Source organism: Salmo trutta, chromosome 19 (genome assembly GCF_901001165.1).
Source record: "Salmo trutta chromosome 19, fSalTru1.1, whole genome shotgun sequence".
NCBI lineage: Eukaryota > Metazoa > Chordata > Actinopteri > Salmoniformes > Salmonidae > Salmo > Salmo trutta.
The window spans coordinates 47,711,744-47,782,702 of NC_042975.1; the positions used below are offsets into that span (position 1 = coordinate 47,711,744).

General features: G+C 43.1%; 3 protein-coding genes and 3 long non-coding RNA genes across 9 annotated transcripts; 3 read left to right on the plus strand and 3 right to left on the minus strand.

The window, feature by feature from the left end:
• Positions 1–90: 90 nt before the first annotated feature.
• Positions 91–2,954, minus strand: zgc:165604 (immunoglobulin domain-containing protein). 2 transcript variants are annotated; one of them, XM_029701473.1, is made up of 6 exons: positions 2,838–2,954; positions 1,803–1,957; positions 1,495–1,693; positions 1,164–1,319; positions 733–855; positions 91–541 (listed from the first exon to the last, which is right to left on the minus strand). In XM_029701473.1, the coding sequence occupies exons 1-6, from the start codon at positions 2,899–2,901 to the stop codon at positions 345–347; spliced, it is 894 nt and encodes a 297-aa protein (XP_029557333.1). In that variant the 5' UTR covers positions 2,902–2,954; the 3' UTR covers positions 91–344. The 2 variants fall into 2 exon arrangements, with proteins under 2 accessions (XP_029557333.1, XP_029557332.1); XM_029701472.1 differs by lacking the exon at positions 2,838–2,954 and having other exon boundaries at positions 1,803–2,253.
• Positions 2,955–18,793: 15,839 nt separating this feature from the next.
• LOC115154831 (equilibrative nucleoside transporter 2) lies at positions 18,794–24,174 on the minus strand. Of its 3 annotated transcripts, none has more exons than XM_029701474.1 (13): positions 24,069–24,174; positions 22,845–22,892; positions 22,017–22,098; positions 21,614–21,822; positions 21,356–21,495; positions 21,052–21,186; positions 20,453–20,550; positions 20,265–20,346; positions 19,858–20,021; positions 19,653–19,758; positions 19,475–19,560; positions 19,147–19,346; positions 18,794–18,957 (listed from the first exon to the last, which is right to left on the minus strand). In XM_029701474.1, the coding sequence occupies exons 2-13, from the start codon at positions 22,874–22,876 to the stop codon at positions 18,846–18,848; spliced, it is 1,446 nt and encodes a 481-aa protein (XP_029557334.1). In that variant the 5' UTR covers positions 22,877–22,892; positions 24,069–24,174; the 3' UTR covers positions 18,794–18,845. The 3 variants fall into 3 exon arrangements, with proteins under 3 accessions (XP_029557334.1, XP_029557335.1, XP_029557337.1); XM_029701475.1 differs by lacking the exon at positions 24,069–24,174 and adding an exon at positions 23,483–23,584; XM_029701477.1 differs by lacking the exon at positions 24,069–24,174 and adding an exon at positions 23,477–23,575.
• On the plus strand, positions 21,132–21,510 carry LOC115154833 (uncharacterized). The gene is made up of 2 exons (XR_003867954.1): positions 21,132–21,215; positions 21,326–21,510. It is a non-coding gene; the product is annotated as an uncharacterized LOC115154833 (long non-coding RNA).
• On the plus strand, positions 22,082–22,707 carry LOC115154832 (uncharacterized). Its single transcript, XR_003867953.1, has 2 exons — positions 22,082–22,176; positions 22,501–22,707. It is a non-coding gene; the product is annotated as an uncharacterized LOC115154832 (long non-coding RNA).
• Positions 24,175–32,384: 8,210 nt separating the features above from the next.
• Positions 32,385–48,198, plus strand: LOC115154834 (complement factor B). Its single transcript, XM_029701478.1, has 18 exons — positions 32,385–32,490; positions 33,026–33,238; positions 33,342–33,527; positions 33,726–33,908; positions 34,083–34,169; positions 34,354–34,496; positions 37,805–37,952; positions 38,073–38,201; positions 38,348–38,443; positions 44,063–44,200; positions 44,327–44,433; positions 44,898–45,027; positions 45,215–45,353; positions 46,016–46,095; positions 46,204–46,316; positions 47,133–47,262; positions 47,447–47,499; positions 47,735–48,198. Exons 1-18 carry the CDS (start codon positions 32,430–32,432, stop codon positions 47,915–47,917), a joined length of 2,319 nt encoding a protein of 772 aa, XP_029557338.1. The 5' UTR covers positions 32,385–32,429; the 3' UTR covers positions 47,918–48,198.
• Positions 48,199–50,309: 2,111 nt separating this feature from the next.
• LOC115154835 (uncharacterized) lies at positions 50,310–51,384 on the minus strand. The gene is made up of 2 exons (XR_003867955.1): positions 51,269–51,384; positions 50,310–51,146 (listed from the first exon to the last, which is right to left on the minus strand). It is a non-coding gene; the product is annotated as an uncharacterized LOC115154835 (long non-coding RNA).
• Between the last annotated feature and the right edge of the window lie 19,575 nt (positions 51,385–70,959).

Sequence of the window (70,959 nt, forward strand, 5' to 3'; positions counted from 1 at the left end):
CTCTATCAGCCTTTGTCAGGCAATGTTATCATCGTTTGAATATTCATTCAGAACAGCAGAAAACCTGTCTTGAACAGAAACCCGAGCACATTCCAGTCAAACATTTTATTAGCAAAAAAAATGTTAGTTTATCAAGTATTCTATGTGGGAAATATTTCAATAGTGGGAACCAATGTCTATCTGCAGGGCACGGTGAGTTAACTCTCTTCATTCTCCAATGGAATTCACGCTCATTCTTAACACATTTTATGAAACAAATGTTCAGTTTAATAAGTTGTACAGTGTGAGTTGAATCTTTTTTTTGTAGAATGCATCCGGGTGTTTGTCTTCCTTGGATTGAGGGATCAAACAAAGGAGCGTTTGATCAGAGAAGGAGTGTACCTTATCTCGTTATAACACTCCTCTTCCTTCCCCTCTGTCCACTTCCTCTTCTGGCCAGAGCGATGGAGCCACAGTACCAGCACCAGCAGGGCCAGCAGCACCAGGGCCATGGACAGGGTCAACAACACCCCCTGGAGGATCCCCGGGGAGCTGGCTGGAGCTGCCGAGAGGGAGCGCGGTACTCAGATTCGAAACACACAGCACTTCCAACACAGTTAAAGTAACTCCGACCTGTTTGATCAACATTTCAAAACCCTTATGAATGTGTATGATATGATTGACAAGTATTGGGGGGGGGTGGGGGTAGAGTGAGGGAGAACTGAAGACCATGTGGACCAGGGAGGGACTCACGGCTGTAGATAGACAGGTTGACGTAACAGTTCTGGGTCCCCAGAAGGTTGGTGACGGAGCAGCGGTACAACCCAGAGTTCTGGGACGAGATGTTGACTATCTGGACAGAACCTGATAGGTCCCCTGACATGGAGAACAACAGAAGTTACAGGACACAAAACATTAGTTTGCGTTTACAACAATACTGTTTTTAGTCCTGAAATAGAATTAAACCCATCACAATGGTGTGAATGATACTTTTTTTTCTCTGATTGCTGTGCCGTAGCTGAAATGATCGTTAGATTAATCTCGTCCACCAGCCGGCTCTCTATATGGTAGCAATTGAGCCTGGGAACGAGGTTACCATTAGACAAGCTCCACAGCACCTGCAGCATGTTGTTAATGTCTCTCGGGCTCTAGTCATGGCTCAGTTAGAGAATGGCTGCTCTTACCGTCCATGTTGATGGGTAGTGAGATTTCCTCTGGTTCCAATTTATCCCACCGCATCTCGGGAGTGGGCACCCCCTCAGCCACCATGCAGGACAGGGCAACGCTCCCCCCCGTATCAGTGACCCCATCCCACAAGCACAGGGGCAGCGAGGGGGGTGCTGAAAGAACAACACACAAATCGGGTACAGATTGTCAAAGTAACTCAGAACTCAATGTACAGCAGGCTGACTCGGATGTTAAATCGCACACCGAGTGAGATACGGTTATCGTTGAGAATTGCATTCAGGGAGTAATACGACATGGTTATAGTGACTTAGTATGTGAACCACTTACCCAGGACGTTAAGGGCCAGTTCCCCTATACCAGGGTCTCCAGTCTCTGGGGGGTTGCTCACCATGCAGCGGTAGTTGCCAGCATCTGAGATGCGTGTGTTGTTGAGGATGATGTCAGCACTCCAGGGGATGCCTAGAAAACCTACCCTGCCTGTCAGGGAGGGGTTCTCGATCACCTGGCCATGATCAAACACTATCACCTGAGGGACGGGGGGGACAGACAAATCGGCATACTGAGACCTTTCTGACGTGCCAAGCAGAACGTTTCAACACTAACACCGTGTCTACTAATGGGGATACAAACCAGACCTGTGTGGGGAAGTCTGGGTCAGAGAAGGGGGCCCGGGTCCAGATGATGTTGAGTCTGGACAGGGGACTCATGGTGAAGAAGGAGCAGGGCAGGGTCACCGAGTCCCCCTGAACCACCTCCAGATTGGAGTGTTTCATGGTTACCCTCACTGCACCTGCACAGGGGATGGAGCATAGGGCAACACCTGTCAATGGGCAAGGCAGGCACATTCCACTGTTCAAATTCCTCTCACATATATGAGGTATCCTATGGTGAATACAAGGTAATACGGCAGAATGAACGACACACATTAATACTTATTGGGTTTGGTGGTGTAGCAATGAAATAAAAACAAACTAATAACACAACAAATACTATTCCTTGTTTCTATCAAATATGCTTCAAATGGTTTGTCCCATGCATGCTCCTGACCCTGGCCTGGGCCTCCCTCCCCTGCTCTCATTACTGTAATAATGCGTCCTTCCCCACTACTGAGGCATCCCCGGGCCCTTTGTATGTGTGTGGGAAACTAGCATGGACATTGGGAACTAATTACAGCTGACAGCTCAGGCCAAGCAGCCAAACGCGGCTCATCACTGAGAGGCAGAGAGAACAATAGAGCCATATTCTCTATGCAGTGAAAACCCCCTATTGATATATTTTTTTAATACATTTAGATTTGTCTAACTAACTCAGCCATATCAAATACCTCCCATCTTCAGAAGCAGGCTATATCTTCTATTTCAGTTTTTTTTATTTTTTTACCTTTTATTTAACTAGGCAAGTCAGTTAAGAACAAATTCTTATCATAACCAGGAGTTCGTTCTTGTCAATTAGATACCATACATTTTTCCAAAAAAACACAATTACCATGATGTAATCATAATAAAACATTTAAAATCCATAGTTTCAAATTATAATGAATCATCTCCGCAACAAAATAATATGCTGCTGAGACGATAGCATACACTGCAATCTTTTTGGCAGACAGGCTACTGGTAAACAAAAAAATCCCCCTATAATGAGGTATATTATCTACATTTTGCTCAACTCACCATACTCCAGAAGGGTAGACAGCAGACACACGGCCCGGAGCAGCCACCCTCCAGCGCAGCCCATATCTAAGAAGGAAAAATGTTGCCTACTCTCTGTCCATCACATAACAGCAGTGTCAGTAGCCTACCCTTCTGCTCATTTCAAATGCGGAGGCATTAATTATGTTTGCCCAGTCAATCTATTGAGCGAACCCCCTCCCCCCATCTCTCTCTCTCACACACATAAACAAACAAAAAACGTGTCTAAAAACATATTTACAACCACAATTCCTTAGGCTACCATTTTCCATCGAGAGAAATGGCACAGTAATATATGCCATTTAGCAGATAATTTTATCAAAAGCAACTTAGTCATGGGCATACATTTTACATTTGGGTGGCCCTGGGAATTGAAGCCACAAGCCTAGCAATGCTAACATCATACTCTTCCAACCGAGTCACACAGAACCGCAATGACGTAGAATACCGAATACATGTATTGCCTTCAAAGTATTCACACCCGTTAAATTTTTCCACATTTTGTTGTGTTACAACCTGAATATAAAATTGATCAAATTGCGATTTTTCTTTTGTCACTGGACTACACACAATACCCACCAATGTCGAAGAGGAATTTCATTTTTCAAATTTTTTACAAATTAATTAAAAATGAAAATCTGAAATGTTTTCACACAAGTATTCAGCCCCTTTATTGTAAGCCTAAATTTCAGCAGTAAAATGTTACTTAAAAAGTCATAGTGACATAAAAAACAAGTGTTTAAAAAAAAATGTATGACTACCTCATCTCTGTACACATACAATTATCTGTAAGGTCCTTCAGTCCTTCACTTATCCTGCCTGTTTGGCCCTGTCCGGGGGTATCATCGGATGGGGCCACAGTGTCTTCTGATCCCTCCTGTCTCAGCCTCCAGTATTTATGCTGCAGTAGTTTATGTGCCGGGGGGCTAGGGTCAGTCTGTTTCATCTGGAGTATTCTCTTGTCTTATCCGGTGTCCTGTGTGAATTTAAATATGCTCTCTCTAATTCTCTTTCTTTCTTTCTCTCGGAGGACCAGAGCCCTAGGACCATGCCTCGGGACTACCTGGCATGATGACTCCTTGCTGTCCCCAGTCCACCTGGCCATGCTGCTGCTCCAGTTTCAACTGTTCTGCCTGCGGCTACGGAACCCTGACCTGTTCACCGGACATGCTTGTTGCACCCTCGACAACTACAATGATTATTATTATTTGACCATGCTGGTCATTTATGAACATTTTAACATCTTGACCATGTTCTGTTATAATATCCACCCGGCACAGCCAGAAGAGGACTGGCCACCCCTCATAGCCTGGTTCCTCTCTAGGTTTCTTCCTAGGTTTTTGGCCTTTCTAGGGAGTTTTTCCTAGGGAGTTTTTCCTAGCCACCGTGCCTCTTTCACATGCATTGCTTGCTGTTTGGGGTTTTAGGCTGGGTTTCTGTACAGCACTTTGAGATTTCAGCTGATATACGAAGGGCTATATAAATACATTTGATTTGATTTGATTCAGTCGAGCAGTGACTCTCAAACACAGATTCCACCACAAAGACCAGGGAGGTTCTCCAATGCCTCGGAAAGAAGGGCACCTACATTACTGGTAGATGGGTAAAAATACAAAAAAGACATTGAATATCCCTTTGAACATGGTGAAGTTATTAATTACACTTTGGATGGTGAAGCAATACACCCAGTCACTACAAAGATACATGCGTCCTTCCTAACTCAGTTGCCGGAGAGGAAGGAAACTGCTCAGGGATTTCACCATGAGGACAATGGTGACTTTAAAACAGTTACAGAGTTTAATGGGTGAAAACTGAGGATGGATCAACAACATTGTAGTTACTCCACAATACTAACCTAATTGTCAGAGTGAAAAGAAGGAAGCCTGTACATAATGCAAATATTCCAAAACATCTATTCATTTTTATTTCATTAGGGAAGCCCAATTGAGACCAGTGTCTCATTTTCAATGGTGCCCTGAGGACATAAAATAAATATGAAAATACAAGATACAATAACAAGTACATTACATTAGAACATCACAGGCATCATTAACAAAATTGTCAATTTAAAACAATTGCACACCTTGGTGAACTCATTTATCATCAGGGTTTTCAACTGCCCTAGTGGCACCAGGGTATCCAAATGTAATGCATTTTGAAAGTGATTCCAAAAAGGTTTAGCGTTAACTCAAAGCGGATTTACCTAGTTCGGCGGAATCTCAAGGGTTAACCAACCCTGTGAACGGGTCTGGTATCTCATGTTTTTATACCTTAACAATGAAGTTTGGTAAGTTGGGAAGGTTGTATAATAGAGCTTTGTAAACAAAAAGGGAGTAATTAAGTGATCTACGGGACTTTAATGAGGACCAGCCAACCTTTTGAGACAGGATGCAGTGATGCGTATTATCCTGTTTGCAACAAGGCACTAAAGTAATACAAAGTGTTATGTTTGGAGCAAATCCAATACAACACATTACTGAGTACCACTTTCCATAGTTTCAAGCATTATGGTGGCTGCATCATGTAATAGGTATGCTTGTAAAGGACTGGGGAGTTTTTCAGGATAAAAAATAAACAGAATGGAGCTAAGCACAGGAAAAATACTAGAGGAAAACCTTGTTCGGTCTGCTTTCCACCAGAAAGTGGGAGATTATATCAACTTTCAGCAGGCCAAATCTACACCGGAGTTGCTTACCAAGAAGACAGCGAATGTGTCCGAGTTACAATTTTGATTTAAATCTGCTTGAAAATCGATGGCAATACTTAAATGGTTGGTATCAATGATCAAACACCAATTTGACAGAGCTCGAAGAATAATGGGCAAGACAGAAAAACGTACAGCTGTAATAGCTGCCCAAATCAAATTTATTTATATAGCCCTTCTTACATCAGCTGATATCACAAAGTGCTGTACAGAAACCCAGCCTAAAACCCCAAACAGCAAGCAATGCAGGTGTAGAAGCACGGTGGCTAGGAAAAACTCCCTAGAAAGGCCAAAACCTAGGAAGAAACCTAGAGAGGAACCAGGCTATGAGGGGTGGCCAGTCCTCTTCTGGCTGTGCCGGGTGGAGATTATAACAGCACATGGCCTAGATGTTCAAATGTTCATAAATGACCAGCATTGTCAAATAATAATAATCATAGTAGTTGTCGAGGGTGCAACAAGTCAGTAACACAAGAGTAAGTGTCAGTTGGCTTTTTCATAGCCGATCTTTGAGAGTATCTCTACCGCTCCTGCTGTCTCTAGAGAGTTGAAAACAGCAGGTCTGGGACAGGTAGCACGTCCGGTGAATAGGTCAGGGTTCCAGCAGGTCTGGGACAACAGCTCTGGGACAGGTAGCACGTCCGGCGAACAGGTCAGGGTTCCATAGCTGCAGGCAGAACAGTTGGAACTGGAGCAGCAGCACGGCCAGGTGAACTGGGGACAGCAAGGAGTCATCAAGCCAGGTAGTCCTGAGGCATGGTCCTAGGGCTCAGGTCCTCCGAGAGAGAGAAAGAAAGAAAGAAAGAGAGAATTAGAGAGAGCATATTTAAATTCACACAGGACACCGGAAAAGACAAGAGAAATACTCCAGATGTGACAGACTGATCCTAGCCCCCCGACACATAAACTACTGCAGCATAAATACTGGAGGCTGAGACAGGAGGGGTCAGGAGACACTGTGGCCCCATCCGATGAAACCCCCGGACAGGGCCAAACAGGTAGGATATAACCCCAACCACTTTGCCAAAGCACAGCCCCCACACCACTGGAGGGATATCTCCAACCACCAACATACCATCCCGGGACAAGGCCGAGTATAGCCCACAAAGATCTCCGCCACGGCACAGCCCAAGGGGGGGTGCCAACCCAGACAGGAAGACCACGTCAGTGACTCAACCCACTCAAGTGACGCACCCCTCCCAGGGACGGCATGGAAGAACACCAGTAAGCCAGTGACTCAGCCCCCGTAATAGGGGTAGAGGCAGAAAATCCCAGTGGAAAGAGGGGAAACCGGTCAGGCAGAGACGGCAAGGGCGGTTCGTTGCGCCAGCCTTTCCGTTCACCTTCACACCGCTGGGCCAGACTACACTTAATCATAGGACCTACTGAAGAGATATGTCTTCAGTAAAGACTTAAAGGTTGAGACTGAGACTGCGTCTCTCACATGGGTAGGCAGACTATTCCATAAAAATTGAGCTCTATAGGAGAAAGCCCTGCCTCCAGCTGTTTGCTTAGAAATTCTAGGAACAATTAGGAGGCCCGCGTCTTGTGACCGTAGCGTACGTGTAGGTATGTACGGCAGGACCAAATCGGAAAGATAGGTAGGAGCAAGCCCATGTAATGCTTTGTAGGTTAGCAGTAAAACCTTGAAATCAGCCCTTGCCTTAACAGGAAGCCAGTGTAGGGAGGCTAGCACTGGAGTAATATGATCAAATGTTTTGGTTCTAGTCAGGATTCTAGCAGCCGTGTTTAACACTGAAGTTTATTTAGTGCTTTATCCAGGTAGCCGGAAAGTAGAGCATTGCAGTAGTCCAACCTAGAAGTAACAAAGGCATGGATTAATTTTTCTGCGTCATTTTTGGACAGAAAGTTTCTGATTTTTGCAATGTTACGTAGATGGAAAAAAGCTGTCCTTGAAACAGTCTTGATATGTTCTTCAAAAGAGAGATCAGGCTCCAGAGTAACGCCGAGGTCATTCACAGTTTTATTTGAGACGACTGTACAACCATCCAGATTAATTGTCAGATTCAACAGAAGATCTCTTTGTTTCTTGGGACCTAGAACAAGCATCTCTGTTTTGCCCGAGTTTAAGAGTAGAAAGTTTGCAGCCATCCACTTCCTTATGTCTGAGACACAGGCTTCTAGCGAGGGCAATTTTGGGGCTTCACCATGTTTCATTGAAATGTACAGCTGTGTGTCATCCGCATAGCAGTGAAATTTAACATTATGTTTTCGAATGACATCCCCAAGAGGTAAAATATATAGTGAAAACAATAGTGGTCCTAAAACGGAACCTTGAGGAACACCGAAATGTACAGTTGATTTGTCAGAGGACAAACCATTCACAGAGACGAACTGATATCTTTCCGACAGATAAGACCTAAACCAGGCCAGAACTTGTCCATGTAGACCAATTTGGGTTTCCAATCTCTCCAAAAGAATGTGGTGATCGATGGTATCAAAAGCAGCACTAAGATCTAGGAGCACGAGGACAGACGCAGAACCTCGGTCTGATGTCATTAAAAAGTAATTTACCACCTTCACAAGTGCAGTCTCAGTGCTATGATGGGGTCTAAAACCAGACAAGCGTTTCGTGTACATTGTTTGTCTTCAGGAAGGCAGTGAGTTGCTGCGCAACAGCTTTTTCTAAAATTTTTGAGAGGAATGTAAGATTCGATATAGGCCGATAGTTTTTTATAATTTTTGGGTCAAGATTTGGCTTTTTCAAGAGAGGCTTTATTACTGCCACTTTTAGTGAGTTTGGTACACATCCGGTGGATAGAGAGCCATTTATTATGTTCAACATAGGAGGGCCAAGCACAGAAAGCAGCTCTTTCAGTAGTTTAGTTGGAATAGGGTCCAGTATGCAGCTTGAAGGTTTAGAGGCCATGATTATTTTCATCATTGTGTCAAGAGATATAGTACTAAAACACTTTAGTGTCTCCCTTGATCCTAGGTCCTGGCAGGGTTGTGCAGACTCAGGACAATGGAGCTTTGGAGGAATACGCAGATTTAAAGAGTCCGTAATTTGCTTTCTAATGATCATGATCTTTTCCTCAAAGAAGTTCATGAATTCATCACTGCTGAAGTGAGAGCCATCCTCTCCTGGGGAATGCTGCTTTTTAGTTAACTTTGCGATAGTATCAAAAAGAAATTTCGGATTGTTCTTATTTTCCTCAATTAAGTTGGAAAAATAGGATGATCGAGCAGCAGTGAGGGCTCTTCGATACTGCACGGTACTGTCTTTCCAAGCTAGTCGGAAGACTTCCAGTTTGGTGTGGCGCCATTTCCGTTCCAATTTTCTGGAAGCTTGCTTCAGAGCTCGTGTATTGTCTGTATACCAGGGAGCTAGTTTCTTATGACAAATGTTTTTAGGGGTGCAACTGCATCTAGAGTATTGCGCAAGGTTAAATTGAGTTCCTCGGTTAGGTGGTTAACTGATTTTTGTCCTCTGACGTCCTTGGGTAGGCAGAGGGAGTCTGGAAGGGCATCAAGGAATCTTTGGGTTGTCTGAGAATTTATAGCACAACTTTTAATGCTTCTTGGTTGGGGTCTGAGCAGATTATGTGTTGTGATTGCGAACGTAATAACATGGTGGTCCGATAGTCCAGGATTATGAGGAAAAACATTAAGATCCACAACATTTATTCCATGGGACAAAACTTGGTCCAGAGTATGACTGTGGCAGTGAGTAGGTCCAGAGACATGTTGGACAAAACCCACTGAGTTGATGATGGCTCCCAAAGCCTTTTGGAGTGGGTCTGTGGACTTTTCCATGTCAATATTAAAGTCACCAAAAATTTGAATATTATCTGCGATGACTACAAGGTCCGATAGGAATTCAGGGAACTCAGTGAGAAACGCTACTGTTTACAGGCCCAGGAGGCCTGTAAACAGTAGCTATAAAAAGTGATTGAGTAGGCTGCATAGATTTCATGACTAGAAGCTCAAAAGACGAAAACGTTTTTTTTTTTTTTTGGGGGGGTAAATTTAAATTTGCTATCATAAATGTTAGCAACACCTCCGCCTTTGCAGGATGCGCGGGGGATATGGTCACTAGTGTAACCAGGGGGTGAGGCCTCATTTAACACAGTAAATTCATCAGGCTTAAGCCATGTTTCAGTCAGGACAATCACATCAAGATTATGATCAGTGATTAGTTCATTGACTATAACTGCCTTTGAAGTGAGGGATCTAACATTAAGTAGTCCTATTTTGAGATGTGAGGTATCACAATCTCTTTCAATAATGGCAGGAATGGAGGAGGTCTTTATACTAGTGAGATTGCTAAAGCGAACACCGCCATCTTTAATTTTGCCCAACCTAGATCGAGGCACAGACACGGTCTCAATGGGGATAGCTGAGCTGACTACACTGACTGTGCTAGTGGCAGACTCCAGTAAGCTGGCAGGCTGGCTAACAGCCTGCTGCCTGGCCTGCACCCTATTTCATTGTGGAGCTAGAGGAGTTCGAGCCCTGTCTATGTTCGTAGATATGATGAGAGCACCCCTCCAGCTAGGATGGAGTCTGTCACTCCTCAACAGGCCAGGCTTGGTCATGTTTGTGGGTGAGTCCCAGAAAGAGGGCCAATTATCTACAAATTCTATCTTTTGGGAGGGGCAGAAAACAGTTTTCAACCAGCGATTGAGTTGTGAGACTGCTGTAGAGCTCATCACTCCCCCTAACTGAGAGGGGGCCAGAGACAATCGATGCCGACACATCTTTCTAGCTGATTTTTTTTTTTTTTTTTTTTTTTTTTTCTAGCTGATTTACACACTGAAGCTATGTTGCGCTTGGTGACCTCTGACTGTTTCATCCTAACATCGTTGGTGCCGACGTGGATAACAATATCTCTATACTCTCTAAACTCGCCAGTTTTAGCTTTAGCCAGCACCGTCTTCAGATTAGTCTTAACGTCGGTAGCCCTGCCCCCTGGTAAACAGTGTATGATCGCTGGATTATTCGTTTTAAGTCTAATACTGCGGGTAATGGAGTCGCCAATGACTAGGGTTTTACATTTGTCAGAGCTAATGGTGGGAGGCTTCGGCGTCTCAGACCCCACAACGGGAGGAGTAGAGCCAAAGAGAAGGCTCGGCCTCCGACTCCGACTCGCTTAATGGGGAGAACCGGTTGAAAGTTTCTGTCGGCTGAATAAGCGACACCGGTTGAGCATTCCTACAGCGTTTCCCTCCAGAAGCCATGAGAAAGTTGTCCGGCTGCGGGGACCGTGCGAGGGGGTTTATACTAACGTTACTATCTGTACTTGCTGGTGGCACAGACGCTGTTTCATCCTTTCCTACACTGAAATGACCCTTGCCTAACGATTGCGTCTGAAGCTGGGCTTGCAGCACGGCTATCCTCGCCGTAAGGCGATCGTTCTCCTGTATATTATAAGTACAACGACTGCAATTAGAAGGCATCATGTTAATGTTACTGAGCTTCGGCTGTTTGAAGTCCTGACGAACCATGTCCAGATAAAACCTCCGGGGTGGAAAAAGTTGAATGAAAAAGTTCAGAACAAGAAAGTATAGGCTATATAGAACTAATGACGCATAAATTGATGAAATGAAATGAGGATTTCTATCAGCCCAATTGAGGTGTAGATTACATCTCACGTTCCAGTTTTTGAACTTTATATTAACAAGGCTGCATGGGATTTCTCTTTAGTCGACTCCGTGTAGCTAATGGCAAAGTCCACTTCAGGGATAATTCGAGGAGACGCTTGTGGATTTGACAGCTCTAACGCAGTTTCACCTCCGACACCGCCAAAAAAAAGGTGATTTTAACATGTATTGACTCAGAGGTCTGAATAATTATGTAAATGAGATATTTCAAAGTTGAATTTTCAACCCCCCCCCCAAAAAATTCTATAAACATAATTTTGTCATTATGGGGTATTGTGTGTAGATGGGTGAGATTTTTTTAAACATTTTGAAGTCAGGCTGTAACGCAACAAAATGTGGAATAAGTCAAGGGATATGAATACTTTCTGAAGGCACTGTAACATAAGCAGACAAACAGATATGAGGGGCAGAGGACATTAATTGAAATTTGATGCACATTGGAAAAAGTCCAATGCTTCTGTAACAGGTTCCGTCCCTCTCTTCGCCCCAACCAGGGACCCTTGCACACATCAACAACTGACACCCCACGAAGCATCGGTACCCATCGCGCCACAAAAGCCACGGCCCTTGCAACGCAAGGGAAAACCCTGTTATGGGTGTAAGATGGCACAGTGATGCCATCTGTTGGTAAATGTTAATTACTGAAACTCCAGTGTTTTTACCGGTGTGCTTGAAATACCCGGATGTAATTGCAATATACTGAAGAAGACTGGTTACTCGCATCAATGCCTCTGTCTCGTCATTTAACGTTCAAACAAACCCCACTTCAAGTCTCAGAGCGAGTGACGTCACTGATTGAAACGCTATTAGCGCGCACCACCGCTAACTAACTAGACATTTCACATCGGTTACACTTTCACCATTGCCTGGATATGGAGCCGTTCACGGATATTTTCGATTTTACTGTAGAATGCTCTTGTAGACTGCTACAAATCTAAATCTATTAAACTGTGTGTCCCTTGTGACATAACGAGTTCTTAATAACAGGCGGTGTTCCATGTGTTCTATTTCTCAGAATACTTGTTCCAAACGGGAGAATGGGGTCATAAGAAGTTCTGTGAATATAATTTAGTAAAAAATGTGGGGCGCACATCGAAATTCGGTCATCTTAAATGGTTGTATAAATTCGCCAGTTAACCAGAAGTGGAATCAATACGCAGGGCCTCAAAATGTAAAGCCTAACCATTCGCATTTTGTGACTTTAAAGACCCGCAGCTTTGTTGATTGGAGCTGTTTGAAGGTAGGCCGCTTGGAGCGCAGAGCCCACCACCAACTCCATGTCGTCTTCGTTTAACTAATTGGCATAAATGGCAGGTCCACATTAATGTAATAATAACCACCCCAATGATGTACAGTAATATAAAACGTGGTCTTGCTATCAATTGTCTGATACAGTGATTTAGAGAAATAGAGGGACAAATAGAGAAAATGTAACCAGGCAACTGGATAAATAATAAATCAACTTTAATGCATGGAAACTATGGGATGGATTCAATCCGTATTACTGTAGATCCGGAATTTCTGATTGAGCCCACATGTGCAGCGTGTACCATGAATGCAGTCTCTGCGACTGCGGGACCATTGCCTTTAATTGTCAATCGCGCTAAAAAAAGAAGCGTATATTCAGTGCTACGGAATGAATAGAGCCCATACTTTCTTCTAAGGTTTCAGAGTTCTCATGTTGTTTTTTCAGCCTGTCTACATACCTTTGAAGTGCATTACAGTTGAAATTGTCACCACACCCTCGGATAGTAAATGGTGAGATGGTGTCCCACGATTACATGTAGGAATCACAATTGATATGTCTTCTGCAACTTATTTTGGTGAACTGAACTTGTGTAAACTGTGGGCTATTTAGGTGTGACTCAGCCAACAACACTGCAATGTATTTAATTCCCATCATCTCTAGTGAGGAAGGAGTAAGGAGCGGCAATGAAAAGGGGCACAAAGAGTCAGCGACCTCGGTGACATGTGAGAATGAGGAGGACATGGATGAAGGATTTACAGGGACTCTGCTGCCTGCGAGAGATGCTCCGTCATGGATGTGGGAGGGCTTCTCCATAGACGACTACAACCCAAAACCCCAACCCCAAGGTCCCCAACCAAAGATCATCACACCCAAACCAAAGGAAGGTAAGAGATGCCTACCCAAAGTGACCGTGCCGCAGCCTTTCAAGATGACCCTGCGTGAGGAGAGCGAGGGGCAGAAGCAGAGGCAGCTTAGGAAGGCCTGGGAGGAGACTGCCAACAAGCCAACAGCCACGCTGCCTCGATTCAAAGCTAACCCTGTTTCCCAGTTGCCCTTGTATGACAAGACTGTAGAGGAGTGTGAGAGGCAGCGAAATGTTCTCTATGAGAAACGGAGAGATCTCATGCTGGCCATGCAACAGCCCTTTAACTTGGGGTCAAAGGTTGCACATGGTTCTGCCAAGATGGCTGTAGCTGAGGGTGATGGAGAGGGAACAACAGCCAAGGAGGGAGACGAGGGACCAAAGCCTGAGAGTTCAGTTCCTGTCCGCTCCTATAAGGACATACTGAAAAGATGTGCCCAGCTGGCTACTCGTCGTCCCCCTCCAACGAGAGTGGAGAAGAAGTTCACTTTCCAGCCCATCATCAACCGGACTATACCCGACTTTGGGAGGTTGCACCACAGGTTTGAGGACCGCCTCAGGAGCGTCAGACAGGGAATGCATTCCACCGTGCCACAGCCTTTTAGTTTCCAGGTGAACGCTGGAGGGGATCAGACTGTCAGTACGTCTAAGGAAACTCAGAAGCATGGCAAGAAGGACCCATGCCCCGTGGTGAAGTGGGACCTAGCTAGAATTCTGGCCAGCTCACAAAGACTTACCAAGTCTGCACTGCTACGAGAGGAGGCTATGAAGTATGTGCAGAGTATACTGAATTTCAGTTCTTAACTTGATGCAAATGTTTCTTTTTAACTGTGTCAGGTTTCTATTTAGACTAATGAATACATCTTCTGCTGTTTACAGGAAGAGACTAGTAACGAGAGAGAAGAGACTGAGAGCAGAGCAGCAGAAGTCAGAAGCTAGCTGTAGTCTTCAGAAAGAGGTGGCCAAGTGGCTCAACGCCCAGAAACAGCGCAGTACTGCCAGGGCACAGCGGCAACAACAGAACTACAGGTATACCTCTTACGACCATGGAGGGGAGCTCACAGAATATTACTATACCGAACAATACTCAGCCCTCCCTCTGTGTAACTTAGGAAGGAGATGAAGGTGCGTAGTGCTGAGTATCAATCTGAGCTGGCAGACATGATGGAAAGAGTGAACAGCAGACCACTGCTGCTCCAGCGCCACTGCCAGGTCAGAGTTCAGCATAGAGTTGCAAATCAGCTGTTATCCCTCCTTTACCAGTACCCACTATTCAGCCACAGTGAAGTACTTCTAAGGTTGGGTGCCTACAAGCATAGCAGAGGGAAGTAGCCCCCTGAAAAATTATAATAATAAAATATATATTAATAAAAAATAACATCTTCACAAAAGTAGCACACTAGGCCTTTACTAGTCCTGTATTAGCTGACCGATATAGCCGTCTGTAGCGCAGGCAAGCATCCCCCCAAACTACTTCTCGCGGCTATGCCTACAACTCCACATTGTTAGTGCCCAATCTCAAGAAGTGGAGAAAACATCATAGGGTAATTGTGTTGTGTCCTGTCCAAAGACCCGGAGAGAGGCAGACAAGCGTTTCTCCCTGATCCTGGAGCGGGCTGGGCTGGACGAGGCTCTGCTGTGGAGCAAGGCTATGCTCCAGGAACAGGGCCAGCGTTTACAGCTGGAGGCCACAGAGGAAGCCTAGGAGGGCACTGATACTGATCTGCATGAGGAGCTTGCAGACTCCTCTGTGGGATGAACCCTGACAAAGACAACATGTTTTTACTAGTGTATTAAATTACAAGTGTTTGATCACATTCAAATTGTATGTTGCATCTCTCTACCATCTTATATCAGTGCATTCTTTGAGAAGTCACACTGTTGATATGCAACTGTTCAGGGAAGTCAGGAATCAATACACGCAGTCAGTCAGGAAAGCAAAGGCTAGATTTTTCAAACAGAAATTTGCATCCTGTAGCTCTAACTCCAAGTTTTGGGACACTGTCAAGTCCATGGAGAACAAGAGCACCTCCTCCCAGCAGCCCACTGCACTGAGGGTAGGTAACACGGTCACCACCGATAAATCCATGATAATCGAACATTTCAATAAGCATTTCTCTACGGCTGGCCATGCTTTCCTCCTGGCTACCCCAACCCCGGCCAACTGCTCCGCACACCTCGCAGCTACTTGCCCGAGCCTCCCCAGCTTCTCCTTCACCAAAATCCAGATAGCAGATGGTCTGAAAGAGCTGCAAAACCTGGACCCGTACAAATCAGCTGGGCTAGTCAATCTGGACCCTCTCTTTCTAAAATTATCCGCCTCCATTGTTGCAACCTCTATTACCAGTCTGTTCAACCTCTCTTTCGTATCATCCGAGATCCCTAAAGATTGGAAAGCTGCCGTGGTCATCCCCCTCTTCAGAGGTGACACTCTAGACCCAAACTGTTATAGACCTATATCCATCCTGCCCTGCCTTTCTAAAGTCTTCGAAAGCCATTTAGAATCCCACCGTACCTTCTCCGCTGTGCAATCTGGTTTCCGAGCTGGTCATGGGTGCACCTCAGCCACGCTCAAGGTACTAAACGATATCATAACCGCCATCGATAAAAGACAGTACTGTGTAGCCATCTTCATCGACCTGGCCAAGGCTTTCGACTCTGTCAATCACGGTATTCTTATCGGCAGACTCAATAGCCTTGATTTCTCAAATGGCTGCCTCGCCTGGTTCACCAACTACTTTGCAGACAGAGTTCAGTGTGTCAAATTAGAGGGCCTGTTGTCTGGACCTCTGGCAGTCTCTGTGGGGGTGTCACAGGGTTCAATTGGAGGGCCGACTCTTTTCTCTGTATATATCAACGATGTCGCTCTTGCTGCGGGTGATTCCCTGATCCACCTCTACGCAGACGACACCATTCTGTATACATCTGGCCCTTCTTTGGACACTGTGTTAACTAACCTCCAAACGAGCTTCAATGCCATACAACACTCCTTCCGTGGCCTCCAACTGCTCTTAAACGCTAGTAAAACCAAATGCATGCATTTTCAACCGTTCGCTGCCCGCACCCACCTGCCCGACTAGCATCACTACACGGTTCTGACGTAGAATATGTGGACAACTACAAATACCTAGGTGTCTGGCTTGCCTGTAAACTCTCCTTCCAGACTCATATCAAACATCTCCAATCCAAAATCAAATCTAGAATCGGCTTTCTATTTCGCAACAAAGCCTCCTTCACTCACGCCGCCAAACTTACCCTAGTAAAACTGACCATCCTACCGATCCTCAACTTCGGCGATGTCATCTACAAAATAGCTTCCAATACTCTACTCAGCAAACTGGATGCAGTCTATCACAGTGCCATCCGTTTTGTTACCAAAGCCCCTTATACCACCCACCACTGCGACCTGTATGCTCTAGTCACCAGACCCACTGGCTCCAGGTCATCTATAAGTCTATGCTAGGTAAAGCTCCGCCTTATCTCAGTTCACTGGTCACGATAACAACACCCACCCGTAGCACGTGCTCCAGCAGGTATATCTCACTGGTCATCCCCAAAGCCAACACCTCCTTTGGCCGCCTTTCCTTCCAGTTCTCTGCTGCCAGTGACTGGGACGAATTGCAAAAATCGCTGAAGCTGGAGACTTATATTTCCCTCACTAACTTTAAACATCAGCTATCTGAGCAGCTAACTGATCACTGCAGCTGTACATAGTCCATCTGTAAATAGCCCACCCAATCTACCTACCTCATCCCCATATTATTTTTATTTACTTTTCTGCTCTTTTGCACATCATCATCTGCTCAACTATTACTCCGGTGTTAATCTGCAAAATTGTAATTACTTTGCTACTATGGCCTATTTATTGCCTTACCTCCTCATGCCATTTGCACACACTGTATATAGACTTTTTTTCCCTCTATTGTGTTATTGACTGTACGCTTGTTTATTCCATGTGTAACTCTGTGTTGTTGTTTGTGTCGCACTGCTTTGCTTTATCTTGGCCAGGTCGCAGTTGTAAATGAGAACTTGTTCTCAACTAGCTTACCTAGTTAAATAAAGGTGAATTTTTTTTTGTTTTTATTCACTGTCCTCTCCTCTGTAAGGACAAGAATGTAATGGCTTCTAGGACAAGAGCTAATGGGGTTTGATAATAGCTACTATAATTGTACCTCCAGCTGCTTGCATTAGCTAACAGATATGGTAGAGAGATAGAGGTAGAAGCTTCTTTGTCTTTCTGGGGAAAAAAATAATTTATTTTTCAAACCATCAGAATGTCAGGGAGACAGCTACCAGACTTTTCCAAAAACTGTCTCCATGAAAGCTGAATTATTGTGTATAAAATGCAATAAGGTAGTAAAAAAATCACAATACAGTATAAAAACAATAATAAGGAGACTGCGTGAATCAGGCCTTCATGGTCGAATTGCTGCAGAGAAACCACTACTAAGAAGAGACTTGCTTGTGCCAAGAAACACAAGCAATGGACATTAGACCGGTGGAAACCTGTCCTTTATCTGATGAGTCCAAATTTGAGATTCTTGGTTCCAACCGCCGTGTCTTTGTGAGACACAGAGTAAGTGAACGGATGATCTCCGCATGTGTGGTTCCCACCGTGAAGCATGGAGGAGGAAGTGTGATGTTGTTGGGGTGCTTTGCTGGTGACACTGTCTGTGATTTATTTAGAATTTAAGGCACACTTAACCAGCATGGCTACCACAGTATTCTGTAGCAATACGCCATCCCCTCTGGTTTGCGCTTAGTGGGACTATCAGTTGTTTTTCAGCAGGACAATGACCCAACACATCTCCAGGATGTGTAAGGGCTATTTGACCAAGGAGAGTGAGTGAGTGCTGCATCAGATGACCTGGCCTCCACAATCACCCGACCTCAACCCAGTTGAGATGCTTTGGGATGAGTTGGACCACAGAGTGAAGGAAAAGCAGCCAACAAGTGCTCAGCATATGTGGGAACTCCTTCAAGGCTGTTGGAAAAGCATTCCTCATGAAGCTGGTTAAGAGAATGCCAAGAGTGTGCAACGTTGTCATCAAGGCAAAGGGTGGCTACTTTGAAGAATGTAAAATAGTAAATATATTTTGGATTTGTTTAACACCTTTTTGGTTATTACATGATTCCATATGTGTTATTTCATAGTTCTGATGTCTTCACTATTATTCTTCAATGTAGAAAATAATAAAAAATAAAGAAAAACCTTGGAATGAATAGGTATGTCCAAACTTTTGACTGGTACTGTACGTTTGCCTTGTCATTAATGAATGTGTATAATCCATTTCTATTCAGCGAGTAACACATAAATACACTCTTAGAAAAAAATAGTTCCAAAAGGGTTATTTGGCTGTCCCCATAGAACCCTTTTCTTTTCACAGAGGGTTCTACATGGAACCCAAAAGGATTCTGCCTGGAATCAAAAAGGCTTCTTCAAAGGATTCTCCTATGGGGACAGCCGAATAACCCTTTTAGGTTCAAGATGGCAGTCTATTTTTTTTTCTAAGAGTGTTTGGTTGGAGTGGTGTGTGGAAGGTAGTGTTCTCTAGAGCAGGTTCCTCAGCAGGAAGGAGAGGGCTGCGCCTAGAGACAGACCCAGAGCCAGGAAGAAGGTCATCAAGGCCCCAGCTGTCTCGCAGTCTTTAGACCTCACCAACCTGGGAAAGAGAACAGGGATCAGGAGGACAGCTCAGGTCCTGGGGAACACGTTAAAAACCGTACAGATTGTTACTACAGTGTAATAACATGTTAAATTAAACAAAACAACAACAACAAAAACAGTTAATGGAACAATTTGACAAAACTGTTGGAATAGATTCCGGGAAGATATCAATTCTGTGACTCACCGAGGTGCGTAGGACATGCAGAGACAGATTAAGTATCCATTGGACACGGCGAATAATGTCATGATGGCAACGAAGGCAACGTCATGGGAGAACAGGACTGGCAGGTACTGGCGGTTGTCAGTGTTACACAGCATGATGAGAGGGATGAAGACCACACGGGACACCACGAGCACAGGGAACAGACCGCTTCTCTTTGAGGGCTGTGGACGGATAAAGACAGAGAGACACTATTAGACAAAGAAACATACTCTGAGGCATTGGAGCAGCAATTGAATGCGGTTATTGCTAGTCAAGACAGACAGAAAGAGGGCAGAAATGTCAGACTCACCCACTGAACCATAGAGGTGACACTGCGGCCAATCAGGTCCATGGCGTTAAAGACGATGAAGCAGCAGACGCAGAGAAAGTATCGGTCTGAAAGAAACAGGTGTGAGGCAGATGTCCAACCACAACTGGACATTATAATACTAGGCAGTTATGTGTTATTCTCCCAACTGTTTGCTCACCCCACTCCTTGTTTCCATACACACTCTTCACTTTTACTGTGACAGCGGGGAAAACCGACAGTGTAACAGCCAGCACACACGTCACACAGAGGGCCATCACCCAAATCTGTACAACAGTAACAAAGTGTGAGAGAAATGTTTGAGAAAATGGTGATTAAAAAAAAATGTTGAGATTGGAATGACAGTGGGATACGGAACAAGGCACCTTTTTGAAGACTGTCAGGACAGATGACCTGGTGTGACTGTCCGTCTGTTTCCTCATTAACAGGGCTTCTTTGGTCCTACTGGCCTCAAAATCACCATTTGATATTATGGGTTCATTGTTGTAGCCTTTCAGGTCACCATTGGCCAAAGCTTCTTTTTCTTTGACTTTGAGAAGAATAGGAGAAAAATATCGTCAGGACTCAGGCAACTGCACTGATTTGACCGTGATAAAGACTGACAATTGGTTCAAGCATTATATCGTTTTGAAGACATAGCTGAAAACAAACAAACATATTAAGGAAAATCCCTGCACATAAGTGAATTACCTATTAGTAATAATAGCTCTTGGATATGGTATAATGTATTTGTTATTAGTTAAGGATGGAATATAATGTTCCACAAACCTACCTGCACATTCGAGGGGCTCGTTTGCGGTCGTCAGTTGGTCATGGTGACTTTTACTCTTCTCAAAGTAAAACCGGGCAAACTCCTAGAACCCAACACCAAATCTCATGAGTACATTCCTCTGTAATGTCCTAAGCAACCGTAGTGGAACTTACTATCGCTCTCTTGTCATGATCGGTGTAGCCACTCACCAGGTGTGGCAGTAGTAAGTAGCTGAGCAAAGTGAGCAGAGTGGCCACACAGGGAGTTACGAAGTACCCAAGAGCAGCGCTGGCCTTGTCTGTTTTACCTACACAGAGAGAAAGAGAAACTCAGTACTAAATAAGAGTGAAAAGGCAAGTTGACGTAAAAACAGAGTCAAATCTATCCTGGCAGGCGGAGCTGAGATGTTTCCCACCAAACAGGATGTGGTGACCAGTTATTCAGTTGAGTGGAGCTGAAGCATAACACACGTGTTTACCACAGTTTGAGCCTGCTCTTCCAGTTATGCTAAAGCCAGATTGTGTGTCTTAAGCCTGTTCAGTGTTGATTACGGTCAGCCTCAAACAACTGTGCCCATGCCCCTATAAGCTTACTGTTTGCAAACCCAGTGCCTTACTTGCAAACAGAAGTACGGCATTTTGCGTAACATTGTGAGCAAATGCCATTAGCAAAAGACCTGTTTTAGTGAGCCTGTTACTACATTAAGGAGGAGGTCATGTTGATTGAGTGTGCTTGGGTGTGTCATTGTGTTCGTTGTCGGTGTGTGTAGTGAGGTGATATGCTGTGGGTAGGGAAGTGCAGTACTCACTGAGGATAGAGAGCAGACTGGCCAGGGAAGCGAAGATCCCTGCCAGTCCCTGACCACTCATAAACAATGTGCTGTACTTCGGGGGGAGCATTCCTACCAGCCCAAACAGACTGCCCTGGAGCACAGCTCCAAAAGCTAGAGAAGGGGAGGAAGAGGGGATGTGTGTGAGTATTTCCACATAAAATTCTGATTGGAACACATTTTCTGCAGACAAATAGCCAAAACAATGATGGTGCTACTTCTGATTCTGAACGATATAATACGTGATCCATAGACACACGAGGGCAGGTGGGAACCAACTCACAGTTGATGAGCCAGATAGTTGCCATGGTAACGGAGAAGAAGCTGTCGGGCTGCATGGGCACCTTGACCATAATGGCCGTGAGGAGGAAGAGGAAGAGGATGGAGACCAGACTGACAGCAATCCGGACCTTCTCTCTGATACTAACGCCACACAGGGAAAAAGAAGGTTGGGTTAGACCACTTCACTAAACTAGACCTCCCATTCAAAAGGAGAGGTGTGTAATCAAACACGCACAGAACCATGTAGCATGTCGCTCACCACTGATACAGGAAAGAGTTGGCCAGGGTGAAGAGGAGCAGGGGCAGCTGGGATAGAAGGGTCATAAAGCTGGCAAATTCGTAGTCTTTAGTAACTGGGGTCGTTCCATTAGTAACTGGGGTCGTTCCATTAGTAACTGGGGTCGTTCCATTAGTAACTGGGGTCGTTCCGTAACTTGACGGGGTCCCTTTGAGGCGGTCGTCGAAATACTTCAGCAGAAAACAATGGGAGAACAGAGGTGATATTAGCTGAAGCCCCCTACTCTTATCATACGGCAAACTAATAATAGACTGTACGTTTGCCTGAAAGTGTAATATTCAGTTAAAATGTTTGTTTGTGGTTCCTCAGCGTTTGTTTGTGTGTGTGTGTGTGGTTGTGATGAGGTAGAGGAGCTGTGTGGTACCTCAGTGGCGGTGATGAAGAAGTTCCATGGCAGCAGTGTCCCCAGTCCCAGGATAAAGATGATGACGGCCACACCACTGCCTCTGTTAGGGGAGAGAAGACATCACTCACATCTCACATAGCAACCACTCCTACATCCGCTGGTAGCACTGCGTTTTAAGGTAGGTTACTGTTTCCACTGGTATTTACTTTGTATTTCATAGGAATGTATGTAGTACGAATGGGTATTTTCTATGGTGCCTAGTGATGCTTAATGTATCCCAAATAAACAAGTATTTTCTTGTTTTTTACTGAGTAATTACTGATATCATGTAATTTCTTATCTGATTCCCATGGACCAATGCTCAGATGAACAATATGGTATGTCACACCCTGATCTGTTTCAACTATCTTTGTGCATGTCTCCACCCCCCTCCAGGTGTCGCCCATCTTCCCCATTATCCCCAGTGCATTTATACCTGTGTTCTCTGTTTGTCTGTTGCCAGTTCATCTTGTCTCGTCAAGCCTACCAGCCCTAGTCTGTTTTCTATCCCTCCCGGTTCCGACCTTTTCTGCCTGCCCTGACCTTTTCTGCCTGCCTGTCCTACCAGCCCTAGTCTGTTTTCTATCCCTCCCGGTTCCGACCTTTTCTGCCTGTCCTCGACCTGCCGATTGGCTGCCCCTTGTATTATAATAAATATCAGAGACTCAAACCATCTGCCTCCTGTGTCTGCATCTGGGTCTCACCCTGTGTTGTTATATGGTGACTAAATGAAGAAGCACATGAAAGCTGCTCCCTACAAGGTTTTTGCCTCGGATGATTCAACCAATGAAAAGTGACTAAACTCACCGGTCCACAGGGGCATTCTTCTGGGTAGTCATCCTGATACTCTTGAGTCTGTACACAAACACGGGACAGAGGATAGCTTCAGAACGTGTCACTCTTTTACATACCGGTGTGTTGAAAATAACCACAGCAAATCCCCCCCGATTTTTATTCTTAATCAGTCGTATTTGACAAGAAATAACATCATATTTTTGCTCTTGGTGATTTCAGCATGTTCTAAAAGTCCCCTCCCACCATCATTTCTACAACATCATTTCCTTGTTTTCTGCCATGTTCAGAAGCTGGTATCTCAGGTTAGACAAGGCTACTTTCTGAATGAACCATGTGGTTGAAAGAAGAAAGGCTTTCCACGTGGCTTCTGAAACGAAGTATTCAACGACAGAACTTTGAGATGAAATGAGTATTATTATACAGGATGTTAGACCTATACAACATCTCAAAATGAACTGTTTTATTACTGACATGGAGAAAAACGTGTTCCATTACTTCGGCTAATACCGGTTTATTATACTATTGGCATTAACTTCAGGTCATAGCCTATACAGCCTTAATTATAACGCTCTAGATCTGATCAGAAATGAGATCCTTCCCGATGGACTATAAAATCTTAGGGTAGCCCACACCTGTCGACTCACACTCACCACCTCGTATGCTTCAAATCGAAAATATCGAATTATATTGAATTAAATCCTTGGTGTCCGCACCACGGTGGCTCCTCGTAGAACAGCACGTAGAGGGTATGACTCGTACACTTACAACAACGTAACGACAGTAGCTAGCTATACGCTGCGCATGTCGCTCTTTTATGTACAGACCAATTGAAATGATTTTTGTTGGCTTGTCTGCATTGTTTTTGCGGGCTATTCATTTGATTTATTCTCATACAGTTAAAAACATGTAACACATTCAACAATACAGCATCTTATTCAAAACTCAAGCAACAGGGCAGTAGTAGCTGAGTGAAGACATAAACTAGACGGTCAGAGAAGAAGTGCCCCGATGCGGCACTATTAACATTGGACAAATAAAGCACAATTCTTCTCCATTTCTAGATCACAAACAAATTCTCGGCGAATAAAGAAGCACCCTATAGTTTGGCGCCTGAAGGCGATTTGAGCTGTTCTTCACGGTGCATGGGTTTATATCACCGTGCAAAAAACACACAGCCAAATGAAAAGAAATGCCAACAAAATAATAAAAACAACGTATGTTAAACATTAAACTCACCAGTTAGAGTCGAATTGTTTAGTAGCTGGTATTGTCTTTGCGATGCTGACAACGCGCTGAATGAAGTGAACGCTTTTCAAAATTTTGCGCGAATCCTTGAAAGACATCCTTGAGCGCCAATTTTGAGAGCGCCTATTGGCTGTGCACAGTTTGTTCATGGGTGGAAGTGCCCAATTGTCATACTTGAGTAAAAGTAAACATACCTTAATAGAAAATGACTAAAGTAAAAGTGAGTCACTCAGTAAAATATTACTTGAGTAAAAGTCTAAAATTATTTGGTTTTAAATATACTTAAGTATCAAAAGTACATGTAATTGCTAAAATATACTTAAGTATCAAAAGAAAAAGTAAGAGTATAAATCATTTCAAATTCATTTCAAATTCCTTATATTAAGCAAACCAGAGGGCACAATTTTCTTGTTTGTTAAATGTATTGATAGCCAGGGGCTATGGAGCCAGATACCTGCCAAAAGGTTGAACGTACATATTGTTAGGATTGTAAGAAAATCCATATGTTAAATGTTAGGATCATAAGAAAAGCCATGCGTGAAACATGGCTATCAGCAGAGCCTTGTCTGGCAGCGAAAGTTTCTACTGACAGTTGAGATGTACAAACTATGGCATAAAGGGACGACGAGCGGATAAGAAGCAATCTGTAATTAATGAGCGAGCTAGTCAATATAACTATTTGTTCAGCACTTTTGAAATGTACAGCAATAGAATTCAGAACATGGGCCGTTCTTACAGTATTCTCCCTGTACACCAAGTCAGAACCATAGGATAAATAAAGGAGGCATATACGCAGGCAATGAGTCTTACAAAATTTGTTGATCACGTTTATATAAAACAGGCTACATATGCATCACCAAATCAGAACAGTAGGCTAAGTTATGAGGGGGAAAGGGACCACATTTTAGGGTGAGGCACATATATGGATCCAGATACCTGCCAAAAGGTTGAACATACGTATCGTAAGGATCGTAAGAAAATCCATATGTAAATTGTTAGAATCGTAAGAAAAGCCATCTGTGAAACATGAAACGTAAATGTGAAATTTAAACTGTGAACATACAATTACGATTACTGACCAACATTTCAGGCTTGAACAAGTCTTATGTTGCATTTCTGACATACAATAATACCTTTCAGAGTTTTGGCAGTTTCATCTCACCAACAAAAGAAACGTACACCAAGCGGCCTGTGAGGAGTGTTACGAGAACAAGCATAACACAGTATAGAAACCGGAAGTCAGTAAAACTGGAAAGAGGTATCCTGCACGTTTTCAAGTTAAAAGTCTCCATTCTCTATTACTCAGTTGAGTTGACATATTTAGGTAGCTAATGTAATGGATTTGTTTTCCAGTGCAAGTCTAGATAGCACTAGCTGTATTATGCCTACAACAGTGAAGTTTCAGTCCGCTAGGTGTATCTACAGCATGGGCATATGGGTGACATGGACATCCCCATGTATGCACCTTATCAAAATATGACTAATTCAATATTGCACCATACCATTATCTGGGCTCTGTCTGCAATCATAACCAGTAGTATATACCAGAAATAATGAAACATAGATTCACCAGACATCTATTATTAGTCTATGAATTATGTATGACCACGGGAGTCTTTGCCACTCAAAATATAGATTTATTTATTTCATCACTCAAACTCTTACCAAAGCATATTCTGTAAGAAGGCTTAATATGAATTTTAAATGTTTTGACATGATTCACATGAATCGGGTCATGAACATATGGACTTTGAAATGAACAAGGGAGAGGTTAAACAGAGGCTACGTCTGGCATAAGCTTATTCCCACACTTTACAATAACTCTGTTGCAGTGGTCTTAGGTAATATCCATATAGGCTATTCCCTCCATCATGACACTGCTGCCCAGTTGAAGAGCTTGTGATCTCCATGCAGCACCACAGCACCATGCGCCTTCGGAAAAGCACCCCTCAGCTTCAGAACATTCCCTTCTGGAGAAATGCAGTCATAGAATCATTCTACTCTAATCTAGGCCTATTTGCTTACTAGCCAAATAAAGTGCAGAGCATGCATGATGCACGCAACTCATCATTCCAACATATTTGATCATTTAATTCATCCTTCAGTCAGTAAGTATGTCATCCATTCAGTCATTTGTGCTCCATCCCCCTGCCCAACCCTCCTCCACGCCACTGCCAGGATGCCCTGCATCAGAACATTCCAGGCATTCCTGTGATTGGCAGATAGCAGGTTGATTGGCATGTCAGACCTCGCGAACACTGGGTACTGGTAAGTACAACACAACCAACTAATAGCCTAACACATAACACACAGCTGTCTGTGCGGATCGCTACAATATAATTGAGTTAATAAAGCCGCATACAAACATGGTCTTTTGTTTTCTTTTGTAAGGCATGTGTTTCAGCCTAGCTCAGTTCTTTCTGTGGTGGTGGGGCAAGCCAGCAGAGCTGTGATTGGCTCAGTGTTCTGTCACTCATGGGAACACTACTTCACTGCCAAGTCTAAGGGTAGAGTTAGAAAATTCCAGCCCCTTGGGTGCTGCAATAGAGTTACATTAGAAGTGCTCATCCAAGAAGGCTCAAGGTCATTGGCCACAGATAAAATTACTTCAAATCACATTATATCTACAGTAGCTTTGATTGGACTGATCATGTCAACATCATACTTTCAAAACCTTACCTAGCAGTCAACAATCTACTGGCAAATCATTTTTAATCCTTGTCATATGAAGAGAAATAATGAAGAGAAATTATAGATAAAACATATCGGTGCTCATTGGCCATTGGACATAAACATTATACAACAAGTTGTAAATCACAAATTCAACAATGAGTGGTTTGGAAGGAATCAGTGGCTAACTGCAAGCATTGCAAAGCACTCGTTAGCCTGCTATTCAGTGGAGTGGCTGTGATTAAGGGTCTCTTTTACTAGTTTAAAATGATAAACATTCAACATTGGCCATGCTGTCAATGAAGCATAATTTGTGCCGCGCTCAAAACAACTGTTAACCTGGAACTGCAAAATCTGACTTTAGTGAGTTCAAGACAACTGGGAACTCGGGGAAAATGAGGTACGACTGGGAAAATACGTTTTGAACTTTCATCCAACTCGGAATTGTAAATTCGGAACTCGGGCCTCTTTCTAGAGCTATGACCTGAAGATCACTGACATCATCATAATTTGACCTTTTTTTCTTCTTCAAGTTCCCAGTTGTCTTGAAAGCACCATAAATCCAGAGAATGCCACACTTTGATGACAAAAATGTTTTTGCCCACGAAGGACCGCCTTCCTCCTTCCACTTTTTATTCAACACTTTTATAAGCCATAAAATGAGCGTTCTTACTATTTCTAGTCAGCGCTACAACAAGCACTGCAGCAGTAATGAATGAGTAGGAAAGTGTATCTATTGGCTTGCCTTGTTATTATTAGCAGCTTGGGACTTTTTTAATATAGAGGAATATTTAACTTTCTCTGTTCATTGGAGTAACAACATGAATTTGAGCATGAGGCAGAAATAATGCGGTGCCATCAGCTGGAAAACTATGTGATTTTTTGGTCAGTGTCCCTTTTTGGTCAGCGTCAGTGGAGGAAAGGGAGAGCGGAAGGCTGTTGAAAGGCTGCTCTCTCCCTCCGCTGAGACTGACCATCAGATGCAGGCACCATAAGCCCAGTAAAATAAAAAAGCTAATTATTTAAATGCATGCTCACTCAGCTGTGCCTCACAAATGATCTATAACCGGTGTGATCATATAGCCTACCTCAAATGTTGAAATATAATTTTTTTAAATGTCCTGAACAACAATGCATTTGGCAGGGCAATTCAAGCAAAGCCAATATGTGTTGATAATGTATTGGGCCTATAGCTTACTGCACAAACCTCATTGCTACAGTACTGTTTTTAATTGGTTAATGTTGCACAGGCTTACGTTTTTTAAGTCATGTAAAAAGCTAAATCTGAGCGGTAGATCTCGGCTTGCATTTTGATTCAGAAAGTGATCTTGACTCAGAAAAGGTTGGGGACCACTGTTCTAGTGTTTTCCCTGTTAACACTATCAACGCTTCCCTTTACTGTGGCAACTGTGATCGAATCAACACACTATTAGCCACTTTCAATGCAACAAACCAAAACAAAATGAACTATGCAAGAGATTTTGTTGTAGGCAGGACGCATCGGAGTAGGATTCTATTGCATTGACACATACTACTCAGCCCGTACTCTACACAGACCGGTGCGGCATAAACACAGCCATGTATGGATCTGTGCCATTTACTTTTAACTGGACTGTGTTTACAGCATGAGCGGTTCTGAGTAGATGTGCCCTTGTTTTGAGATCAAAGGGAGAGCTGCATGTAGCCACCTGTACACATTTTGTTCATATACTTTGCTAGTTAGGGAGTTATTAGCCCAGTTATAGATTATTTGTAGTCAGAAATAGGGGAGTGATTGTTTCCTGCAAAATCACAAAACGTGTACATTTCTAGACATCTTTGAAAAGCAAGTCTGGTAAAGAGGGTTTTTTTGTCTTAAAGGGGCAATGTTGTATTTTGAGATAGGCTTGAATAAGCCAAGTAACCAATAGGCAGAGGGTAGCATAATTTGTCTGATTCTCTGTAATAATGGTATGGGAATAATAATGCATTTTATTTTGTAAAGTGGTTTCTTGCATCAAACAACACAACATTTTCAGTCACCTCCTTGTCTGAAGGACAGGTGGATAAACAGGTTAATGTCAAGCCCTACATGGCCACTGTTAAAACTGTAACTTAAAGCGGGTACAGTCTCTGTTCACAGTAAACGCATGCTGGAAGTTGCACAGAATTTTCCCAAAGTTCAAGTTTGCCCTCAGCAGACCTGAAATTTGCTCAGTTCCTAAAAAAAAAGAGAGGGAACACTGGTCCTAGGCCTATGTTGCTTTATAGGCGGAGTTATGGGCCAATTTGCATATATTCCTCGAAGTACACATGTGGAACTGCATAAACATTATTTTTGTTTCAAACCATTTTTTTATTCTTATCCCAGAGTCTCACATTGGCCCCATTATTTATAGAAAGACCAATATAAACTCAGCAAAAAAAGAAACGTCCCTTTTTCAGGACCTTGTCTTTCAAAGATCATTTGTAAAAATCCAAATAACTTCACAGATCCTCAATGTAAAGGGTTTAAACACTGTTTCCCATGCTTGTTCAATGAACCATAAACAATTAATGAACATGCACCTGTGGAAAGGTTGTTAAGACACTAACAGCTTATAGACGGTAGACAATTAAGGTCACAGTTATGAAAACTCAGGACACTAAAGAGGCCTTTCTACTGATTCTGTTGAACTTAACAACATGAATTGGGGTGTTTAGAGTACTATACAGGTAGAGAGCATTGAACAGAACTATGTCAATAACAACATTTTGATAGAACCTTATAGTCCCAAGCTCTCATAATCAGTGGTGTAAAGTACTTAAGTAGTACTTTAAAGTATTTTTACTTAAGTAATTTTTGGGAGTATCTGTACTTTACTTTACTATTTATATTTTGACTACTTTTACTTCACTACATTCCTAAAGGAAATTCGGTACTTTTTACTCCATACGTTTTCCCTGACACCCAAAAGTACTCGTTACAATTTGAATGCTTAAAAGTAAAGGAAAAAGGTTCAATTTGCACACTTATCAAGAGAACGTCCCTGGTCATCCTTACTGCCTCTGATCTGTTGGACTCACTAAATATATATGCTTCCTTTGTATGTTTCGTCTGAGTGTTGGAGTGTGCCCCTGGCTGTCAAAAAAAATGAATAAAAAAGGAAATTGTGCCGTCTGGTTTGCTAAATATAAGGAATTTGATGTGTAGCATTTACTTTTACTTTGTACTTTTACTCAAGTATGACAATTGAGTACTTTTTCCACCACTGTACTTAAGTACATTTAAAATCTGATACTTTTACTCAAGTAGCATTTTACTGGGTTACTTTCACTTTTACTTGAGTCATTTTATATTAAGGTATCTTTACTTTTACTCAAGTATGACAATTGAACACTTTTTCCACCTCTGCTCATAATGTTGTGATAGAATAGAATAAAATAGTATAGCATAGCTTTATTTTTTCCAGTGGGGACTGACGTGTGGTGTTCCAGGTAAAGCAGTAAATAACATCACACATCTCACAGTAGGCCTACGTGGCAGATAGGCTACAGTTTTCAAGACAAAGTCCCAAGAATCTGTGTGTATTTACAGCATGTCATTTCCCATGAAAGATATATTATTTTGGCTAATTCTGCATTATTGAAAATATAATTTTCTAGCTGGCAAACTCTCCATATTTACTGGCATCTTACTGGTAGGTACTGTATATGTTGATACCTATTAATCAAGATGGAGATGGTTCACAGAGTGAACTGGCCTGTGACAAAAACACTTAAAAAGTAATGCAATGACCATGTTCCAAAACAAAGAAACATCTGATATACAGGGGGCTCCGAAAGTATTGAGACAGTAACACATGTTTTGTTGTTTGGGGCTGTAACTAGTCTTCCCTGTTGCTCAGTTGGTAGAGCATGGTGTTTGCAACGTGAGGGTTGTGGGTTTGATTCCCACAGGGGGCCAGTACAAAAAAAAAAAAATGCATGAAATGAAATGTATGTATTCACTACTGTAAGTTGCTCTGGATAAGAGTGTCTGCTAAACTGTAAAAACTGTCAAATGTAACTGCCATTTCCTGTGGAACAGTGGGATTATTGATCCGATAGACACGTACTGGTAGGCCTATTGGTGGGGATTGGGGTCTTACGCTGCGTCTGAGAAGAAAAAAAGCGCTCCGCAAATGCAAATTGTTATTCAATCATTACTCACTGGATGAGTTTTGGGAAATGACTACCTTTGTTTACTCTGACTTGTCTGTCCATTTACTGGACATGACTTCTTGTTTGCCTTAAAGGGGAACGCCAAAGATAAGTTACTTTTACTCATCTATGTTGTTTTGATGTAGCAGGATGATTTATAGCCTATGATAATGTAAGACGATATACACTGAACAAAAAATATAAAACGCAACTTGTAAAGTGTTGGTCACATGTTTCATGGGCTGAAATAAAAGATCCCAGAAATGTTTCATATGCGCAAAAAGCTTATTTCTCTCAAATGTTGTGCATAAATCTGTTTAATCCCTGTTAGTGAGCACGTCTCCTTTGACAAGATAATCCATCCACCTGACAGGTGTGGCATATCAAAAAGCTGATTAAACAGCACGGTTATTACACAGGTGCACCTTGTGCTGGGGACAATAAAAGGCCACTCTAAAATGTGCAGTTTTGTCACACAACACAATGCCACAGATGTCTCAAGTTTTGAAGGAGTGTGCAATTGTCATGCTGATTGCAGGAATGTCAACCAGAACCGCTGTCTACCATGGCCTTACAACCACAGACCACGTGTATGGCGTCATATGGGCGAGTGGTTCGCTAATGTCAACGTTGTGAACAGAGTGCCCCATGGTGGATTTGGGGTGATGGTATGGGCAGGCATAAGCTACGGACAACGAACACAATTGCATTTTATCAATGGCAATTTTAATGCACAGAAATATCGTGGCCAGTTGCTTTTAATTTCCAGTCGTGAAATCCATAGATGAGGGCCTAATGAATTTATTTCAATTGACTGATTTCCTGAGATGAACTGTAACTCAGTAAAATCTTTGAAATTATTGCATTGTTGCGTTTAGATTTTTGTTCAGTGTAATAGTGACCTTGAGCTGTCCTGACATCGAATAGGGCTGTTTAGAGTACTCTGTGTGACATCACCCAGCCAAAGCCCTTGTAATATCTGTTGAGGAGTTAAGGCAGTTCCCCGTCTTGGCTGTTGCAACACTGTAACCCACAGTAAACTTCAATAGTCCGGTCAATCTTTCCAACATAATAACTACGACTGTCCTCTAGCCACAGTTGTGTCTGAAGTTTGAGAGGAAGAGAATACTTCCTCAACCATATCTCAGACAGACTGCATGTAGAGATAATGAACATCCTGAAATCGTTACAGGAATGACTCGCATACAGATCCAGAGCCAAGGCTTTATTTACTTGAACGCACACTGCTTGTGAGAAAAGCAGTCCCGACGATGAGTTGCTTATGAAAATAGAAATAATGTTTAATGTAATAAAGTGAATAGATCATTCGGTTAGTTAGTCGCAGGCTCAATATAGAGAAAAAATGTTTGTGAGTGTATGTCTTTTGTTGCGTGGGTCATTGATCTTTTATTTGACTTGAGGTTAACCAGTGACAGTGTGCTCCCCCTTATCCGTCCTACCATCTGTGTATAAATATACACCCTTTTGCAGATTGTATTACTATTGGACCTGTGATTCACCATGATTTTGTCTGATTGCCGGAGTTTGTGCGCAGCGCTGCTGATATGTCCTCTTTATATGGGTAAGTGCGCTGACATGGCTCTTACGTTCAAAATGCTGTTGTCTTTAGTTATCTTTTAGAAACGTTTGTTGCACATTTTCCCAAGTTGTCCTGTATTCTGGATGATATAACAGGGGCTGGAAAAAGGAAACACATGTAATCAAAATAAATATATACAAGAGGCACTTTCTTTAACAAACGTGTTGTATTTGATCGAGATTTACCGTCAATACTTTTTGACTGGGTATTATTCAAAGTGGGATTTTACGTTTGGGGTGATCATATAACAATTATTGAATGTCATGAGTAACAGCAATGATTATTGGGGTATTAGAATCCATATGGGTACTTACACACACACACACACACACACACACACACACACACACACAAACATCTTCAGCTTCGACTCCATCCATTAGGCTTCTGTATACTATGAAGAATTTTGATTTGACAAAACTCTGACGTTTTCTGGTATTGTAGCCAGATTCCCAACCTGGGCCCAGTCATCCCTATGTGTAAAATACATGAACATCTTCCTGCACTGACCTCACAGGTGTCAGTGTTCTGTGTGAAGTCTTCTGTAAAGAGGAGAATGTGGGCATGGAAGGAGGTCATTACACTCTTACCAAGAAGCTTGAGTATGGCAGTATGCTGATATACCACTGTCCAGACGAGTACTATCCCTATCCAGCTTTAACTCGCTTGTGCCAGAGAAGTGGAACTTGGTCACCAGCTCCCCATATAAGGCCTGTTCAAAAGTGCAAGAGTGAGTAACAATTCCTCGCAATGGTATTTTTAATAAAAACTATATTTGAAATAAGCTAAACGCTACTTAAACACTGCTTCCTCCATTTGTTTTTTCCTTTTAGTGGTTGAATGCCCAAACCCCTTGGTTTTGGAAAGTGGTTCTGTCTTTCCTTTACAAATGCAGTATTTTGTCAACAATAAGACCACATATGAGTGCTATTCTGGATACACATTACGTGGCTCATCCTCCCGTGTGTGCCAACCCAATGGGAAGTGGAGTGGGGGAACACCCATTTGCAGACATGACTGTGAGTAACAAACTATCATCTGTCTGCCTCCGCCGCTCTCTTCCTCCTTAGGACCCTCTTTTTTTGGTCGCACTGACCCGTTAGAAATGACGCTCAGCCTCACAGCTTACGGTACAGTACGTCACGCTGTGACCTTTCTGCCTCTCTCACACCCTCCCTCTCTGTGTCCCGCTGACATTCTCCCACATTGTCTTACAGCAGGAGGTGGAGAGAGTTGTGCTGACCCTGGGATTCCGGCCGGTGCTAGTAGGTCTGGGTCAAGTTTTGGCATAGACGACAAAGTGACATACCACTGTGACGAGGGCTTACATTTGGTGGGGTCAAAGCAGCGTATATGTAAAGAGAATGGCCAATGGACTGGGACTGAGCCTAAATGTTACTGTAAGGACCCATGAAGACATCCTAAACAATGACACCTTTGCAAGCAGCACAACACACAGTCACCAATATTCCATTGATCAAATATACCTAAAGATTGTCACGTACAGTCCAACTTCATAGACTGCGAGAGAGATTTAACCCTGTGTTTGTCTGGTTCTTTTGTTCTTGTTGCAGACAAGCACACGTATGACACTGCACTGGAGATCACAGAGGCATTCGGCAGTGCTATCAGAGAGAGCCTTCAGTTGGCAGCGCCCATCGGTAGGTCTCTCCATAACAACCGATATGTAATGTTAATCAAGTCTTTATTCTGTTGTCAATATCACCATAACTGTGTAACATATTTGCCAAACCTTTCACATATTTTCCTTGCGGCACCATTCCTCACACACATCCTCTTCCACCTGTGATTGTCAAAGTAAGATATCCTGCTGGTGCCTTTCAGATGACACAGACCAGGAAGGAAAGAAGATCACGGTCGATAAAGCTGGAAAGCTTAACATATACATTGCTATGGACATCTCTGACAGCATTGTGGAGGATCAGTTTAACAAAGCAAGAAATGCTGTCAAGAAACTTATCACAAAGGTATGTCACAGATACTCACAAGGTACAACTATATATATAAATGGATTTGGCTATTTCAGCCACACCCGTTGCTGACAGGTGTATAAAATCGAGCACACCGCCATGCAATCTCCATAGACAAACACTGGCAGTAGAATGGCAGTACTGAAGAGCTCAGTGACTTTCAACATGGCCCTGTCATAGGTATGCCACCTTTCCAACGAGTCAGTTTGTCAAATATCTGCCCTGCTAGACCTACCCCGGTCAACTGTAAGTGCTGTTATTGTGAAGTGGAAACGTCTAGGAGCAACAACAGCTCAGCCATGAAGTGGTAGGGCACACAATCTCACAGAACCGGACCGCTGAAGTGCGTAGTGTGTAAAAATTGTCTGTCCTCGGTTGCAACGCTCACTGTGAGTTATAAACTGCCTCTGGAAGCAACGTCAGCACAATAACTGTTCATCGGAAGCATCATGAAATGGGTTTCCATGGCTGACCAGCCGCACACAAGCCTAAGATCACCATGCGCAATGCCACGCGTCGACTGGAGTGATGTAAAGCTCGCCGCCATTGGACTCTGGAGCAGTGGAAACTCGTTCCCTGGAGTGATGAATCACGCTTCACCATCTGGCAGTCCGACGGACAAATCTGGGTTTGGCGGATGCCAGGAGAACACTACCTACCCCAATGCATAGTGCCAACTGTTACATTTGGTAGAGAAGGAATAATGGTCTGGGGTTGTTTTTCATGGTTCAGGCAAGGCCCCTTAGTTCCAGTGAAAGGAAATCCTAACACTCTAGACATTCTAGACAACTCTGTTCTTCCAACTTTGTTGCAACAGTTTGGGGAAGGCCCTTTCCTGCTTCAGCATTACAATGCCCCTGTGCACAAAGCAAGCTCCATACAACAATGGTTTGTTGAGATTGGTGTGGAAGAACTTGACTGGCCTGCACAGAGCCCATCGAACACCTTAGGAATGAATTGGAATGCCGACTGCGAGCCAGGCCTAATCACCCAACATCAGTGCCTGACCTCACTAATGTTCTTGTGGCTGAATGGAATCATGTCCCCGCAGCAATGTTACAACATAGTGTAAAGCCTTCCCAGAAGAGTGGAGGCTGTTATAGCAGCAACGGGGGAACCAACTCCATATTAATGCCCATGATTTTGGAATGAGATTTGTTCAACGAGCAGGTGCCTACATACCTTTGGTCATGTAGTGTATGTTATGTGGTTGCTGAGTAATTTAGGTTGTAGCAGGGGATCCCTTAAAGAGATTCCCTGGTACTTTTGTATACTTTTTAGCCAGTAGTTCTGAAAGTAGCTCTCACAAGCCAAAAGTGGTCCCCGGAAATTGCGTACAACATCACTTATGTGCAGATATGTGCACCACGTCATTGCTCTCTCTCTCTTTCTCGCTCTGCTGTGTGTGCACTTGCTAGCTGTAACTTACAGTGCATTAAGAAAGTATTCAGACCCCTTGACTTGTTCCATATTTTGTTACGTTACAGCCTTATTCTAAAATGTATTAAAATAGTTTTTTTCTCATCAATCGACACACAATACCACATAATGATAAAGCAAATTTTAAAAAAAAGACATTTTTGTAAATCTATAAAAAATTACATCTGAAATATCACATTTAGATAAGTATTCAGACTCTGTACTCAGTACTTTGTTGAAGCACCGTTGGCAGTGATTACAGCCTCGAGTCTTCTTGGGGAGGACGCTACAAGCTTGGCACACCTGTATTTGGGGTGTTTCTCCCATTCTTCTCTGCACATCCTCTCAAGCTCTGCCAGGTTGGATGGGGAACGTCGCTGCACAGCCATTTTCAGGTCTCTCCAGATATGTTAGATCGGGTTCAAGTCCGGGCTCTGGCTGGGCCACTCCAGGACATTCAGAGACTCCTGCATTGTCTTGGCTGTGTGCTTAGGGTTGTTGTCCTGTTGGAAGGTGAACCTTCACCCCAGTCTGAGGTCCTGAGCACTCTGGAGCAGGTTTTCATCAAGGATCTCTCTGTACTTTGCTCCATCTTTCCCTCAATCCTGACTAGTCTCTCAGTCCCTGCAGCTGAAAAACATCCCCACAGCATGATGCTGCCACCACCATGCTTCACCATAGGGATGGTGCCAGGTTTCTTCCAGACGTGACGCTTGGCATTCAGGCTAAAGGGTTCAATCTTGGTTTCATCAGACCAGAGAATCTTGTTTCTCATGGTCTGAGAGTCCTTTAGGTGCCTTTTGGCAAACTCCAAGCAACCTTAAGGTGTCTGTTACTGAGGAGTGGCTTCCATCTGGCCACTCTACAATAAAGGCCTGATTAGAGGAGTGCTGCAGAGATGGTTATCCTTCTGGAAGGTTCTCCCATTTCCACAGAGGACCTCTGGAGCTCTGTCAGAGAGACCATCGGGTTGTTGTTCAGCTCAGTTTGGCAAGGCGGCCAGCTCTATGAAGAGTCTTGGTGGTTCTAAACTTCTTCCATTTAAGAATGATGGAAACCACTGTGTTCTTGGGGATCTTCAATGCTGCAGATATTTGTTGGTACCATTCCCCAGATCTGTGCCTCGGTTTTTGCTCTTACATGCACTTTTAACTGTGGGACCTTATATAAACAGATGTGTGACTTTCCAAATCATGTCCAATCAATTGAATTTACCACAGGTGGACGCCAATCAAGTTGTAGAAACATCTCAAGGATGATCAATGGAAACAGGATGCACCTGAGCTTAATTTCAAGTCTCATGGCAAAGGGTCTGAATACTTATGTAAATAAGGTATTTCTGTTTTCTATTTTTAATGCATTTGCAAAAATGTCCCAAAAACTGTTTTCGCTTTGACGGTATGGGGTATTGTGTGTAGATTGATGAGTTGAAAAATGTGTTTAATCCATTTTAGAATTAGGTTGTAACGTAACAAAATGTGGAAAAAGTCAAGGGGTCTGAATACTTTCCAAATGCACTGTATATGGCGAGGATTTGAAGCTCATTGGTTGAACTCGAATTGGGCTGGCCCACGTGAGGCAAAATGGCACAGCACAGCTTCCAGAAAAACAGTTATTTTGTGGCGAATTGAGGTAAAACAGTAATTCTACTCATAGATTATGTATTTATGAACTACACATTGACACATCCAGCCCAAAGCGGGAGGTTTAAAAAATACTCAGTATTCGCAAAAGTTCCAGAGTGTGTCTTCTTAACCCTTAATGTAGGCACATCACACAAAAATGACCGACACTATGCCTTCAGTTATTGTTCACCACAGCTTTCCACTCACATTCCTTGACACACATCTAAATGTAATTCTGTCCTGCACCTTGTGCTTTCACAGATCAGCTCCTTCGCAGTCAGCCCAAATTACGAAATCCTTTTCTTCGCTTCTGACGTATTAGAGGTTGTCAACATAATAGATTTTTCTGGAGAAAAAAGAAAAAAACTTGAACAAGTCTTGGCTGACTTGGACGACTTTAGTTATGGAGGTGAGCATAGATTGACCTTACATGTATTTACACCATCATCATTGCCCAAACTATACACTCATCCAGTTATCCATAAACTTGACAAATAGTGTGTTTGTGTGTGTGTGCACTTTTTCACAGAGAGAGAAAATGTTGGGACCAATCTCAACCTTGCTTTTAAAACCATCCTGGAACGCATGGCTATCCAAAAACAACGAAATGAAACTTTATTCAAGGAGGTCCACCATGTCCTCATCTTTTTCACAGATGGTACTGTATCATAGTACTACTAGTCCTGTATATTTGTTTGGAAAGTATTTGACTTGCATTATTGATTGCAGCTTATTTTTTAATACTTTTTTTAAGCTTCTGTTTGTTCAGCTCAGTAATAATCTCTTGACTGTCTTTACTTACAGGTGCTTTCAACATGGGGGGTAGGCCCGACGACACAGTGGCCAAAATCAGGGAAATGGTCTACATGAATGAAAAGGAAAAAAGGGATCAATATCTTGGTGAGGTCAATGTTATTTGTGTTGTCTTGAAATTAGTATTTTATTAGGATCCCCATTAGCTGTTTGTTGCAAAAGCAGCAGCTACACTTCCTGGGGTCCACACAAAACATGAAGCATGACATAATACAGAACATTAATAGACGAGAACAGCTGAAGGACAGAACCGCATTCTACGACAACCTGACATTCTAGTCTTAACTATTCATTCCCTGTATACAAGTTGTCTTTCTAACTATAGACTGACCCAGGTCTACATCATGCACACAACAGTTGGCTCGAGAATGATGATCAAACATCAATGGTTTGTGGCACTGTACAATATTCAAATTCATTCGAGTCAGCTATTATCTCATGTATATAAATGTTCTTTTTTTGGGGACCAACTTATTATTTTGTTTTGTCGAAAAAAAATGTGTGTGGGGGGGGTTACAGGTACAAAAAAAGTAAATCAACCAAAGATAACCCCAGCCCATTGAGGGATTGGCATATTTTAATCATCAATTGGAGACGATTTCCATGTTTCAAGACAGGCCAGAGATGTGGCCATTCTAGTCTATCAAAAGCTTCTTCTGCATGGAGAGATAATACAGCCCAAGGAGCTGTTGTTTCTGATGGAGTATCTTAGAGATGTAATAGTCGAAGGAGGTTATCTGAGGATGAACGCTTTATAACAAACCACTTTCGTCCATGTGGCCCTATTTGGGTAAGTAAGTCTCGAGACGGGATGACAACATTTTAGAAAACAGTCTTTAATATTTGTTTATCAAAGATAGTGAGAACACTGGGGGAATTCCTAACTTTTTTTAATAGAAGCGAAATTAGTCCTGTATTCACATTTCTCCCAAATTAACTTTTGTGAATGGCTGTATTAATCATTTAGATCAATAGACGACCTAATTGATTCCAAAATGTTAAATAGACCTAAGGAGGAATACCATCCCGTTCAGGAAATGTGCCTTTATTCATGCTATCCAATGCCTTTTTGAGTTCATTGAGAGAGAATTGGGCTCCCGGCGAGGTGGCTTCCTTTTAGAAAGGACTTAGTCTGGCTTGGTGTAGATTTGCAATCAGAGGTGTACAGTTCTTTATAGAAGCGAGGGAATCTTGGCGTAATCTTATAGTAATTCCCCTGTTTCAGATTTAATAGTTGCTATATCAGTTAATTGATCATTACTGCATAGCTTGTTGGCCAGTAAACGACTGGGACGATTACCATAGAAGAAATGGTCGATGTCTTACTCAAAGGATGGCAAATTCTGCTCTGTCTTATCAGTAAATGATGTTCTGTCTTGACTTTAGAAAGAGTAATAGCTACCTGGTCTGAAAAGAGGGTTTCTTGAGAACGCTCTAACACGGTTAACAGCATTTCCAAATTCTTTCAAATAAAAAAAGCTATATTACAACCTATGTTGTAGTAATTGCGTTGTTTGCTCTATAACCCCTTCGTTCATATACCACCGTGATATACAATAAGGCAGCGACAACAAAAAGACAACTGTCCCACAGTGGCGGAATAAATTCAACTACACATCCGTTTGTTTCATCACAAAACCAGAGAGCAACATCTGTCCGGTGAAGTTCACAAAGCAGATATTGCATACTAACAGTTATATCACCTGCAGCATGGTCAAGCAAGTTAATGTTTTTGACAGTTTACTAAACAACTACTGATTTAGAACCATGGAGTTACAGCAAGTCAGCACAAAGACTACAGGAGCACTGCCTCCGGTATTCCAGCACCATTTCAACTTAAACATCAAATCAACCAGGCTATATGCTTAGTTTAAAACACCAAAAACTATTTAGTCCAATCAATGTTGCTAAATATCATGTGGCTGTCCATGGCACTGATTTCTGTGTGTGTGTGTGTGTGTGTGTGTGTGTGTGTGTGTGTGTGTGTGTGTGTGTGTGTGTGTGTGTGTGTGTGTGTGTGTGTGTGTGTGTGTGCAAGTAAAACAAAAAATGATGATTCACTCTACTTGCAGTCTAGTTGAACGCTGATGCCATCCTCTCGTTCATGTTGGCAAAATGGTCTATGGCTCTGTCATAAAGAGTTTTTGTTGTCATAGGCTACCTAGCTTAAATGCTTGCTAGCCTGACTTCCTCACATGGGTGACAATGAACCAGCTAAGTTAGCTAGCTAGTTAATGTGAGTTTACTAGGCTACATATTGAACTTCAATCGTCTCAGGCCAGTGGCACAACATATTCATTTATGGTTAGATCCAAATCACACTCTGCATCCATGGCTTTGGAGAGGGCCGATTTAGCAAGCTAGGGATTGCTGGACATCAACACAAACAGACCAGAAACAGTCACGTTTTGCATAGGAAGTGATTTGATTGCTCTGAAACCAAATCCAAACTGGCCTCCCTTGGGGGGCGTTTTGGTGCACCGGGACAACGCTGATTGGCTAATTCTTTTATCAAGGGAGGCCAAATGCTTGCTGGCATCAATCAATCAAATGCTAAAGAGGCAACATGTTAAAATCTTTTGGTTCAGACAGCATCAGATACATGGGCTACACATACTGAGAGAGGTGCGTTGTTACCCTCACTCGGATGATTCTCCAGTGAGATTCAGCCACTTGCAAGTTGACAGAAAATATTGAAAACACAACAGAGACGAAAGATACATTATTTTAGATTTTTTTTAAAAGATGTATTGGTCAAATATTTGTGGAAGCCTGGCTTCTCTTGACATTCATGAATACACGCCACTGGCCTTGATGTGTTTCTTGAATAAATCTTGAGCCTCCTTGGCATTGGAAAACATGTGTTGTATTCTGGAAGGTCAAGATGAGTTTTTCCGGGTGGCTGAAGCCGCATCTCAGGGTTAGCTTGCGTAGCTGGGGATCTCGCCTCGTTGTAGGTCGCCCTCTGTTTCTGCAGTTCGGCACTCAGATCTGGGTAGATACTGATCCTCTTCTCATACGTCAGCGCCCCCGATTCCGCTGCGAGACGAACAATTTGCCGTTTGACTTAAAAACTGTGGATTTGTACAATCATACACGAGATCCGTTCATGAAGAGGACCTTTGCGAAGAGCAATGTTTATCAACGGCATGGGACCCAGCTTCTCCTGCCCAATCGGTTCATAGAAAATATTGTTCATGAAGGAAGTTGTGTTGCCCGCTTCCAAACCAGTTTCAAGTCCTGTGACCCGCGTATTGAATTTACAGGAATGATTGTTCAGTGATTCTGTTTTATATTTTGGGAGTTTGATTTCCTCATCTAGCTTAGTTTGCACTGTTTCCAGATCTGTCACATTGGCCACTGTCTCCAAACGTAGATATCCACTTTAGAAGTGAGCAGTGCAATATGTTAATTTATTGGTTGTAATTGCAAGTTGAGGACAAAGGTCATTTCCTCACAAACAATCTCTCGAATAGTAGTAGCCAACTCTTTCTGTTGTTGGGTGTTGAGAGCCGCCATGTTCCCACTGGTGAATTGTGTATGAACAGAATATGCCAGCTGTTGGAGCGAAATAGAACTGATATTGTTCCTTGTAATACAGTGAACATCCCACAACATCTTAATGTGATATTATATGTTCACAATTATTTTAAAATAAGATGACCAACCCATTTTGTCTATCCCCGCCAGACGTGTTCGTGACACTCAGGTTAAAATATGAAAACCAACTGTGAACCAACGATATTAATTTGGGGAGATGTCGAAACATTCACGGACAGTTAGCTAACTTGGTGTTGCTAACAAATTGGTCCTGGGAGATGTTATTTGTTGTTATTTTACCTGAAATGCATATGGCCCTTTTTTTTCCGGATCTTTGTAGAATATTGACCCGTTTTGAGTCCCAAAATCGTGTTCTCTACTCCAATAGTTCATCCAGAGATAAAAGGGGAAACCTAGCTGGTTTTTAGTTTTACCTCTTTCACCTTTCTATCACCCATATGCTCGTAAAAACCAATGAGTAGATGGGAGAGGCAGGAACTGCAGCACCTCAAGCAAAATGTTCCCTCTCCTCTTTTTAGAACACTGAGCAAATTTCACGTCTGCTGAGCGCAAACTTGAACATTGTGAAAATTCTGTGCAACTTCCAGTGCGCGCGTTTATTGTGAAGACTGAGGCTGTACCCGCTTTAAGTTACAGTTTTAACAGTGGCCAAGTAGTTTCATTGTGTTTGTTGCATTGGAAGTGGCTAATAGTGCGTTGATTCGATCACAGTTGCCACAGTAAAGGGAAGCGTTGATAGTGTTAACAGGGAAAACTCTAGAACAGTGGTCCCCAACCTTTTCTGAGTCAAGATCACTTTCTGAGTCAAAATGCAAGCCGAGATCTACCGCTCAGATTTAGCTTTTTACATGACTTAAAAAACGTAAGCCTGTGCAACATTAACCAATTAAAAACAGTACTGTAGCAATGAGGTTTGTGCAGTAAGCTATAAGCCCAATACATTATCACCGCATATTGGATTTGCTTGAATTGTCCTGCCAATGCATTGTTGTTTTAAATGATATTTAAACGTTTGAGGTAGGGCTATATGATCACACCGGTAATAGATATGTTGTTGCAATACCTGTGAGGCGCAGGTGAGTGAGCTTACATTTAAATAATTCGCTTTTTATTTGTATTTTACTGGGCTGATGGTGCCTGCATCTGATGGTCGGTCTCCGTGGAGGGAGAGAGCAGCAGACTGAGGGTCCGCCTCTCAACATCCCTCTTCTCCCCCTTCCCTCCACTGACCAAAAAGGGACACCGTCTTCCAGCTGATGCCGAAACTCGAGTGGCACTACATTATTTCTGCCTCAATGCAAAATCATGTTACTCCTACGAACAGAGAAAGTGACATTTTCCTCAATACTAAGAAATACCCAAGGCGCTAATAATAACAACAACGCAAGCTTATAGATACACTTTCCTTCTCATTCATTTCTGCTGCGGTGCTTGTTGTAGCGCCGAGCATTTTATGGCTTATAAAAGTGTTGAATACAAAGTGTTGACAGTGCTGAGTAAGAACATAAACATGAACTCGCTTATAAAAACAGCATCTCTTTGCAGTATTCGTTGACAGTCTCTCTCTAGTCAGGGTTTTAAACATTTAAATATCTCAGTATCAACTTTACTGTAGCTTTCTTTCATGCCTGCTATGTTACTGTATGCACTGTAATCTGAGCCATCCGATTGGCCAGCTGTAGGACTATAGTGCATTTTATTTGCTCGCAGATTTTGTACCTTCAGACACATGAAATAGTTAAAAATTGTAAAAGTTCGCCAGCCCGGAACGCAGTGCAGCTGAATCGGGTGCACCTACCATCAACAGCCGGAGATTCTTTTTAAAACAAATAGGAACACATATCTTTATCGTTGTTGTTTTTTAGAGGGAACATTGGCCAATCTTCTTTATTAGTACCAAGCTATAGTATAGGGCCTGGCTACAAGCAGCAGTTTGGAGGAAATGATTGAATACATTTTTTGCAACACTTGTGCACGCATCGCGGGCGGTCTGCTCAGCATGTCCGTTAATTCATAGTTATTTTGCAAAAGAAAGCCACGCGTTTCAATATGCCAACGGAACCGGAACTCCTAGGTCTATTACCTAAGTATGTGAATGTTCTAATGCCTAGTTTTTTGGGCACTTCCTCTTGTTTTGTTTTTTAGATATCTATGTTTTTGGTGTTGGAAATGAAATCTTTGATGAAGATATCCAGCCACTTGTGACAAAACGGGATAATGAGCACCACTACTTTAAACTAAAGGATGGTGCAGAATTGGAAGAAACCTTTGATAAAATAATTGGTGAGTCCTTCTAATTTGACCAGCAAATATGGCAGTGTGTCTCTGCATGGACTTTGTTCCTTCGGAGAGTGCTATATTTTAGTGTCTTTGTATCAGTGTGTTGAGCCACCTCTCTCCTCTATGTAGATGAAGGCAAGGTTGTGGGTCTATGCGGGCTCCATAGAAACTACGATCATGACACCGCAGACACCATACGTGTAAGATATCCCTGGATGGCAAGGATTAGCATCCCGGTAATTACTCATGCCTCATTTGTCTAAATGGAAACAATTTTTAATGCATGATTATTCATCAATGCACCAGTGGCCTTTCTTCATGATCACATTTGATTTAGTGTGCAGTGCACTGCGTTAAGGTATCATTACCAATGCAATACATGACAGCTGTACTAAATTAGTTTGAATTCCAATTAGAAATGAATTGGATAGCTAGCCAGCAGACCTCGTCTTTCATTTTAGGCTGGAATTCAATCGTCACTCGTGGTGTGTTTCTGCAATGCAATTTCTCAGGTTGTTTGTGCTTTGGGAGAGTGATAAACGACATTATGGCTGACAAACCTCCCAAACTGTATCCTGTCCCATCCCAGTGCACACAAAGATTGACGTATTGTTGACCTTTTAATTAGATATTGATGCAAATGCTTGCATGTTGTCATTGACAGTATTTCTGTTCAACCTCTCTCTCCTGATCCCGTCAGCATGAGGATGGAAGTTATGGTAAATGCATGGGATCTCTGGTCACTCCCCGCTTCATCTTGTCTGCTGCTCACTGCTTCAAGTTCACAGACACGGCAGATAAAATCAAGGTTACGATTGGCAAAAATCAAGGTACAACCAGCCACTCCTCTAAAAACATTTCCACTTCCACCCAAAGTTTTTTTTAAAACTAGTACATCTTGTTTTTTCAGGTGATTATCATCATTGCCATAAATGTCAGGATGCGACATTTATTTGAACCGGTGCTATTCTATGAAATAGGTTTGCTAATTTATACTCTGGTCCTGTCGCCTAACAGTTCTAACGGGATCACGCCTAATATTACACCCTAAGTATGATATCAAAGCCAAAGAGAAAGAGGGGATAAAGGAGTTCTATGATTATGACGTAGCTCTCATCGAATTGAAGAGTGACGTGGATATCTCTATCAACACAAGGTAAGACCCATACAGTCAGGTGCAAAATGATTGGCACCCTTGATAAAGACGAGCAAAAAAGACTATGAAATAAGTCGTACAAATACTGAGCTATATTGCATGCTAAAATAAGTTGGGGATTTTTTTTTTTTACTAAAACAATTGCTCAGAGAAAGAGATTTTGTTGGAAAATAAGTAATATATATATTTGTTCGTTTTTTTAACGATAGGGGTATAAATTATTGGCACCCCTGTTTACAATACTCCAGCACCCTCCTCTTGTGAGGATAACTACACTGAGCCTTTTTCTAAAATGTTTTATGAGATTGGGGGTACATTGGGAGGGATCTTAGACCAACTTGGTTATCTTTTTGAGATTTACTTGTTGAACAAAATCTCTTTCTCTGAGCAAATGTATTAGTAGAAAATACTATGATGTTCACACAAATTGCATACAATATAGCTCAGGATTGGTATCATTTATTTTATAGTCTTTTTTTTGCTCATCTTTACCAAGGGAGACAATAATTTGACCCCTGTAAGTGTTATGATGCAGAAGGAACAAGAATGAACACAGTGATGAAGTTTTTAAAAATGTATCTTAATCTAAATAATCCAGCTGTTTGGAGTAATGTGTGAAACACAGTTTCTTTCATGAATTCTTACTTTACTGTCTTCCTCAGACCAATTTGCATCCCTTGCACCAAGGAAACAAGTGGTGCATTAAGATTGGCGGGAGAGGGAATCACCTGCAAGCAACAAGGTGCAATTGCAGCACACAGCCTATTCATCAAGATACGCATAGCCTGATATAGAAAGGTTAAATTGGGCACCGTACGTTACCTCGTCTCATGTATTTCTCTCCTTGCAGAAGAGCTCTTGTTAAAAAATCCAATTGAAGAAGTCAGTTTCATGTCACATGATAAGGACAGGGAAAATAATAGGGATCAGCGGAGCGATGCCAAGCTTAAGCTCCAGGATCAGGTGAGTGCTTGTATGATGTCTGACCACACAGACAGACAGACCCACCAGTCTCAACGTCAACAGTGAAGAGGCGACTCCGGGATGCTGGCCTTCCAGGCAGAGTTCCTCTGTTCCGTGTTTGTGTTCTTTTGCCCATCTTAATCTTTTATTTTTATTGGCCAGTCTGATGAGATATAGCTTTTCTTTGCAACTCTGCCTAGAAGGCCAGCATCCCGGAGTCGCCTCTTCACTGTTGACGTTGAGACTGGTGTTTTGCGGGTACTATTTAATGAAGCTGCCAGTTGAGGACTTGTGAGGCTTCTGTTTCTAAAACTAGACACTTTTCACTCTAATGTACTTGTCCTCTTGCTCAGTTGTGCACCGGGGCCTCCCACTCCTCTTTCTATTCTGGTTAGAGCCAGTTTGCGCTGTTCTGTGAAGGGAGTTGTACACAGCGCTGTATGAGATCTTCAGTTTCTTGGCAATTTCTCGCATGGAATAGCCTTCATTTCTCAGAACAAGAATAGACTGACGAGTTTCAGAAGAAAGTTCTTTGTTTCTGGCCATTTTGAGCCTGTAATCGAACCAACAAATGCTGATGCTCCAGATACTCAACTAGTCTAAAGGCCAGTTTTATTGCTTCTTTAATAAGAACAACAGTTTTCAGCTGTGCTAACATAATTTCAAAATGGTTTTCTAATGAGTGCCATTGGAAGACAGGAGTGATGGTTGCTGATAATGGGTCTCTATACGCCTATATAGATATTCCATAAAAAAATCTGCAGAAACTTTTGAGCGGTAGTGTATGTGTCCCTCTCATTTTTTTCTCTCGTGCAGAGGGAAACTTGTATTGAATTGGCTACTAAGGTAGATGGCATAACACCAGATAATCTGAAGGATGTTGTCACTGAAAACTTCCTGTGCTCGGGTGGACGTCAACCTACTAGAGATCATGTTGCCTGCAAAGGTATGTTTAATATATAATGGAACATTGTCTGATCCACTCACTGTCTAAGTTTGTATATTTTGTTTTCTATGGATTGAGAAAATCTCTAGTTTTAAAACAGTAGTGTTGTAATTTTCTAAAGGAAAAGGGTCCCATTACTTGGTCTTACATTACCACTTCCTTTTGTGTGTGTGTGTGTACACAGGTGACTCCGGTGGTGCTCTGTTTAAGAACTATGATGATTATCGCACAATCCAGGTGAGAGACATTTATTTAGAGCAGATAAATAGGTACTAGACACTACCTTCAGAGGGGAGCAGTAAGAAAGTGGCAACATTTTGTGCATTTCCCTCATACTTTTTGCTCTATCCTTTTATGTACATGGGATTTTACATATTTATTTATGTCAAATGTATTTGGAAACCTCTGGGGTCTTTGTAATCTACAGTTGATGTACATGAATTAGTACTGACACCTCTTCCATTCTTCAAAGGTTGGATTGATCAGCTGGGGCACTGTAAATCTGTGCCCTGATGGTAACAACGACGTCCAACAGGAGTCTGACGATGACTCCAGAGATTTCCACATCAACCTTTTTAAAGTTGTGCCATTTCTGAAGAAGCATTTGGGGGATGACACACAAGACTATGCACCACTTCAGTTTTTAGACAAATAGAGACAGCGATAAAGGTGTGCGTTTTAACCAAGTTTCATGATCATGTGATTATGTCGTTCTGGCACTGAACATGATCATGTGTCTGAAAAATAGTTTGCTGAACTATAGTTATCAATGAAAGTGTGTTCTTTACTAGTGCTGATGATAAACTCAAACTCGATAAACTCGTTAACTGAATTTTAAGATGAAAATGTGTTCTTTACTAGGGCTGAGAAACTCATTAACTGAATTTGAAGCATTTCCTTTCTGTAGTCCTTGAATAACGCCAGCTCTGAAATACCCTTTTCTCTGTATCCCTTCTGTGTTGGCCATACTGCATACATATGGTGTTGTCAGTCGGATCTACAAACACCAAAGCAGCAGCAGGATCTGATTGAAGGTCGGGGGGGGGGGGACTATACAGACACTCCTGACCTGCAAAATGGTATTTAGTTAAAAAATGTGTTAAAATGAGTGTTAGGATTAAGGTTAGTGTCAGGTTTAAGGGCTTGGTTAAGGTTAGGGTCCGTTTTAGATTATGGTTAGTAGTTTTCCAGGTCAGAAGTTTCCTTATTGCACTTCCCAGGTCAGGGGGGTTGGCATGTTTTATTTATACAGAGAAATCATCATGGTTCCAAAAGGAGAGGAGACATCATACTCAGACATGTTTAATTAAAGACATGTCAGACTTCCGTCTTTTAAAGGCAATCTTATATTCTAGGTTATATAATGGGATAGACAGTTCAACCAAACTCATGATACATTTTTTGTGATATTCTTCATGAATCAGTGGGTACTGTATATGCCACCATTATTATGTAAATGTCAAAGATGAAGACGTCACAGAGGTTGAAGCTAACATCTTCAGCATAGCACAGAGTGGACCTTTAAAGCAGAACTCTTTATGAAAGTCCCGTTTGTTGAGGAATCTTTTCTCCGTTGCTCCTGTAGCCAAAACCACTGCTGTAACAAACAAAAAAAACAATTGCATCATAGGACATCATTGCAATATTAATTGAGGATTATTGTACTGGTCATGTCTTACATTGCGATAAATAAAGTAAATTAAGCTAGCTAGCTAACTCAAACCTTTAAGCTAACTTTAACATTACCTCAAGCAAGCCATCACTCAGCCTGTTCTCAGAGACTAGACGTAACATAGTAAAAGTAAATCTGGGACACTCAAATTAGTATGATATTATGTTTGGTATGTTTACATAAGACAGAATGTTACTTAAAAGTGGAATGGAAAGACTTTAGGAACTAAAGCTAAGCAAAGAGATGTATTCAATCCACTAAACATGTGCCTTTAACATAGAAACATTGCTATTTTTTTTAGGATTAGGATTTTTTTTTAGTGGTATGGGTAGTGCCATCTTGAGTGGCCATAGTAAAGACTGATGCCAATACGTCATTGGCAGGATTAAGCAAATTTTGAGTTTTGGTGAAGGGACTGAAAGTGAATGCTGCCACCTGGAGCCGCCTCGACTCTACTGGCCCTGAAAGGTTGGGAATGTTGTGGAAAATTCTTACACAGGGACACTCGAAGTCAATCTTAAATTAATCATTGTTTATTGTCAGCGTGCTGTAGAGGTTCCAACCAACTCAATGCACCATAGTACACATGTCTGTCAGAAGGTCCCCTGGGGTAGTCCCAGCAGTTGTCTTATGTACGGCTATACACAGACAAGTTATATTTGCATGATTTAGCATAATTAATGAATCATTACCATGTTGTTTCATTCATGTGATCGACCAATACTGTTTCATAACATGTGACAGACCAATACCTCACGAGGCTTCTCCACTCTAAGCTGAGACCTTGAAACTGAGATATCTTTCATTTGTTCTCAAAACACGGTCGTTTGTTCTCAAAACAACGTTTGGTCGTACTGCCAAATTGCAGGTACTGATAGGTGCTATTTGTACAGTCAGCCACTTGCAAGAACATATAAAATTGTTATTAGAACAGCACATGAATAGAACACAGAAATTGGTTATAAGAAAACCAAACATTAATATTCCCATTACATTCCATCCTCTTATCACTATGTGTGATAACCATTCCATTCTAGCTTCTATATCAAAATATTCTATACTCTATTAAAGTAAGGGAAATCAACACAAATACAAAACAGACACTTCATCATTTCAAACCCTTCATTCTGGGTTGTACAATCCACTTAGTATGGTAATAGTATAATCATAATAAAGGTTATATTTTATTAATGGGAGTGAGTATCAAAAATACACAGCGGATCTGTAGATTCAGAGGTGAATAAATATCTTGATGTTAACCATTGTTTCCATATTTCTCGGGTTGCATTGACCTATGTTTTCACTAACTGTCCCTGGGACATCCACCTAGTCAAAACATAAAACCCAGTTGTTTAACTTGAACTCATCAGCTCAGTGTTCAACATAATGTAAACAGGTTAAGGGTTTAGATGACCTTACTCTCAACTTGCTAAAAGGAAAAGAACCGGAGGAAATGGGGGCTCATCCAGAGTTGGCATCTAACTGTTTCACCATCCTCTGGAGGGGTAGAAAGCAAGATAGCTGCTGAAATCTTATCAGCCAGAGAGGCACATCGCCTTACAGCATGTTAATAACATTTCACAGGGAAGAGAGAGAGAGATCACGTTATAACAGTTTCACACCAACCTTGCTAAGAATGAGATTGTAGCTTGGGCTTAGCTTGTAACAATCTAGTGTCTCTCCTCACGTTTTTAAGGCACAGCTCTGTCTCTAGAAGTTTTGCCTTTCCAAATCATAATCATAATTATTGATATATTATCCAACCCAAATTTAGAATGACAGTCCTTAGTGCTTCACGTTGGATCTGTCACTTTAATTTAAGACCCTCACTTTTCTCATCACTTGTGGTAATGACAGATTGGTATTTCAATGCATTGTTAGTCTAAATTACAACATTTTGCAGTGTGCAAACCTCCACAATCAACCCAATACCCCAAATAAACAATTTTGGACAAGCCTAAATCAATTACGGGCACTCATTCTTCCTTTCCTGCCGTTTCTTCATGTTCTTCTTCAGATAGTGTTTCAGTTTGTCCTTTTAATGGCACATGTTCAAAGTGGATGGCCCTTGATAATGTCTCTCACCTGAGCCGCCACTGTCCTTTACAGTCCATTATGTCTTTGTCCATTATCCTACCAGTACACCAGCAACATGAGAGAAGTTTGGACTGGATCTCTCTCCATGCTCACCCCACATCACCCCATGTCGCTCCTGAGAGAAAAAACATGAGAGAAAAGGCAGTTGATAGCGTCGACTGATGTGTACAGGTTGCTGGCTTGGACTCAGGTCTCACGGTAGAAGTGGTGAAGGACCATACTGAACGCCATTTTCACCAATTTCAGCCGGTTAGAGGGGGTGTTGAGGATCACACTGTTCATCGGCCGAATTATCTTCCATGCATCTAGACACCATCTCCGCCATTACCTCGATAGAGGACAGACCAGAACAACAGTTTGGTTTAGGGCATTTGTAACTCAGGAAATCCAGACTTCTAAGACAAATGTCTTAGAGAATAACAACACACAGTTGAAACCATTTCCCTCCCAAATTGGCTTATACTCCCCTATCATCTTGGCGATCTCACTGCGGAGTTACAGGTCAGGGAGTTAGAGGGCTAATCTTCAGGGAGAAATCCCGACCATCCAGCAGACCCAATCTGGTGAGATTTGTTATTGAAGCAGGACAAAAACAAAGAAAAGAAAACAACAACAGCAATACACATATATCACTTGAGGTGGGGGAAAATGTCTATTAATTTAGTGACTATCATCCATGGTGACTGTCATCCAGGCAGGCATGCGAAAAAAAAACTATTTGCATATTTACCAAAGGGCCCCAGGAGACTGGTAATTCCCCCTTTGGACACACATCCAAAAAAAACAACACTGCCTGTTACAGGTTAATAGGGCTGACTGACCTCTGACCTCTGTTCTGACTTCCTGGTGAGGCCAGATCACCCTTACTAGGAAGATAGGAGACATAGTTTTTTTTATGGGCTATGTAAAAACAAATAATTAAGAAGAAGTTTATAATTTATCAACAGTCCTTTGTGTGATTCAGACCACGAGAAGGACAGAGGGAGAGAGCTGTCTCTAGTCTACTTTACCATTACCTTATGGGATGCAATTATTTCTTTATGGAGTTATCAAGAGATAATACCATTTTATTGATTCTAATTTATTTATATTTGATTTAAGTGAGTGTTTGTTTTCCTGTACCACAGACATTATTGCCTTCCCTGTAGCTCAGTTGGTAGAGCATGGTGTTTGCAACGCCAGGGTTGTGGGTTCGATTCCCACGGGGGGCCAGCACAGAAAAAAATGTATGAAATGTATGCATTCACTACTGTAAGTCGCTCTGGATAAGAGCGTCTGCTAAATGACGTAAATGTAAATTATTCAAAGATATTTCAAACATTTTGTGTATCAGGTTTACATTGGGTTATTCAGTACATTTCTTCTAATCAAGAGAATTTACATGTGTGCAACCAAAACTCTGACAATAGATACTTTCATTTGTGTACAGCATTCTTTCTAGCCCGTGAAAATCCCCCCCCCCAGAAAAAAAAGAAAACCACACTTCTAAATCAAACAGAGTATTAACCACTAACAAATATTAATTAACAGGTGGGTTGTGTGTGGGTGCTGGCATGTGTGTGGCAAAAATCATAGGGTAAACACAAACAAAATGGCCAGGCCTTGCTTAATTTTTGAGGTCCCTTAACAGCTGGATGCGGCACTTTTTACTGCTCTCCCAAGGCACCTGCCTCAGGAAGCCCTTTCAAAGGGAGATATACAGAATCCTTGATAAACATTAAAAAAAAATACTTGTTAGCGGACATTCCATCAGTCCTGGAAGAAAGAAAATAAACATGTACTTAGTTTTCACTATGCTACACTTTAATCAGTACTAAAAATGCTTAATTTAATCGAGTTTACTGCATCTTGGGCAGAAAGTCTTAATAAACCCATGCGTATACAGAAATATACTTCAGACACATTTATACTCAGTCATATCAGATGCTACGGTGTCCCGCAATCCCTCTGTCTTACTCCTTCAAATTACTGAAATATTCCATTATTAGATTGCTAATGACCATTATTTACTTAATTTACTTACTTTCACTAGTCTCCATAATCCATTTCCTTCTACTAAAACCCTGCTGGTTCCAATAGGAATACCTCATCACTACTGCTTATACACACAGATCACTTTCAAACCACATTTTGCTTTTTCCCCTATTGCAAGGGTTATAACAAAACATAACAAACATGATAACTTTCTCCATATTGGAAGGCATTGTTTTCATTTTAGTATACCTTCAAAAAGTGACACTATATTTTTATTACCAATCTGTTGGATATTCAGTTTCTACTTCAATATTTATTAAAATGTCTGTTATTTTAAGATTGATATGTAATGCTTTGGAGGGATCAATATGTATTAACTGGGTTGCACTGTCTCAGTCCCCAGTAGATGTCGCACTCAGTCCATAATAAGTCTGGCACCTGAGATAACAGGGAAACAGATGCAGTATCCATTTTGCCTACTCACGAATTGGTTTAGAACTTTGGGATATTTGGGATATAAAAAAAAACTCCATCGGGATTACAATAAATTGTAGCCTTTTATGTTTAGTCAACAGAAAATCATGTTCAAAATTAATTGGTTCTATTTAACAGGGCTTATTGCAAAAGGCATTACCAGGGCGGAGGAAATCTTTTATTGGTTAAGTGTAAGTCAAGTCCTGTACAATGTTGTAACCTTATCATAGAAATGATCCATAAAGGGACCACTTTGAACATTCCTCAGAATACTTTGTCACCACTCACGTCTACATGTGGGTGTGCTAGTTGTATATTATTATTATTTCTCTATTCTTACTTCATCAGATCATCATAATAACCCATTATACAAATGTTATGTTACTTTCTCTAGTAACCCATTATACACTTGTGTTACATCCCAAATTCCTCATCTACACCAGTGTTCTATTCATACAGGGGTTTACACTAGTTCTATTTAAACTGCATATTTGGAAATAGTTATCTTCTTTCCATTCATAATAACGTTATACATCAAACTCCACTGATGAGACATGTTATCCTCATATCATCTAAAGTCGTGTTGTCCTCAGAGACATGTTATCCTCGTAACCAATGAGACGTGTTATCCTCGACGTTAACGAGGCATGTTATCCTCCTTACTAACGAGACATGTTATCCTCCTTACTAACGAGACATGTCATCCTCGGAGACATGTTATCCTCTGAGATTTCGGAGACACGTTATCCTCTACCTGTAGATCCAATGGCGGTGTTGGACACACCCTAGATAATGTTGCTAATCAGCTCATACAGAACTGGAAAACTCAGCTCACACAGAACAGGTGTTGCATTCATCCATCTCTTTCACAGTTAGTCCCCTGACAACTCCCATTCACTCAATACTCAATAGCTCAATTTCAAACCTCTTATTCTTTTGTTATCCACATTTTTCTCAATTTAGTATCTCCATCCAAATTTCAATCTTATTAGTAATAATTTCAATCCATCTATAATCCAAATTTCAATCAGCTTTTGTTATCCAAATTTCAATCAGCCAAATTCCAATCAATTTCAACTTTCACATCCACATTCACTTAGTACTATTCCCAAACACAGTCAGTAATCTCCTCATTACCCACATGTATCGTTAACGAATCTCTCTGTTGTTACTTGCTATGCACATAAATAACACCCTGTCACGATTTCCGCCGAAGTCTGTCCCTCTTCTTTTTTGTGGGGAGAAAGAGATTCGGTGTTGGACCATTTCGAGGATTTCACACGCCACTTCCGGGCAGTCTTTGACCACCCGCCCGAGGGTAGAGCGGCGGGTGAACGTCTCTTTCATCTGAGGCAGGGGACAAGGAGCGCCCAGGAGTTCGCTATGGACTTTCGGACCCTGGCCGCCGGCGCGGGATGGAACAACAGGGCCCTGATCGACCACTATCGCTGCAGTTTGTGCAAGGACGTCCGTCGGGAGTTGGACTGCAGGGACACCACCCTCACCTTCGACCAGCTGGTGGACCTGTCCATTCGGCTGGATAACCTGCTGGCCACCCGCAGACGTCCAGACAGGGGTCTGTTGGTTCCATCCCCCAGCACCACCGCTCCGATGCCCATGGAGCTAGGAGGTGCTGCGCTCAGGGAGACCGGAGGAGGTACCGTCTCGTGCACCAGAGGTCACACTGCCGGTTGGTGTCGGGTTGGTTCCTCTGGTTTTCTAAGTCCTGCCGTCTCCTCCCTCTGCCCGGTCTCCCTATGGCCCTACAGACTGTGGAGGCCTTGTTTACACACGTCTTCCGGCACTACGGGGTGCCTGAGGATATAGTGTCTGATCGGGGTCCCCAGTTCACTTCGATGGTCTGGAGAGCGTTCATGGAACGTCTGGAGGTCTCGATCAGCCTTACCTCGGGTTTTCACCCCGAGAGTAACGGGCAGGTGGAGAGAGTTAACCAGGATGTGGGTAGGTTTCTGAGGTCTTATTGCCAGGACCGGCCGGGGGAGTGGGCGGCGTTCGTGCCCTGGGCAGAGATAGCCCAGAACTCGCTCCACCACTCCTCCACTAACCTCTCCCCCTTCCAGTGCGTACTGGGGTACCAGCCGGTTCTGGCGCCTTGGCATCAGAGTCAGATCGAGGGTCCTGCGGTGGACGACTGGTTCAGGCGCGCGGAGGAGACATGGGACGCTGCTCATGTTCACCTTCAGCAGGCCGTGCTGCGCCAGAAAGCCAGCGTAGACCGTCACCACAGTGAGGCCCCGGTGTTCGCACCGGGGGACCGGGTCTGGCTCTCGACCCGAAACCTGCCCCTCCGCCTGCCCTGCTGGAAGCTGGGGTGCGGTTTGTGGGGCCATTTAACCTCCCTGGGCAAGGTGGGACGTTTGCGTCCCACCTAGTCAACAGCCAGTGGAATCGTGTGCCGCGAAATACAAATACCTCATAAATGCTATAACTTCAATTTCTCAAACATATGACTATTTTACACCATTTTAAAGACAAGACTCTCGTTAATCTAACAACACTGTCCGATTTCAAAAAGGCTTTACAGCGAAAGCAAAACATTACATTATGTCAGGAGAGTACCCTGCCAAAAATAATCACACAGCCATTTTCAAAGCATGCATATATGTCACAAAAACCCAAACCACAGCTAAATGCAGCACTAACCTTTGATGATCTTCATCAGATGACACTCCTAGGACATTATGTTATACAATACATGCATGTTTTGTTCAATCAAGTTCATATTTATATCAAAAACCAGCTTTTTACATTAGCATGTGATGTTCAGAACTAGCATACCCACCGCAAACTTCCAGTGAATTTACTTAATTACTCACGATTAACGTTCACAAAATACATAACAATTATTTTAAGAATTATAGATACAGAACTCCTTTATGCAATCGCGGTATCAGATTTTAAAATAGCTTTTCGGCGAAAGCACATTTTGCAATATTCTGAGTACATAGCTCGGCCATCACGGCTAGCTAATTTGACACCCACCAAGTTTGGCCCTCACCAAACTCAGATTTACTATAAGAAAAATTGGATTACCTTTGCTGTTCTTCGTCAGAATGCACTCCCAGGACTACTACTTCAACAACAAATGTTGTTTTTGGTTCGAAATAATCCATAGTTATATTGAAATAGCTCCGTTTTGTTCGTGCGTTGAGGTCAGTATCCGAAGGGTGACGCGCGGGCGCATTTCGTGACAAAAAATGTCAAAATATTCCATTACCGTACTTCGAAGCATGTCAAACGCTGTTTAAAATCAATTTTATGCGATTTTTCTCGTGAAATAGCGATAATATTCCAACCGGGCGACGTTGTATTCGTTCAAAGAGAGAAAGAAAAACATGGAGTCCTCTCGTGCACGCGCGCTCCAGTGTCAGTGTTCCCTGCCTGACCACTCACAAAAACTCCTGCTGTTTTTCGCCCCGAGGCTGCAGAGCTCTCATTCCACTTTCTGGCGCCTTCTGAGAGCCAATGAAAGCCTTACAAAATGTCACGTTACAGCAGATATGCTGTATTTTTGATAGAGATGCCCTAGAAGGACAACAAATTGTCAGACACGGCACTTCCTGCATGGAATCTTCTCAGGTTTTGGCCTGCCATATGAATGTATGTATTCACTACTGTAAGTCGCTCTGGATAAGAGCGTCTGCTAAATGACTAAAATGTAAATGTAAAATGTAATACTCACAGACACCATTCAAACAGTTTTAGAAACTTTAGAGTGTTTTCTATCCAAATCTACTAATATTATGCATATTCTCATTTCTGGGCAAGAGTAGTAACCAGTTTAAATCGGGTACGTTTTTTATCCGGCCGTGAAAATACTGCCCCCTAGCCCCAACAGGTTAAAGTCCTGAGGAGATTGAATGAGGTTAATTACAGGTTACAGCTTCCCCCCGATTACCATATTAACCCCTCGTTCCATGTGTCTCTCCTCAGGCCGGTGGTGGCTGGCCTGCTCCAGGAGTCTGAGGTGCGGGAGGTTCCTCCGCCCCCTCTGGACATCGAGGGGGCCCCGGCGTATTCCGTTCGCTCCATACTGGACTCGAGGTGTCGGGCGAGGGGCCTTCAGTACCTCGTGGAGTGGGAGTGGGAGGGGTACGGTCCGGAGGAGAGATGCTGGGTTCCGGTGTAGGACGTGTTGGACCCTTCAATGCTGCGGGAGTTCCACCGTCTCCGTCCGGATCGCCCTGCACCTCGCCCTCCAGGTCGTCCCCGAGGCCGGTGTCGGCGCGCAGCTGGAGCTGCGCATCAAGGGGGGGTACTGTCACAAGCCGAATCTTGACCCAGAAATTATAAAAAACTATCGGCCTATATCGAATCTTCCATTCCTCTCAAACATTTTAGAAAAAGTTGTTGCGCAGCAACTCACTGCCTTCCTGAAGACAAACAATGTATACGAAACGCTTCAGTCTGGTTTTAGACCCCATCATAGCACTGAGACTGCACTTGTGAAGGTGGTAAATGACCTTTTAATGACGTCAGACCGAGGCTCTGCATCTGTCCTCATGCTCCTAGATCTTAGTGCCGCTTTTGATACCATCGATCACCACATTCTTTTGGAGAGATTGGAAACCCAAATTGGTCTACATGGACAAGTTCTGGCCTGGTTTAGATCTTATCTGTCGGAAAGATATCAGTTTGTCTCTGTGAATGGTTCGTCCTCTGACAAATCAATTGTAAATTTCGGTGTTCCTCAAGGTTCCGTTCTAGGACCACTATTGTTTTCACTATATATTTTACCTCTTGGGGATGTTATTCGAAAACATAATGTTAAATTTCACTGCTATGCGGACGACACACAGCTGTACATTTCAATGAAACATGGTGAAGCCCCAAAATTGCCCTCGCTAGAAGCCTGTGTTTCAGACATAAGGAAGTGGATGGCTGCAAATTTTCTACTTTTAAACTCGGACAAAACAGAGATGCTTGTCCTAGGTCCCAAGAAACAAAGAGATCTTCTGTTGAATCTGACAATTAATCTGGATGGTTGTACAGTCGTCTCAAATAAAACTGTGAAGGACCTCGGCGTTACTCTGGACCCTGATCTCTCTTTTGAAGAACATATCAAGACTGCTTCAAGGACAGCTTTTTTCCATCTACGTAACATTGCAAAAATCAGAAACTTTCTGTCCAAAAATGACGCAGAAAAATTAATCCATGCTTTTGTTACTTCTAGGCTCGACTACTGCAATGCTCTACTTTCCGGCTACCCGGATAAAGCACTAAACAAACTTCAGTTAGTGCTAAATACGGCTGCTAGAATCCTGACTAGAACCAAAAAATTTGATCATATTACTCCAGTGCTAGCCTCCCTACACTGGCTTCCTGTTAAGGCAAGGGCTGATTTCAAGGTTTTACTGCTAACCTACAAAGCATTACATGGGCTTGCTCCTACCTATCTTTCCGATTTGGTCCTGCCGTACATACCTACACGTACGCTACGGTCACAAGACGCAGGCCTCCTAATTGTCCCTAGAATTTCTAAGCAAACGGCTGGAGGTAGGGCTTTCTCCTATAGAGCTCCATTTTTATGGAATGGTCTGCCTACCCATGTGAGAGACGCAGACTCAGTCTCAACCTTTAAGTCTTTACTGAAGACTTATCTCTTCAGTAGGTCCTATGATTAAGTATAGTCTGGCCCAGGAGTGTGAAGGTGAACGGAAAGGCTGGAGCAACGAACCGCCCTTGCTGTCTCTGCCTTGTCGGTTCCCCTCTTCCCACTGGGATTCTCTGCCTCTAACCCTTTTACAGGGGCTGAGTCACTGACTTACTGGTGTTCTTCCATGCCGTCCATGGGAGGGGTGCGTCACTTGAGTAGGTTGAGCCACTGACGTGGTCTTCCTGTCTGGGTTGGCGCCCCCCCTTGGGTTGTGCCGTGGCGGAGATCTTTGTGGGCTATACTCGGCCTTGTCTTCGGACGGTAAGTTGGTGGTTGTAGATATCCCTCTAGTGGTGTGGGGGCTGTGCTTTGGCAAAGTGGGTGGGGTTATATCCTGCCTGTTTGGCCCTGTCCGGGGGTATCATCGGATGGGGCCACAGTGTCTTCTGATCCCTCCTGTCTCAGCCTCCAGTATTTATGCTGCAGTAGTTTATGTGTCGGGGGGCTAGGGTCAGTCTGTTACATCTGGAGTATTCTCTTGTCTTATCCGGTGTCCTGTGTGAATGTAAATATGCTCTGCCTGCGGCTACGGAACCCTGACCTGTTTCACCGGACGTGCTTGTTGCACCCTCGACAATTACTATGATTATTATTATTTGACCATGCTGGTCATTTACGAACATTTTAACATCTTGACCATGTTCTGTTATAATATCCACCCGGCACAGCCAGAAGAGGACTGGCCACCCCTCATAGCCTGGTTCCTCTCTAGGTTTCTTCCTAGGTTTTTGGCCTTTCTCAGGAGTTTTTCCTAGGGAGTTTTTCCCAGCCACCGTGCTTCTTTCACATGCATTGCTTGCTGTTTGGGGTTTTAGGCTGGGTTTCTGTACAGCACTTTGAGATTTCAGCTGATGTACGAAGGGCTATATAAATACATTTGATTTGATTTGATTTGACTTCCGCCGAAGTCGGTCCCTCTCCTTGTTCGGGTGGCGTTCGGCGGTTGACGTCACCGGTCTTCTAGCCATCGCCGATCCACCTTTCATTTTCCATTTGTTTTGTCTTGTTTTCCCACACACCTGGTATTCATTCCCTCATTACATGTCGTGTATTTAACCCTCTGTGCCCCCCCATGTCTGTGTGTGTAATTGTGTATTGTTGAGGTTGGCACGCTTCCAGCTGGTTTGCGCCGGGTTTATTTTATTACCCGTGCTTTGGGGCAGCCTGTACTTTGTACTTGTGTTTTTGTACTTTGTGCTGCCTCACTGGTTTGTTGGGCATTTGTTTTGTGACGCAGTTGCGTTCTGTGCAAATGATTGCCTTAGTAAAGTGCTTTGTCCACTCATCTCTGCTCTCCTGCACCTGACTTCAACGCACCAGCTACACTCACCTTTTGACACACCCCGTACTCAAAAATTCCTTGTGTAATTTTTTTGTGGCTGCATACCACATAGACATTTCTTCTAAATACCTATAGATAGCTGTCAGCTGGGCTTTACATGGTACGGTTGCCCTCGCTCTAGTCTTCTCTTAAAACTAGTGAATAGTCTTCTCTCTATAAGACTATGGGTACCTTTTTATGTGTTACTCGCCTTGATTTTTTTTGTATCTTTTCTTTCCCCGTTTTATACGGATTCATTTAAATTGACTTACTGAAATCAGTTGCCATCCCTCAATTGTTCGTGGATGATGTGTCTCCTCCTGGGCAGCTCACAGTAAGGATCTGGACAGGTCCTCATCCTCTATTGGTCGGACAAGAATTTCCCTCATGCTTCATAAAATGCTCCACCGGTTTTCCTCGCAGACCTCAACTGGAAAACTCCGCAGGCAGAATCAATCATCCAGTTCGTGACGCCAAATGTTGTGGAAATATTCTTACACAGGGACACTCGAAGTCAATCTTAAATGAATCATTGTTTATTGTCAGCACGCTGGAGAGGTTCCAACCAACTCAATGCACCATAGTACACATGTCTGTCAGAAGGTCCCCTGGGGTAGTCCCAGCAGTTGTCTTATATACGGCTATACACAGATAAGTTGGATTTGCATGATTTAGCATAATTAATTAATCATTACCATGTTGTTTCATTCATGTGACAGACCAATACTGTTTCATAACATGTGATAGACCAACACCTCACGAGGCTTCTCTCTAAGCTGAAACCTTGAAACTGATATCTTTCGTTTGTTCTCAAAACACGGTCGTTCGTTCTCAAAACAACATCTGGGCGTCCTGCCAAATTGCAGCTCCTGATAGGTTTGATTTGTACAGTCAGCCACTTGCAAGAACATAGAAATTGGTTATTAGAACAGCGTATGAATAGAACACAGAAATTGGTTTTAAGTATTGATGAGTCTGTGAAATTAACTTTTGATAACAAGCCAAATAGACAATTAGCCAAAACGAGACACGGTAGTTAGCTAGCTAGCCTACTTGATTTAGATCTTCTCTTGTCTTTATGTTAATGTTTTCTTTGAAAGCTGTACAACATAAAATTGAAGAGCATTTGTCATTGGGCTAAAACGAACTGGCTAGTGATTCAATATGTAGCTAGCCAGCCAAAGAATGCTGTTGTAGGATTGCTCTATTTTACCAGTAAAATGTAGCTAGCTATGATCCCCATAGCTATAATTAGCTACATAACTAAATAGCTAGGTATCTCATTAGGTGTCTGTTTATCTGTGAAATGTCATATGTTTCCTACAAGTAATAGCTAAGCCTGCTGCTGTTGATTGTAATAAGTAATCTAGCCTAAGCCTGAAGCTTAACCCTTATGATGATGATAGATAAGTGTTACACAAATCAAAATATATTTTATACTTGAGATTCTTTCAAGTAACCACCTTTTGCCTTGATGACAGCTTTGCACACTCTCAACCGGCTTCATGAGGTAGTCACCTGGAATACATTTCAATTAACAGGTGTGTCTTGTTAAAAGTACGTTTGTGTAATTTATTTCCTTCTTAATGCATTTGTGGAAATCAGTTGCGTTGTGACAAGGTAGGGGTGGTATACAGAAGATAGCACTATTTGGTATAATACCAAGTACATATTATGGCAAGAACAGCTCAAATAAGCAAAGAGAAACAACAGTCCATGATTTCTTTAAGACATGAAGGTCAGTCAATCCGGAAAATGTCAAGAACTTTGAAAGTTTCTTCAAGTGCAGTCACAAAAACCATCAAGCACTATGATGAAACTAGCTCTCATGAGGAAGGCCACAGGAAAGGAAGACCCAGAGTTGCCTCTGCTGCAGAGGATAAGTTCATTAGAGTTAACAGCACCTCAGATTGCAGTCCAAATAAATGCTTCAAAGAGTTCAAGTAACAGACACATCTCAACATCAACTGTTCAGATGAGACTGCGTGAATCAGGTATTCATGGTCATTAGACCGGTGAAAATCTGTCCTTTGGTCTGATGAGTCCAAATTTGAAATTTTTGGTTCTAACCGCTGTGTCTTTGTGAGATGCAGAGTAGGTGAACGGATGATCTCTGCAGGTTTTGTATTGAAGTCAATGTACCCAGAGAAGGACAGAAGCTAGCTGTCCTCCGGCTGCACCACGGTGCTACACCATGCTACTGAGGCTACTGTAGACCTTCAATGAAAAACAGTGTTTTAATCAATTATTTGGTTCAAAACGTGACCAAGATCTGACAGGAAAGCCAATGATGCGCGCATCATTTCATTACTGTGTAGCCTAGGCAGACGAGCCTAGGCAAATTCGAGAAGGAATAATTCATTTCAACCAACAAGAGGGCTTTGTGTTGGAGCCTATTTCTTCCTATATAAGAAATAAGAGGTTGGCCTACCTGTTTAACAGACAAAATTAGGCTATTGGCTGCTATATCCATAGATTTGTCAGTCAATTCCTCCACCAATCAAGAATTGGCTTCCTATTTCGCAACAAAGCATCCTTCACTCATGCTGCCAAACATACCCTCGTAAAACTGACCATCCTACCGATCCTTTGGCGATGTCATTTACAAAATAGCCTCCAATACCCTACTCAACAAACTGGATGCAGTCTATCACAGTGCCATCCGTTTTGTCACCAAAGCCCCATATACTACCCACCACTGCGACCTGTACGCTCTTGTTGGCTGGCCTTCGCTTTATAATCGTCGCCAAACCCACTGGCTCCAGGTCTACAAGACCCTGCTAGGTAAAGCCCCCCTTATCTCCGCTCACTGGTCACCATAGCAGCACCCACCTCTAGCACGCGCTCCAGCTCTCTGGTCACCCCCAAAACCAATTCCTCCTTTGGCCGTCTCTCTTTCCAGTTCTCTGCTGCCAATGACTGCCAATGACTGGAACGAACTACAAAAATCTCTAAAACTGGAAACACCAGCTGTCAGAGCAGCTCACAGATCGCTGCACCTGTACATAGCCCATCTATAATTTAGCCCAAACAACTACCTCTTCCCCTACTGTATTTATTTATTTTATTTATTTATTTTGCTCCTTTGCACCCCATTAACTCTATTTCTACTTTGCACTTTCTTCTACTACAAATCTACCATTCCAGTGTTTTACTTGCTATATTGTATTTACTTTGCCACCATGGACTTTTTTTTGCCTTTACCTCCCTTATTGTTACGGAGTCTAGTTGATAGGTAATCGACTAGCCGGACTGTTCCCCGGACTCCGCGTGTAGGGATTTGTACAATGCATGAACAAGGCTATTGAACTAGACATTGGTGTCTGTCTTTATTACTTTATCCAATATATCATACTGAAACATGGTATCAGAAGTGGCTCGAAAACCACACGTTTGTTATTTTTGTAGCTAAGTACAGTATAGGCGCGGTTACGTTCCATATGCGAACACACGCCGATTCCTACTCACAACACTGATCAACTAGTTGTTAGCTGGTTAGCTAGCATCACTACCTACCTCGATGACTGAAGGCAAAGAAATCTCCTATTCCATCGCTATGGTAGCGAACATTCCGCCACCAAATCCCATGGTTCTCACAGGGGACTGGAATACTAATTGGGACAATTTCAGGGATGAATTCGAGGACTATGCGCTGGCGACCGGTCTACATGAGAAACCCAACGAGGTACAAGCGGCAACTCTGAGGAGTTTAATGGGCAGCGAATGCAGGCATATCTACCGGCACAATCTCACCCTCACAGCGCGACAACAGTGTGATGCAAATGTAGTAGAGTGATGTTGTTCCCCTAGATTATGCACCAAGTTGCACGCAAGGACAGTTCAAGTAGGCCAGGGCAAGAGGGGATGTTAATAAGTTAATAACAATAATAATAATTCAATGTGTTTTCTTTATTTAATTACAGCAGCATAGTTAATGTTATTTTTCAGTGTACAAACATTTTTTTATATCTATATTGTAAATACACCTAATTGTAAAAGTTTGTATATTTTGGTTTGGTCCATCGCGGGTTATCCGTACTTGCGGATTCAGCTAGCAAGGTGCCCGAGAGCTGTGACTGCACCAAGGGCTAACCTATTGTGTGTTGTCTCTTCGTGTGCAGGACCAATAAACATGATTCAACCATCATAATTCCAGTTGTGGCAGTGTCCTGATTAAAAGTACACAACGCAGAACGAACCACGCTACAAACTGGTGCCGTGACCTGCCGACTGGTCAGCTCGAGCCGACCCCCGGGATCTGTGCATGTGGCTGAGGTGCACGACCTGCGCATGCGCATTTGTTGATGGTTTGCTGTAAGCTCAGATATACTGTAAACAGTGAATGTGAATGTAGCATATTCATTAGATACAGGTATTCGTGCTTATTTGTATGTTTTTGATGAATTTGTATATTGCATTTTTTTTTGTATTTGATTGCAGTAAATTACCTTGTATTTTAGTGCCCTGTTGAGCCATGGTAGATTCTCAAGTCCATAGATTGAGTTATGCTGGGGATTTTAGTGTGGGTAGAGGGAGGGGTGTCCTTGCATTTACACCAAGTGTACAGTCAGCTCCTGGGAGTAGAGTGTTTGCTAGTCCTGAGTTTGCAAGCGCTGGGAGGGGTAGGCTGTTTGTTCCACCTGACCAGGGTATCCCACCTCTGTCTTTTGATGTACCATCATCCACAATCCTCAGTGATAATGGGACGCCTCCGAGTCAGCTTAGTGACATTATTAAGCAGATTGGTTCAGAGATAGGTGAATCTATCAGAGCAAGTTTACTGCAGTCTGGGGTTTCAAGTCTTTCTCCTGCCTGTCCCCCTCACCAACCCCAGCAGGTTCCCCTGCCTGAGCAGTGTGGGTCAACCTTTATTGATGCGTCCAAGCTGAATCTGGTGGTGAAGTCCGATGTTAGTCCTCCACCTTTCTTTAGGGGTGATGGCTCAGATAAGTACTCTGTCCTGGAGTGGGAGGAGTTAATGGGAGTCTACTTAGAGAAGAGGGGTTACACTGGGTCTGAGAATGTTGGGGAGGTGATGTCTAGGCTCATGGGGAGGGCACGGGATGTGACCAAAGTCTGGATGCGTAACAACCCTGTTGTCACAGATGTTAAGGCGGTGTTCAGTGTTCTCAAGCAACACTTTGGGGATACTGTCTGCTCAGGTATGCCATTAGCTGATTTCTATTCAATCAAACCATATGCTAATGAGGGTCCAATAGATTTCTGGATTAGGCTTAACAAAGCTGCAGAGGCAGCCAAACAGTACCTTGTGAGTGAGGGCAGGACCTTACCCAATGAGTGCTCAGAGTTGGCAGTCATGTTTGTACGCAACTGTCCTGATAGAGAGTTGGCCCAAGTGTTCAAGAGCAAACCCATTCGTGACTGGACAGCCAGTGAGGTACAGGATCAGTTGGATGAACTGTTAAGGGAACGTAAAGCATGTAGAACACAACTTTCACAGCAGGTGGCTGCCGTCTTTGACTCCCCGCAGGAGGGAGTGGGTCCTGTGAACAGACCTAAGGTGTCATCCTTTTCTCAATGTGGCCGTGAACCAGACCAGGCACCATCTATATCTCAGGGTGAGACATTAGAGAAGGTTTTGACTTTGTTAGAGAAGGCTCTGGTCAGCAATACTCAGTCTGTCAACAGAGGGCCCCGTAAACAGTTCCACAAACGTCAGCGTGAGTGCGCCGTCTGTGGAAGCACTAATCACTGGACCAAAGCTCACTATCAGATGCACCAGCTGTGCTTCAAGTGCTTCTCTCCGGGCCACATTAGCTTTGACTGTAGCGAGGCTGGGCAGCGACAGAACCCTGGATGTGGACAGACTGGCAGGTCTCAGGAAAACTAGAATGCCTCCATTCTGAGGAGGGCAATGTGGGGCAGTCTTATTTTTCCTCCACTGATGATGATATCCAATCTGTTTATTCTTACATTTGTGAGTCAGTACCCAAGAACAACACAGTCATTTTTCAGAACACAATGAGAATTACGCAGAATGACAGTTTGTTTTACACCTCCGTGCTAGTACAGGATAAAGTTGAGCTGAAGGGGATGTTAGATAGTGGGTCCATGGCTACTACTCTGACCGCAGATATTGTACCTCGGTTGAGGGAGGCAGGAGTGGTAGAGGGGAACTTTCTAGCTCCTTCAGATATTATCCTGGTGGGTTGTGGTGGGAAGCAAACTAGCCCAGTGGGCATGTGTGATTTAAAAATTCAGCTTTATGGTTTCAGCTATGTAGTCCCAGTGCTTATTGTAGATGGGCAGGTTGATGAACTCATTGTGGGCACTAATGTGTTGAAGTCTTTGATTAGACAGTTCAAATCAAATGACAGCTACTGGCGGGTGGTGGGTACACCAGGTTCCTCTAGCCAGTGCGATGACAGCCACTTCCTGCATCTCCTGTCAAATCTGGAGAGATGGAGAGGAGACTCTATCCCAGATAAAGTAGGCACCATTAAGTTGAAGAGAGCAGTAACACTCCAACCCATGAGTGAGCATCTGGTGTGGGGCCGCCTACCCCCAAAGACAAAACTCTCTGTGGGCAGTACTGTTGTTGTCGAGCCCAGCACGTCTCGTTGTGTGAATCGACACATACTAGTGGGGAGAGTAGTTACACCTCTATGGGGGGATGGATGGCTACCTGTGAAGATAGTGAATCCAACAACATCACCAGTTACCCTGAGACGAAATGCTAAAGTGGCGGATGTGTATCCTTGCATTGCATTAGAGGATTTTGATGATGTCAAGCAGCAAGCAGCTTACCAGAACGTGGCTAAAGTTCAATGTGACAGCTCACACGGCAGTCTGACAGCTAAGATTTCCGGTGGTGGCAGTGTAGTTCATGGCAACAGTACACTGAGCAATCTTGGACTTCAAGGCCTGTCTGTTGAGGAGTGTCCAGTTTCACAGTTCTGGAAGGATAAACTTGTCAATTTAATTGGGAAGTATGACACAGTGTTCTCTAGACATAGCCTAGATTGTGGTGAGGCAAAGGGGTTCTGCCATCGCATACGGCTGACTGATGACCGCCCATTTCGATTACCTTATCGTAGGCTTTCTCCAGCTCATTACCAAAAACTCAGGGAAACACTGGATGATATGGAGGAAAAGGAAATTGTCAGAAAATCAAGCAGTGAGTATGCCTCACCATTGGTGCTGGTATGGAAAAAGAATGGGGACTTGCGCCTATGTACTGACTTTAGGTGGTTAAATGCCCGCACTGTAAAGGACGCTCATCCCCTGCCTCATCAGGCTGATGTACTGGCCGCGCTGGGAGGTAATGCCTTCTTCAGCACAATGGACTTGACGTCAGGGTATTATAACGTGCCACTGCATGAAGAGGACAGGAAATACACGGCCTTTTCCTCTCCTTTAGGCCTGCACGAGTACAATCGGTTGCCTCAGGGCCTCTGCAACAGCCCGGCTACATTTATGAGAATGATGCTGACCATTTTTGGTGACCAAAACTTTCTAAGTCTCCTTTGTTATTTGGATGATCTGATGGTTTTTGCTAAGACTGAGGAAGAGAGTCTGCAGAGACTTGAGATGGTTTTTCAGCGGTTGCAGGAGCACAATCTTAAACTGTCTCCGTCTAAGTGCAAGTTTTTGAGGAGGTCTGTTAAGTTTTTGGGTCACATCATTTCTCAGGAGGGTGTAGCCACTGACCCTGCTAAAGTTCAAACTATTTTGAACGTGACTGAGAGCGAGATGATGGAAGCTGATGGTGTCACTCCGTCTCCTAGCAAAATCCGTTCTTTTCTTGGTATGGTAGTATACTATCAGCACTACATTGAGAATTGTTCCATGGTTGCTAGGCCATTGTTTCAGCTAACTACAGGTCAGAAGAAGCCTAGGAGAGGCAAGGGTGGGAGGAGGCCTGGTCCCTCTCGCAGGCTCACTGCTGCAGACTGGACTGCCGAATGTCAACTCGCTTTTGAAGCTTTGAAATCAGCACTAGTTGACCAGGCACTGCTGGCTCATCCAGATTTTTCTCAGCCATTTTTACTTTCTGTGGATGCATCTACTAGTGGTTTGGGAGCTGTACTATCCCAAGTGCAAGATGGAACGGCAATAGCCAGGCCAATAGCTTTTGCTAGTAAATCTCTTAATCATGCACAATCCAAGTATCCTGCTCACCGGCTGGAATTTCTAGCCATGAAATGGGCCATTCATGATAAATTCAGCCATTGGCTGCGAGGGCATAAGTTTACTGTGTGGACCGACAACAATCCACTCAAATATATTCTTACAAAGCCGAGACTTGATGCATGCGAGCAGAGATGGGTTGCAAAGCTGGCACCCTTTGACTTTGATATCCAGTACATACCAGGGCCCAAGAATGTCGTTGCTGATGCTTTGAGCAGAGAGCCATTTGTCCGCTCCACAGTTCTGCACCGACTGACAAGAATTCCATATGATGTCCTGCTGGAGGAAGCCAGAGGTCTTCGAGTGGATGATGTTCAAGACATGTTCCGCCTCTCCTGTGAACAGCCCGAGGCTGGCTGTGGAACGTCTATGGCTCCTGGGAGTGAGTTAAGTAGAGCTGGAGACGATGTCAGTGGGTTGGTTTCCTGTGAAGAGGTGTCTGCTGTCCTCCATGCTCACCGCCGATGGGATGATGGTGCCACGGTGAGGGCCATTTCACATGCGCAGCACCTTGAGAAGTTGATGTCCATGGGTCAGAGCCCTTTACCTGTCTTTACACACAAGGAGCTGTATGATAACCAGTCACTGGATTCTGTCATCAGCAGAGTCATGTTCTTTGTAGATAGAGGCCGGCGCCCATCTAGGAGAGAGCGAGTCCTTGAAGCTAATGAAACAGTTTATACTCTAAGACAGTGGGGAAAACTCACCACGCGGTTAGGGATTCTGTATCGTGTCTCAAAACACCCAGTGAGTAAGAAGAAAATATTCCAGTATGTTGTACCTGTGTCTTTGAGGGGCCTTGTGTTGAAGGGAGTTCATGATGATGCTGGTCATCAGGGTCAGCAGCGCACATTGTGGCTTACGAGACAGCGGTTTTACTGGAACTCTATGGAAAAGGATGTCAAGGAATACGTGGCCCACTGTAAGAGATGCGTGTTGAGTAAAGCACCTGAGCCTGAAGCAAGAGCTCCACTTGTCTCCATTGTGACAACGGCACCTTTGGAACTTGTGTGTATTGATTTCTGGACTGCAGAAGATTCAAACAACAAGTCTATTGATGTGTTAGTAGTGACTGATCACTTTACTAAGCTGGCATGTGTGTATCCGTGTCCAAACCAGTCTGCTAAGACTGTGGCTCGTGTTCTCTGGAATAATTTCTTCTGCGTTTATGGGTTCGCTGATTGTATCCATTCTGACAGGGGTGCTAACTTTGAAAGTTCACTTATTGCAGAATTACTTCAGTTATCTGGTGTTGGAAAGTCCCACACCACACCGTATCATCCCATGGGGAACGGTCAAGCAGAACGTCTAAATCGCACGCTGGGGGGGATGATTAGAGCTCTGCCAGCTAGGTCCAAGGCTAAATGGCCTCAGATGTTGAACACATTGACATTCTCCTATAACTGCACTGTTCACGAGACTACTGGGTTCCCGCCCTTCTTCTTGATGTTTGGACGCACCCCTAGGCTGCCAGTAGATGTTATGTTTGAAAGTGTGCTGTTGGATGGGGACACGGTCGATGTGGATAAGTATGTCCAGTCTTTGGGTGAGGATCTGAGAGAAGCCATGACATTGGCTCAGCAGCATGCAAGTAAGCAACAAAAGAGACAAGCCGAGGTCTACAACAGACGGTCGAAGGGTCATTCGGTAGAGAAGGGAGACAGAGTTCTACTTGCTAACAAGGGAGAGAGGGGCAAGAAGAAACTGGCTGATCGCTGGGACAGTGCGGTGTACATAGTTGTTGCGAAGAACAGCTCACTGAACACATATCGTATACAGCACCCTACCACTGGGCGCATCAAGACGGTGCATAGGAACCTGATTATGCCAGTCAACTTTCTGCCTTTGCCTTCATGGGAGGAACCTGAGAGTCACGGATATCTATCGAGTGGTGACGTGTTCTCTGAGATGTCTGCAGCGTCCAGCAAAATGGATGGGAGTGACGCAAGGACTGTCCACTGGGTAGCAAGCCTTCCTGAGTCTTCTGGGAGGATATTCCAAGAAGATGGTGTAGTCCCAGTTGATGGAAGTGAAGTGGAACGGCCATATGACGTCCCCTTGAGTGAGGTGTACTCAGTAGAAGTGGACCAGAGAGAGATTCCCAAAGCCTACAAGAGTTCTGATGGCGAAACTCCATTCAGTGGGGATGGTGCTGTGACAGATGTTAACTTGGTTGAAGATGCTTTGTCAGTGTGGTCTGTGGCAATCTACCAGGATTCTGATCAGTCGTCTGACGCTACTAGTGTTGAGTCTGTAACTGAAAGTGTGCTGGCTCCGGATAGGCCGAGTTGTAGTATTCCCCAACCTGAGGTTAGACCTCTGAGCACGGTT

Excerpts from the sequence above, each read along its gene's own strand:
- LOC115154834 (XM_029701478.1), top strand. The coding sequence starts at position 32,430 with ATGATTTTGTCTGATTGCCGGAGTTTGTGCGCAGCGCTGCTGATATGT. Across the intron at positions 33,239-33,341 it reads GCCTGTTCAAAAGTGCAAGA|TGGTTGAATGCCCAAACCCC; the intron begins GTGAGTAACAAT and ends TTTTCCTTTTAG. Across the intron at positions 34,170-34,353 it reads TCAGTTGGCAGCGCCCATCG|ATGACACAGACCAGGAAGGA; the intron begins GTAGGTCTCTCC and ends GGTGCCTTTCAG.
- LOC115154831 (XM_029701474.1), bottom strand. The coding sequence starts at position 22,876 with ATGACTACCCAGAAGAATGCCCCTGTGGACCG. Across the intron at positions 21,823-22,016 it reads TCTTCATCACCGCCACTGAG|TATTTCGACGACCGCCTCAA; the intron begins GTACCACACAGC and ends TTTCTGCTGAAG. Across the intron at positions 19,759-19,857 it reads TCCTGACAGTCTTCAAAAAG|ATTTGGGTGATGGCCCTCTG; the intron begins GTGCCTTGTTCC and ends ACTGTTGTACAG.
- zgc:165604 (XM_029701472.1), bottom strand. The coding sequence starts at position 2,093 with ATGTGTGTCGTTCATTCTGCCGTATTACCTTGTATTCACCATAGGATA. Across the intron at positions 1,320-1,494 it reads ACTGGCCCTTAACGTCCTGG|CACCCCCCTCGCTGCCCCTG; the intron begins GTAAGTGGTTCA and ends TTGTTCTTTCAG. Across the intron at positions 542-732 it reads CAACCTGTCTATCTACAGCC|CTCCAGCCAGCTCCCCGGGG; the intron begins GTGAGTCCCTCC and ends CCCTCTCGGCAG.